At 43.2% G+C, this 72,089-nt stretch overlaps 3 protein-coding genes, 1 long non-coding RNA gene and 1 pseudogene across 5 annotated transcripts; 2 read left to right on the forward strand and 3 right to left on the reverse strand.

The window, feature by feature from the left end:
• Positions 1 to 7,515: 7,515 nt before the first annotated feature.
• On the reverse strand, positions 7,516 to 9,734 carry LOC115542313 (E3 ubiquitin-protein ligase TRIM39-like; annotated as a pseudogene).
• Positions 9,735 to 18,897: 9,163 nt separating this feature from the next.
• Positions 18,898 to 20,966, forward strand: LOC115542418 (uncharacterized). Its single transcript, XR_003976530.1, has 3 exons — positions 18,898 to 18,958; positions 20,381 to 20,546; positions 20,685 to 20,966. It is a non-coding gene; the product is annotated as an uncharacterized LOC115542418 (long non-coding RNA).
• Positions 20,967 to 22,842: 1,876 nt separating this feature from the next.
• LOC115542277 (oocyte zinc finger protein XlCOF6-like) lies at positions 22,843 to 25,411 on the reverse strand. Its single transcript, XM_030354514.1, has one exon. The coding sequence runs from the start codon at positions 25,323 to 25,325 to the stop codon at positions 23,073 to 23,075; it is 2,253 nt and encodes a 750-aa protein (XP_030210374.1). The 5' UTR covers positions 25,326 to 25,411; the 3' UTR covers positions 22,843 to 23,072.
• A 12,433-nt stretch (positions 25,412 to 37,844) lies between these two features.
• On the forward strand, positions 37,845 to 40,254 carry LOC115542332 (uncharacterized). 2 transcript variants are annotated; one of them, XM_030354580.1, is made up of 4 exons: positions 37,845 to 38,115; positions 38,373 to 38,472; positions 38,746 to 38,891; positions 39,129 to 40,254. In XM_030354580.1, the coding sequence occupies exons 1-4, from the start codon at positions 37,923 to 37,925 to the stop codon at positions 40,136 to 40,138; spliced, it is 1,449 nt and encodes a 482-aa protein (XP_030210440.1). In that variant the 5' UTR covers positions 37,845 to 37,922; the 3' UTR covers positions 40,139 to 40,254. The 2 variants fall into 2 exon arrangements, with proteins under 2 accessions (XP_030210440.1, XP_030210441.1); XM_030354581.1 differs by having other exon boundaries at positions 38,376 to 38,472.
• Positions 40,239 to 44,515, reverse strand: LOC115542364 (uncharacterized). Its single transcript, XM_030354617.1, has 2 exons — positions 41,930 to 44,515; positions 40,239 to 41,319 (listed from the first exon to the last, which is right to left on the reverse strand). Exon 2 carries the CDS (start codon positions 41,252 to 41,254, stop codon positions 40,259 to 40,261), a length of 996 nt encoding a protein of 331 aa, XP_030210477.1. The 5' UTR covers positions 41,255 to 41,319; positions 41,930 to 44,515; the 3' UTR covers positions 40,239 to 40,258.
• Between the last annotated feature and the right edge of the window lie 27,574 nt (positions 44,516 to 72,089).

Consider the following 72,089-nt stretch of genomic DNA (forward strand, 5'->3'; position numbering starts at 1 on the left):
TTAAAACGATTGAGGTTTTGTATGGCACAAAAAAGCTGTCAACAATTCTAAGCTTTCTCTTACTTATCTCATCACATTTTGGACAGGTAGTACTACCTGCAAAGTGTTTCACATTTGTACTTCTATTTAAGTGGAGTATGTCCATCGGGGGCCAAAGTTCAGCACTATTCAAATTTCAGGGCGGTAGGACCTTCCTATCTCAAAAACTGTTTTTCTTGTTGTTCTCGGGGCCCCGGGCAATGTGTGTAAACATTTTAGCATCCCTAGCTATCTCGAAAAGGCCGGAAAAGGGGCGTGACCTCCAACAGTACAATAAATGTACATAAGACAGAGGTTCGTTTCTAGTCCCCATTTTTGGTGGGATGGAGGTGTACATTTGTGGCTTAAGGTGTGTAGACACAGCTGGCCGGTGGCCACGTTTTTGAAGTCTGGGGTCAAAAGGTCAAAAGGAGCCGGCACCACGCCGCTTATGAGATAACAAAAAGTTAATGTGTATTTCTCTCATAACTTTTTGTCATTATTAAAGAGAGGCCGGATCCTCAGATATGCATGTTGGATGGCTAGGGTGTAGGTCTGGGAAGAACTTCAGGCCAAAATCTTGCAAGCGAGCCGCTGGGTGAGGTGCAACGAGATGGAGCACTTGCTGAGTTATTTCCTGTAGGGCTGGAGCCCCAGGTTGATGCGTACGCGTCCTTTGAGACCCCCTTTGATACACTCGCTCGCCCCTTTGATACACTAGCTTGCTGTGGGCGTGCATGAACCATGAACCAACGGGTCGGCACCTAGCTGTAAACAGTGCCGCGCCTATGAATGTGACGTATTAATCACGCGACACAACAAATCGATGACCAAATTCGTTGCCAACGCTTTTAGTAATCGATTTTAATCGATTTTATTATTTTAGGGTTGCAGCCCTAAATGAATGCAACGTTTATATGGCTTGGTGGCTGGTGTGTCGAGGATAGCCGCAGACAACAGAGTGAGAGACGTCTTCCGCTGTCGCTCTCGAAGGTGCAGGACTTTGGCTGAGTGATGACGTCACACGCTTTAGAGCCATTGGCCGCGTGGTTTTGGGAATCACCCCCGGTGTACATACTCTTTATTAGGGATGCACGATATATCGGCAGTGATATCGTTATCGGCCGATGTTAGTCATTTTTTAACATATCGGCATCGGCCCGATAAGTAAAACTGGTCCGATATTAACAGCCGATATTTATTTCCGTCTAGTTGCCGTTGTGTGTGTTTTTTGCCCATGTGCAGCTTGTTTGGTCATGTGACATTGTCAGTGACGCAGCCAGAGACGCACGAAGAGGCAGTACAGGAGTGTTTGTCACCTTAACTGAAAAGAATCAATGTCGGCGGTTTGGATGTTTTTTACGGTCTCAAATGAAGGTACTCGAATTGCAATATGCAGTACTTGCAAAGCCGAATCAATGCGCGGAGGATGCCGTGTCAAATCATTATATACATTATCGTAGCGAAATACAGTTTCGGTTGTGTTTTATTTGGTGTTCCATTATCCCATTGAAACGGAAACCGGAACCGGAACCGGATATGTTTATATTTGGTTGTAGTCTTTTCGCTCGGTTCTCCAGATCAACAATAGGGCTAGAACCGAGTGAAAAGACTACAACCAACCTCTCTTGATATATTTGATTTAGCCTATTTCACAGATTTGAGTTGAAATTGACTTAAACTTGAAACACTTTTTGGAATTTATTAGAATTAATTTATTTGTCTGGTTACCATGAATATTGGCAAATTTGATTTAAGTTATAAAACCTTGTCAAGATATTTTGATTTGTGATCGTTATTGTGATTTATGATCCAAACTTTTTCATAGATGCAAGTTGTAAAAGTAGCCTAAAACTAACACTGTTAGTAACTTGTGTTTGTTATGGATGCCCTGTAACTTGTTGAAGAAACAATGTATTTCGAAGTTTTGGTAAATAAAGAAAGGAATAACTTTTTCATATTCAGTGTTTACATGTTCTTCAGTATACAAAATAATCATAGAAACTTGTTTTTATACCAATATCGATATCGGTAAATATCGGTTATCGGCCGTAACAGCAATTTTAATATCGGATATCGGTATAGGTCAAAATTTTCATGATGAGATGAGATAGAAAAAGAAAGCATAGAATTGTCTAAAGATTTTTTAATGTTGGCGAACTGACCGACGCAAACTGAATCAAGGAAAATAATCATGAAATCCATCACTACTGCACACCTGTTAAACATTGAATAATCAGTGTGTACAGGTTAAACCAGCCATTTAAAGAACCGTTTATACACAAGTATTAATGCAGGGCCATGGCCAGTGGCAAACAGTGGGAAGAAAGTCAGCAGCGCTGCTAATGTAACTCTTAGCAAACACAACGTGTTCTCTTAGCAAGCACCAGATTCCAAACGAGACCCCTGACGTGAACAACAAATATTTATTGCAGTATTTTCATTGACGCAAATAAACTCTTCATATACTTTTACTGACTATTGCAGTAGTCTTCATTCCTTTCCGCATCACGTCTGTCTGCGTTCTAACGTCATCTATTGCCCTCCTCCTGAGTCAAGCAAAAGTTTTGGTTTTGAGAGCGAGGAGAGTTGATCATGGACCTATAAAGAAAGGAGTGGATCGGGTGGCGTGTGGTGGCCGTTCGGCCATCTTTGTAGTCCCCACACTGACTACAGGAACACACTTCTTAAGATGTGTTATTACATGTCCTTAAGGGTTTGGTCTCTCACAATTTCCAAATTGTAATAGATATTATCTATATAGTTTAGATATTGTAGTCTGCCCCCAGCATAATAAATATTGTAGAATAAGCCAAGTCTAGATCGTCTCAACCTGTTCAATATTTGTTTCTCAACCCCCGTCAACTACTTCCTCAAAACGCACGCACGCATGCACACACACACACACACGCACACACACAAATCCATATATGCACACACACACACACACACACACACACACACACACACACACACACACACACACACACACACACACACACACACACCAAACCCAAGGGGTTTCCATCGAGACTGTTTCGCTGTCTGCTGCTCTCAGCTCTGCTGCTCGTGTGTGCTCTGTGCGCGTGCACATCGGGGAGAGTTTCTACAGTAGCGTAGCACCAATGAGCAGCTCTTTGCTCTCTGTCTTTTTCTGTCGAAAATCGGATCGGGGTTCGATCAACGCCAGTTAATCACGGTTATAGTCGCAAATCCCCACTAAATCCCCACAATGTCTCTCGTTTTGCACCGGCTCTCTTTTAACTCCAGAAAGAAGAGAAAACACATCAACGCATTTGAAGAGGCTGACACGGTGAACGAATGTAGTGCACTCAAGTAAAGTTGGGGCGGAGCCAGAAGGGGAAATTACATCATGTTGAGGAAACGAAACCTAAAGCGCCACAACGTGAAAGCAGTTCTCTATTTCAGGAGTATAATAACACACATTAAATAGTCAGACAGACAGAAACAACAACAAGGTGAGTAAAGCAGCCCAACTATGAAATAAGTAAAAAAAACACTTTCGCCGTTATGGAATAACAAAAACAATGGGATTGTTCAATACATAAACCTTGTCGTCATTGTTTAGGAATGGCCTCTGCTATCACTTCCTGGACTGGAGAGAACTTTTCATGTCCCATCTGTCTGGATGTGTTCAGCAGTCCAGTTTCAACTCCATGTGGACACAACTACTGCAGAACCTGTATTACTAAGTTCTGGGATGGACAAACCAAGTACAAATGTCCTGTTTGCAACAAGCTTTTCTACAGAAGACCTGATCTACAGGTCAATACCCTCTTAAAAGGGATGGCTGATCAGTTTAGAACGTCCAAACGGGTAAAAGAGCAGCTTTATGTTAAACCAGGAGAAGTTCCCTGTGACTTCTGTATTGGGACCCAGCTGAAGGCTGTGAAGTCCTGCCTAGAGTGTTTCATGTCTTTCTGCCAAACCCACCTGGAGCCACATCAGAGAGTCGCAGTCCTGAAGAAACATCGGCTGGTCGAGCCTATGGACCGTCTGGAAGACAGGATTTGTAAGAAACATGATAGACTTCTGGAAATCTTCTGCCAGAATGACCAGGTGTGTGTGTGTCAGTTCTGCACAGAGGGTGACCACAGGTCCCATCCTGTTGTACCTCTAAAGGAGGAATATGAAGTGAAGGCGGCCCAGCTGGGGAAGATAGAGGCTGAAGTTCTGCTGATGATCCAGGAGAGACAAAAAATTATTCAGGAGATTAAAGACACAGTTAAACGCAGCAAAGCAGATGCAGACAGAGAGATTGCCGATAGTGTGCAGGTCCTCACAGGTCTGATGCGCTGCCTTGAAAAGTGCCAGGATGATCTCAACCAAATGGTTAAAGAGAGACTGAAATCCACAGAAAAAAAAGCAGAAGAATTCATCAAAGAGCTGGAGCAGGAAATAGAAGATTTGACCAATAGAAGCTCAGAGGTGAAGCTGCTCTCCGGCAATAAAGACCACCTCTACTTCCTCCAGACCTTCAGATCCCTGAAGAAACATGCGCCCACCAGGGACTGGACGACGGTGGAGGTCCGTCCTCCGTCATACGTAGGGACCCTGAGGAGATCCTTGGATCAGCTGGAGGAGACACTGAACATGGAGATGTCTTCAGTTCAGTGATGCTGAACTGAAGAACGTCCAGCAGTATGAAGTAGAAGTGACTCTGGATCCTGATACAGACCATCCCAGTCTCATCCTGTCTGAGGATGGGAAACAAGTACATCACGGAGGTGTATGGAAGGAACTCCCAGACAATCCTAAGAGATTTACAAAGAAGTTTTATGTTCTCACGAGGCAGAGCTTCACCTCTGGGAGATATTACTTTGAGGTCCAGGTTAGAGACAAGACTATATGGCGTTTAGGCGTTGCCAGAGAGTCCATCGACAGAAAAGGTCAGATCAGAGTGACCCCTGCGACGGGTTACTGGATTATTACTTTCAACGACGATGTGTTGGGCTTTAATGAGGTCCCTGTTGTCCGTCTCCCTCTGAGAGGTAAGCTCCAGAAGGTGGGGGTGTTTGTTGATTATGATGAGGGTCTGGTCTCCTTCTATGATGTAGATGCCAGGGTTCATATCTATTCTGCTACTCGCTGCACCTTTACTGAGCCTCTCTATCCAATCCTCAATCCATGTACACAATGTGATGGTAGAAACTCTGCCCCCCTGATCATCTCACCTGTCAATCAAACAGACTAGGACCTTTGTTTGATAATAAATTAATCAATACCTCAATAATCAATAACTAATGTTGTTACCTGAATTAGAATATGTACCATTTGAGATCTTAGAGAACTGTATTTATATCATAATGTACGCTGTCATTCGACAAGGATAATTTTATTAAGAGACTTACACAAAGCAAGCATTATAAACTCATAAATTATTAAATAACTGTGGTTCAATATCTGTTTTCTCCTGGATGTTTTTGATATGTTTAGTGATGCAAAATTGTTAAACGTTGCAGTCAAGTAAAATGTTGAAAGTGTGAAATGTTCATTTTGATCAAATAATCGATTTATTTTAAACAAAACAATTTAAGAAGTTAATTTTAGTAGTTAAGCGAATAATGTATGACATGACAACACAATCAAATGTTTGTACACTTCAGATAAAAATGTCAGAAAAGTACAATGGGGACTTTTTCTGTGAAATGGGTACATTCTCAGTACACTATGCATTAATTAATTAAGTATGTATTCAGTAGAATAGCTACACTCTCAGTGCAATATGTAGAACATGTATGGGCTCTCTACAATATGTATTCAGTGGAATAGGTATATGTTCTGTACAATATGCTGATGGCTAGTTCAAGCAGTCTCACCTGGCCCCTTAGACTGATTTAACTCGGGCTTGGTGAGGCTGGACGCCTGTTTTGCATTGAGTAATCAATGGCTTTGCGCGCGTGCGTGTGTGTGTGTGTGTGTGTGTGTGTGTGTGTGTGTGTGTGTGTGTGTGTGTGTGTGTGTGTGTGTGTGTGTGTGTGTGTGTTTGTGACCCACTTTAAACACTGTACACTAGTACGGTAGTTCTTCAAACGATGCATTCATTACCTCGACTGGTTTATTTCACTCTATATAGAATTGAATTGAAGATGTTTTTATTTTGAACAAGTAAAGAAAAAGAAAAAAAAAAAGCAATAATAAACAATAAAAGGATGAAACAAGTGCACAGTTACAATAAAGTAATATTTACACACAAATCTTTTGAATTGTAAAAAATTATCTACATATATACTGTATATGACTTCAAGCTTGATGATAACAGCCTTCTAAACCTCCTGGGAGGTAGAGTAGGTCTCTACTGATCCATCGCTATGGGGCTGATAACGTAAACTAACTACGGCTCTGCCGTCTGCCTTCTCTGAACCTTCTACTACTTCAGACATCGTCACTTGTTAAATTTTCAACATTAACCTTGTTCAAACCATTTAACAAATCAACACACTTGTATCTTCAATAATCTGAAAACCGAATTTCGATCACCTTTATACCTTTTTCAGAATTAAAATTTAAGTTCCATATCGCATGTCGGCTTCGTTTTCAGTTGGTCCCATTGTTTTACGGCTGAGGTTAGAGCGCGGAGGACGGGCAGGCAGTGTTGCCGGGTTGGGCGGTTTACCATCTGTGGCATTTTAGCAAGCACACTCTCGCAGTTTGTGAGGACGAAACGCATTCTAGTTATCTTATGGAATTCATTGTCGTTAAATGACTGCATTACAACATTAATCAATCAATATACTTTATTGTCATTGCACATGTTGCAGAGCAACGAAAAATACCAGTTACATTCCGTCCGAGAAACATAAAAGACAGTTTGGGGAGACGGGACGGAGAGACTGTCAGGCGCTCGTTAGATAAGAAACATGCGGCCTGCGTTAGATAGGAAAATTAAAAAAGCTAAACAAGAGGGTGACGAGGGAAAAAAAAGTCAATACCCCAAACTATGCTCCTCTAAGGGGGGCACATTGTAGGGATTAGCAAAAAACACCTCAACACATAAGCAATATATCAAAAACATCACAAACACATGTGGGAGGGGGGAAGGATATCGGGGAGGGGAGGTGTCACAGCTCAGACCCCGGGAGGAGGACGCAGCCAACGGGCGCATCGCATCACTCACGGCATACTGTACTGTAACGAGGGACGGAGAGGGGGAGGGAGTCCAGTAGGCGGTGAGTCCAGGGGGTGTGTGTGTTAACTGTCTTGTGTGTGTGTGTGTGTGAGCCCAAGGACTCCATCTCCACCCAGACTCAACAGTGTCTCTCCCATCTGATGCTGGTGACGAGGACACGGCCGTCGCTGTGGAGACGACCACGAAGAGTTCCGAACCAGAGACAAAGTTCACGGGAGGTGGAGGATGGGGGGAGGGGTGGCAGGGCATCTGTCTGCATAACAACCAGGGGAGTGGAGAGATATCAGCCTTCCAAGGCCGAAGTGGCGGAGCCGAATAAAGATAATGATTGCTTTGGGTCAGGCCGACTCTGCAATTAATGCAATTAATGCAGTTCTCTCAGATCTCACACGGTAGAAATTCTAATTCAGGAAACAACCTTAGTTGTTTTGGTTGTTTGATTATTTTATTATCAAACAAAGGTCCTAGTCTGTTTGATTGACAGGTGAGATGATCAGGGGGGCGGAGTTGTTACTTTCATAATCATGGCGGCCTGGGCAGAGGATTGGATAGAGAGGCTCAGTAAAGGTGCAGCCAGTAGCAGAGTAGAGATGATCCCTGGCTTCCACATCATAGAAGGAGACCAGACCCTCATCATAATCAACAAACACCCCCACCTTCTGGAGCTCAGCTCTCAGAGGGAGACGGACAACAGGGTTATCAATGAATATCAACCCATCCTTGTAGTAGAAAAGAGTCCAGGAACCATTCTCAGGGGTCACTATGATCTCTACTTTTCTGTTGATGGACTCTCTGGCCACTCCTTAATACCATTGAGTCTTGTCTTTAACCTGGACCTCAAAGTAAAATCTCCCTGAGGAGAAGCTCTGCCTCGTAAGCACATGTATCTTCTTTGTAAATCTCTTAGGGTTGTCTGGGAGTTTCTTCCTTACACCTCCATTATGTACTTGTTTCCCATCCTCAGACAAGATGAGATGGCGATCAGCTGTATTAGGATCCAGAGTCAAATCTACTTCATACTGCTGGACCCTCTTCAGTTCAGCATCACACAGCATCTCCATCTCCATGTTCAGTGTCTCCTCCAGCTGATCCAGGGATCTCCTCAAGGTCCCTACGTATGATGGAGGACGGACCTCCACCGTCGTCCAGTCCCAGGTGGGTGGAGGATTTTTCAGGGATCTGAAGGTCTGGAGGAAGTGGAGGTGGTCTTTAGTGTGCGAGAGCTGCTTCACCTCTGAGCTTCTATTGGTCAAATCTTCTATTTCCTGCTCCAGCTTTTTGATGAGGTCTTCAGCTTGTTTCGTTGTGGATTTCAGTCTCTCATTAACCATTTGGTTAAGGTCCTCCTGGCACTTTTCAATGGAGCGCATCAGAGCGGTGAGGACCTGCACACCATCGGCAATCTCTCTGTCTGCATTGGCTTGGTTGCGTTTAGCTGTGTCTTTAATCTCCTGAATATTTCTTTGTCTCTCCTGGATCATCTGCTGAACTTCAGCCTCCATCTTTCCCAGCTGGGCCATCTTCACTTCATATTCCTCCTTTAAAGGTACAACAGGATGGGACCAGTGGTCTTTCTCTGTGCAGAACTGACACACACACACCTGTTCAGTCTGGCAGAAGAGCTCCAGAAGTCGGTCGTGTTTCTTACACATCCTGTCTTCCAGACGGTCCATAGGCTCGACCAGCCAATGTTTCTTCAGGACTGCAACTCTCTGATGTGGCTCCAAGTGGGTTTGACTGAAAGACATGAAACACTCTAGGCAGGACTTCAAAGCCTTCAGCTGGGTCCCAGTACAGACGTCACAGGGAACTTCTGCTGGTCCAACACAAGGCTGCTCTTTTACTCGTACAGAAGTTCCAAACCGATCAACCATCTCTGATAAGAGGATATTGACCCGTAAATCAGGTCCTGTGTTGAAAAGGTCATTGCAAACAGGACATTTGTGCTGGACTTGTTCATCCCAAAACGTAGTAATACAGGTTCTGCAGAAGTTGTGTCCACATGGCGTGGTAACTGGACTGCTGAACACATCCAGACAGATGGAACATGAAAAGTTCTCCTCAGACCAGGAAGTGTTTGCAGAGGCCATTCCTAGACGCAGACGACAAGCTTTATGTATTGAGCAATACCATTACTTTTGTTATTCCATAACTGTAAACAGGATTTAACTTCTCTCAAAGTTGTGCTTTTTTACTCACCTTTTTGTGGTTTCTGTTTCTTAGACATTTTTTTCCAAAATGATTCCCTTATTATTACCTTAAGTTGTATTTCCTTAACAAGATGTCCTCTCCTCTCCTTCCCTAACACCTGGCTCCTCCCCTGGCAGCTGGCACCGCCCCCACGGACACAGTTCAATAACGGTTCAAGTTCCACACTCTGGCTTTGGGGGCATTCATGCGCTGTAATTCAAATGCGTTGATGTGTTTTTAAAAAAGAATTGAAAATAGAATGTGTGACAAAACACAGACCAATGGCCGGTGCACAACCAGACACTTTGTGGTGTTTTAATGGTGATTTGCCACTTAAACTGGGATTAAGAGATATTAAAAAACAGTTTACTTGACTTGTCCTGATGCTGGTAATTTTCTCCACAGTCAACAAAAATAAATAAAAATAAAAGCAACACTATCCCTGTGGGTCCAGGTTATATGTGCTATTATGGTTTGTGTTTTAATATTGAGTTAACGCTGGTAGTTATATAAGGCTTATCTCCCAGACTTCAACCTCATGAAACAGCTGCATCACGTGGCTCAGGGTAGGGCAGACGAACCAGACCAACAAATTCACTATTCAGAGACGCACAACTGGTATCTGTAATTTAGTTCTAGTTGTTATCAAGGTGTGCATTGAGCCTCAGAAAATGAGAAAATAGTGGGTGGAGGAGTCTGTGTCCCTCCTGGCTAGGGGGCTACGGATTTCGGAATTTGAGGAAGTACAAACTTTTGGGGGCGGGTCTTTCAGACAGTACCTCTACAATGCTGATGCCTTAATGAAGCTGTTAAGGTCCTTGTTATCTGGCTATCCGGGCAACATTTCTGCCTGATGGGAAATTGAGACCCACTCATCAGGAGACTTCCGTTCTGGGGGGTAGTTAAGAACGTAATACTAAAGCACACACACACACAATAGAGATGGGGATTCGAGTCTGAGACTCGGACTCGAGTCGCACTAAAGTCGCACAAACGGCGACTTCAGGCTTGACTTGTGACTCCACCCAAAAGACTTCAGGCTTGACTCGGACTCGAGCTTCGAGACTCGTCAAGTCATGCAATTATAGCTTTAAATCTAAGTTCATTCGTGTATTTGTATTAGGGATGGGCAACGATCGCCGAATAGTTGAATAGTCTGAGTCACGTAGAATATCGAATAATGTATGTGAATATCGTTATTTATTACACGGCTCTTCTCAATGCTGTGGAACGCTCTGTTCACTTGCATGGGCCTTCAAAACTTCCAGCAGTGAATTTTTTTTGGAAGCATATTGCTAAGCATACAATGACCGCTGTTAAGGAAAGTGGATTTTTTGCCGTCAGTCTAATACTCCGGAAGTAGTCCGGTAACTTATCAACCCCAGCGTCCTTGGTTGCTAAGCAACGTCAACGTCTTTGGCTGACTATTTCTCTGCTGATCAACACTACGAATGCTGGTAACAAATAAATTGTAAAAAGACACAGAGTGTGAAGTTACTTTTCTTGTTTTGGTATTTTGGCCGTATAATAAGCAGAATAATGCATAGAACGTCCGCGATCATTATTGTAAATAAGCCTTATTCTCCCGATAATGACCGGTGTTCTATACATTATCCCTTACCAGACCAGATGGCCAGAGACTTAGACTTGACTTGGACTTCTGGCAAAAGACTTGAGAATTGACTTGAACTTGCCCCTCAAAGACTTGAGACTTGACTTGGAATCGAGCTCAAAGACTTGAGAGTCGTCGTCCAACGAATGTCTTGTGAACATCTCTGACGCACACACACACACACACACACACACACACACACACACACACACACACACACACACACACACACACACACACACACACACACACACACACACACACACACACACACACACCCACAAACACACACACACACACTCCTTCTCTCAGGTCCAGCAGGTTTGTTTTTTGGGTTGTTCCTCCTCTGTTCTTTCTTGGCTCGTGTTTTTCTTAAAGCTCCAACGGTCGACCAGCGACACCAACCTTTAAGAAACAGAACAACAGAACAGAGAACCAGAAGACAGAAAGCTTCTCCTCCTCCCTCCCCTCTCGGTGCGGTGGTGGGACCAACTAAAGCGCCACGTGGAGCCGTGTGGTTTGCTTCGGCAGTGCCGGGGAACCCTGAGGTGAGAGACAGAGAGACGGTCATATCTGACCCATGAGCACCACACGCCAACCCCCCTTTACCGTAGAGTCTACACAACCGCAGATATTCACCGCCTTCTACCGGTGAACGACCACGTGACTGCACGTATCTAAAAGGCACCTATGGAAGCATATATGACGCAAAATTCAAGTGACAATGCAATTTGCAATTCATTAAGTTATTGCATTATGCAATTGACAATTCATTATGCATTTAATGTGTTATTCAAAGTGTATTTTAGTATGCAAAGTAACAATGAAATCCTCAATTCAATTTGAAAAAGTAATAACTATAAAAATATAATTATAATAATAATAATGATAAAATATAGCTGCATGCGGCAATGTGGGTGTCAAGCATAATGGGACTCGATAAGCTAATTCTGCCTGGCGGACGTAATCGGCCGGGTGGCTAAATGGCGACCGTCTCGGTAATCGGTAATAACGACAGATGGTGGAATGACCTAGAGCGATATGCGAGTATGCGTCAATGTAAAAAAAATGGAATGTGTCCCCACCTAGTGTTAAGGGCACATTATTGTCTGGCTAATAAATCACACAAATGCATAGGGGTATTCGGAACAATATCCCTAACAGAGACACAATGTCAACAAGCATCCGTTCTGGAGGTGGTTCATGAAGCATCTAATCCAGTGGGAATTGCAGTTTATTTTGTAAGTGGGCGGAATGGCAAATATAGTCATTGTTGCATTATACATTATGCACTGCTTGTCGCCACACGAATGCACTGACTACCCGTTGATGAGCGCTGTTCAACGCAACTAACATTGATATGACGGAAGTGGTGTTCTGATTGTATGCTGTATGACAGATTGACATGATGATTTAATATGATTGATATGTTATCAGCTTTATATAACACAGTATATGATGACCATGATAAAATGCATATGATTAGATATAATTTACTGACAATGAAAGCTTTTGGCAAATGGTTAATATGACAACGAAAATACATTGAAGTTGCTGGAATAGAGGACTGGACATAGGCGTTGATTACGCCGGGGACGCTGGGGACGCGTCCCCACCAGATTTCGTCAAGATTCATTTTGTACCCACCACAATTATTATGGATTATTCTACTTCATTTAAGAATGCTCGATTCTGATTGGCTGGGAGGGGTGCATTAATCCGGCATATTGCCCGCTGACTTGTCGGTTCTACTTGCTGCTGACTGAGCACAGTAGATCAATACGCCGCTTGTATCGTTTTGTATCACATACATTTCAAACATGAGGTCCGTTGTAAAAATAAACCAAGGAGTGCATGACCATGATAAAATGCATATGATTAGATATAATTTACTGACAATGAAAGCTTTTGGCAAATGGTTATTATGACAACGAAAATACATTGAAGTTGCTGGAATAGAGGACTGGACATAGGCGTTGATTACGCCGGGGACGAGTAATCAACGCAGGTTACCGCCCTCGACTTCGTCTCGGCCGGTAAGCCGTCCACGAGCCGGGCATATCAAACTATTTATTGCCCGGCCTCTCTGTGAATATTCCATACTTATTACACTGGTCTTCTCAATGCAATGGAATGCTCAGTTTACTTGTATGGGCTCTTCACAACTTCCGGCGGTGTATTATATTTGATTATTCTAATTCATTTAAGAATGCTCGATTCTGATTGGCTGGGAGGGGTGCATTAATCCGGCATATTGCCCGCTGATTTGTCGGTTCTACTTGCTGCTGACTGAGCACAGAAGATCAATACGCCTCTTGTATCGTTTTCTATCACATACATTTCAAACATGAGGTCCGTTGTAAAAATAAACCAAGGAGTGCATGTTTGATCGATCGTCATTAAAGCTGACTTGATACGAATGTAACAACTACGTTGTTTAAACTAGTGATCAGTTGCAACCTTGTGTGGTTGCTATAGAAACGCGTTACCTACAGTTGAGCTAACGTTATTCACCGTAGTTCTAAAGGGAACTACTTTTCGAGGGAGATGAACTTAAACAGAGCATACATTTAATAAGCATGCAATACGAATAAGAAAAAAGGCTAATTATTAAAGTATTTGAATTGTCTTATTATGTTGGCCGTCATACTCCATCAAATATTCATACTCATACTTTGCACACTTTACCACAGCATTGGCCTACTGAATGGCACAGATATATTTTTAAGCATTGGACTGAATGCCGCGTAAATATAATATATGTTTTGCACGTTTGCAACGTTTGCAAAGTTCAGGGAAAGTATATGCCTCTACTGGTGTTGCTTAGACCAATATCCTTTTGAGGCAGTGTTGTGTCTGAATATTAGTGTTAAGGGCCAATAAGGCCTACTATCATACATTAGTCACCATGTCTGTGAAAAAATGTGTATGCAGTTACATATTAATATATCCCCCCCCCCCCCCCCCCCCGACAAAATCTCACTCTGAACTCAGTTCAAAAATGGAGAGCCCTGCATTGCGCATCTGTTGACCTTTATCCATTTACAGTAAACAGATAATTTTTTCTTGCTGGAAGATATTTTATATTGTTTTCATATTATTATTTACTGACAGTGATTACAGAATGCGAGTGTGTGTTATATTGAAAGCGAGGCTGGGTGTGCCTATGAATATAGGCTACAGTGAGTTTTTTAAGGTGCTGTACAAGCAAATCATATTGACTACTATGCACAGTGACAAAGAGTGTACAGTAACCTACTTCATTCAATATTGAATAGGCTACTGTAGCCTACACTATGTACAGATGGTTTTGCTCTTTGCTCATGGCAGTTGTGGCAGTCATTTTAACATGTCAGCAGGCAAGCTTCACTCATTCAAGGATGTATAATGCTTTGTCCTGCCTACTTGGAACGTGTTTTGAAATTGATCTATAGTAGCCTATAGAAATTTGCCAGCTGGAATACAAAGCAAACTCCTTCAAATGCACATTCATGGAAGTCTTGTATTGTCATCCCCAAATAATGCTGCAATGTAATAATATACATCTTTAAATGCACAATAATGAATCATTACCTTTATTATGACTTATCCAAGATTTTTATTGGCTCCCAGAATGCAGGTCTGTTAGTGACTCCCATTATCTCTAAAAACAGACTGGGAAGTCGAGCCTTCAGTTACTGGGCTCCTTTACTGTGGAACCAGCTCTCCCCATGGGTCAGAGAGGCAGACCCCCCCCCCCCCTCACCTTTCGCACCTTGTAGTTTGGCCTTGGCGTCTCGCAGTCTCTCTGTGTTTCCACATATTCTCCACAGCTCCATCCCCAGTCTGAACCAACTGCAATTTTTCCCCTTGGTTTTCCTGGGAGTTTTTACTCAGTCGATGTGAGGGTTTAAGGGAAGAGGATGTTGTTATGATGCTCATGCTATGTAAAGCCCTTTGAGACAAACTGTTTGTAAAAACGGGCTATAAAAATAAAATTGCCTTGCCTTGCCTAACCCGCTTGGACTGTAATTCCTATTCATGCTACTAGTTTGATCATTGACTGACTACATGAATAGAGATTCTTATAGAGGTCTTATAGTCAAACGGTATAGGGTATATCACATTTTTTATGTGTTTAGGCCAGTTATGAGATCTAGTTAACATCATTAAAAGTCATTTCCAAACACATTAAAGAAAAGAAAAAAACAAAAGCAAAGAGATTTGGCAGCAGTAGCACACTTTTACTTAAACAGAGTGGGATAGGAATCAGGTTAACAAAACATAACATCTAAGCTGTCTAACACATTACCAACGCAACATTGAAACATCATAAAACATCACAAAAAAAACAGCTGCAATACAAAGAGTTTGCTTTGTATTCCAGCTGGCCTGTTATGAGCAAATTTCTATACGCTACTATAGATCCATTCCAAAACATGTTCCAAGTAGGCAGGACAACGCATAATGCATCCTGGAATGAGTGAAGCTTGCCTGCTGACACGTTAAAGTGTAGGCTACAGTAGCCTATTCGATATTGAATGAAGTAGGTTACTTTACACTCCCTGTCACTGTACAGAGTAGCAGGGACGTGCACAGGAATTTTGAGGGGCAGTTGCTCTGACCTGAAAAAAGGGCAACCCCCCCCCCCCCCCCCATGCAGCTCTTTAACCCTGTACTTTCTAGCATGGTCCTCTCATATATGGTGATCAGCACTTAGGCCTACCTGCCCTATGTGCCTCCTCCTGGTCCACATTTTCAGAGTATCTGGAGGCTTGTGGCTGCTCCTCATCTTAAATGTAATGTAATTATGAAAAATTGCCATTAGTAGGCTAAAATATGAGTCTGATTAATTTATCAATTAGTCTACACGGTATAATTTTTTATCACTATGCAAAGTCTCTGTCCAACCTGCTGTATGGCTTTTTCGTAGCCCACCCTGTAGTGATGTGCTCCTCTTTGCTGCCTCCTTTAGTTGTCTCTCTCTCTCTCCTGAATCCTCCTCTTTTCACTGGGCATTTCGGCTTCACTTAACAATAACAAACAATACCCAAAAAAGTGATAAGATTTAGGCATGAACCATTTTGAATGAAAGAATTCATGTGATGCATTACTTCCATCATTTATTCTTCTTGTTAAAACGAAATGTTAGAAACTAACTATCAGCAGACATGTAGCTTAGTTTGCCTATCAAAAAAAAATGTGTAGACTATAGTGATAACGGGCTGCTTGTCTGCAAGCTAGCTAGCTGTCTGATTATTTAGGCTAAACGTTACGTGGCAAACTGAGCCTGGATTTATGAAGATTGTAATTAATTTCATAAAACGTGATGACGATTGTTTGTTTGTTATACATCTCAAATTCACCTTTTCCGACAACATCAAGGCAGTCGTCTCAAAGGTGCCGGTGTTCCGGTCGCGTGCAGCGCTGCAGCTACGTAAAGCGTCACACGCCGCGCGGCAACTCGCCGCCTCCATTCATTTCAATGAGGGAAGGGCGGCAGAGGGGAGGCGGCAAAAGCGGCTGTTGCCGCGCGGCAGAGTTTGCCCTCCCCCTACTGACTTTCACTCTAATGTCTAAGTGCCCGAACGGAATTGAATGAGGCTACGCATACTTTATGAAATGTTTCGAGTGGCGATTTTTTTTATCTAGGCCCACATGAAATTCTGCATCCATTAAATGATTAAAAAAAAAATATATATTTTTTTTTCCTCGGAAGGGCAACGTGAGTCGAGGAGGGCATATGGGCAGTTGCCCAAGCAACCTGAGCAACCCCCCTGTGCACGTCCCTGCAGAGTAGACAATATGATTTGCTTGTACAGCACCTTAAAAAACTCACTGTAGCCTATATTCATAGGCACACTCAGCCTCGCTTTCAATATAACACGCACTCGCATTCTGTAAACACCATCAGTAAATAATATGAAAACAATATAAAATATCTTTCAACAAGAAAAAATAATTTGTTTACTTTAAATGGATAAAGGTCAACAAATGCGCAATTTTCAGCTGTCAGAAATGTGTTGTGATCACTTGTATTCCTCATAGCTCTCAGGCTGTGAGGAATTCAGCAGCCAGCGATTTCAGGTCTGCTCTGCATGTATTAACTGTGGCTAAACATCAACTGCACTGAAGTCATCATAACTTCATAAGTTCTCATTTTCAAATGATTATGAAAACTATTATTGTTATTTGAAGCCGTGTCAGTCTTGACTGTGGGTGGTGTGGTCCTCTGTGTCTGCTAGTGTCTATAATACAGTAATATTTTTGTCGACATTATCAAACGGAAGAACTTTTATTATGAAGAGCACAGGGCAATGAAGCACGCTAGCCAACAAGAGGACCCGCCCACCGGCGGAAACCAGATATTGAGTGGTAAACTCGTTTTGGTAAGAAGAACCCAAAAAACGAATAAACAAACTGAAATTTTGATTTGTTTTTTTGGACAAAACGAAAAAACAAAAAAAACGGCTGGTTTTTGGTTTCTGCTTGCGTCAATTATTCCCAGAAAACAGAGTAATAAAACGTACCTTGCTCTGATTGGTTGTTCAGACGAGCCCACTGAATCACCGAAAAACAAGGAAATAGCATAGGCTAGAAATGAATTCCTATTAAGTAGTTATAGTGCAGTTAGCAGAATACACGCATGATGACTATTTTGTGCAGACCACGATAATGACGTTGTAGCCTGCACGTTCAAGAGAGAAAGAAAGCAAACAATAAAAATACGTAAAATTTAAAAGAAAATAAATGTTATGAACTACACAAGTGTTGACTGATTTGTGCCAAGGTGTTTACCTAAAATGTGTTTTCAAAGTGATCCCTAAATGCCGGCCAAATTCATTGTCATGGTGATCGCCATCATCATCATCATCGTCTGGCTGTGGAATGTTCCTCCGCTTGCAGAGGTTGTGTAGAATGGCACATACATTAATGACTGTGCTTGCCCTCTCTCTGGGGTGAGGCGTATTTCGCCGTGGAGGACATGAACCGACGTTTCATCTGCCCAATTCCTCTCTCCACAACATTTCATGTATTTTTGTGTGCTCTAGCATATATGGAAGAAATCAGTAAACAATAATAAATATGGATTCAACAAATAAAAGGCGTCAAAGAGCCAATACGATGTGTTTTACACGTAGGACGAAGCGTAATATGCGTAATCACTTACATGTTATACTTTAACTGTGCTCCCGGTTGTGGATTGAGGTAGGGTGTCTAGAGCCACGTCTTGCATGGATAGTCACTGTCTCCCAGCAAGTGACACCCAACTGGTAGATCTCAAAAAGCTGCCTCAGAACGCTCTCCATTAAAATGCGCGAATCAAGGGTAGCTGAAGATCCAGGCCACTTTGCAGCAACATCCAATAGGCTATGTTAAAATTTGCATCAAAAACAACCTGCGTGTTGATGGAATGCACTTTCTTCCTATTGACGAACACGTCCTCGTCTTTTGATGGCGCAATTATTTTTATGTGCGTCCCGTCAATAGCACCGACCACACCGGGCATACCTGCAATTGCCATGAAGTTGGCATTGATCCTGTTTAATTGTTGAATTTCCAAAGGAAAGTTTATGGCACGGCTGACTGATGGTTGCGATATTTTTAAATCGTCGGCATTGCAAAGTTGCATTGCACCTGTTGCTAAATAACGTAGTAGGCTATGGCTAAACATTTTATTTCGGGACTAATCGGATGTTAGTCTGGGACGTTATTGCATTGCGATCAACTCCACAACAAGTTTAATACCCTAAAATTTGAGAGGGGTCTGGCTGCAGACATCCACCCACACGCTCCAAACATCCACCCACAGGCACTTCCGCTGCAGACAGAAACATCCACCCACACGCCGGAAATTGCGTGCTGGTGGATGTCTGGAGCGCGATTTGCACATTATTCAACAGCGCCCCCTCGGGTCACACTTTTCGGTGGGTCGCAGAATTCGGTTTAACAACGGGACTCACTGCTCGAAGATGTGACGTTCGGCTCAGCTGCACTTGGAGGTTATGGTAGGTGACTATTCAAAACACAGCGATACAATTATAAATGCACGAGACTTGCATTTCTTTTCCGATCTATTAGTTTCATTAAGTTTAGATTTTTTCATCAAACAAATAACAGAACGTTACACCAATATGAAGCATTTGTTGTTTTAATCCACACTGACGGTGGCAAACGCTAGCTAGGTGTCATTTTTGTAAAATAGGCAAATGTTTTTTGCAAACGTTGTGTAGCCTATAGTCGGTCTTATTAAACGATTTTAGAGATTTGTCGATGTGTTGGGAGCATAAACGATTTTAAGATTTGGACTTTTGACAGTCATCTGTAGTCCAAAACTACGACGGAGTAGGCCTATTAGGGCCCCACGAAGAAAAAAAAATATTTTGCCGTGACGACATTAAACTCGAAAGGTCCAGAATAAAGTTGAATTTTCATGCCGACTTTAATCTCTTTAGCAGCGGATGACACGAAGTAGTCATCCGCTGTAGTAGTGCGGCATTGCCATCAGTGGTTGCATTGACGGTTTTAGTCGCTATATTGTTTGGATGGAGGCCTACACCACAAACAATGACCCCAGGGTTATTCCCGACTACTTCGTGTCATCCGCTGAACGCTTGGGAGGATGCCCGGAGCGTCTGCGTGCTGACAGAGGAACGGAAAATGGACGCGTCGAGATTAAAGTCGATATGATGTTTCAACTTGATTCTCGACGTTTTGAGTTTAATGTCGACATGTGGACATTAAAGTCGACGTGTCGATTTTAATCTCGTCACGGCAAAAATATTTTTTTTCTTCACGTGTGGCCCTAATACTCCGTCTTAACAGAGTTAAGTTGTAATAAAATAATTACCACGAATTGAATTGACGCAGCTCGTTTCGCTTTAACTAGAGTTGCACCTATCAGCTGTTCATCTCCGCAGCGGTGGCTGAGAAGTGTGATATCATTCTATAGACAAAATCGATCGTTACATATTCGATCTGCCTGTTTAGTTCATACAATCTGTTTATAACTAAGAGATCATAGCACTTAGTTCAGTTAAAAGGGGTAAAAGAGATCAAAAATGTAATAAAACGGATAAAAGTTAATGAATTACTGTTATGTAATAGCCTACTATCCTGTCTCAGATTCTAAATGTTCAATGTCCCCCAGTCAATAGGGTGCTGGGGCTCAGACAGTTCATAAAACATATAATGAGAGAGAGAAACAGATGTAAAGTTCAGTATGAGGTAGAAATATATCTCATCATTAATTATATGCCAATAATAGTTAAAGTTGATGCTCTGATGGGACTAATTTGTCTAGACTACAACCACTACTGAATTACCGCCCTTTAAATAGTTTGCTGTGCTGTGAGAATTTATCGTCTTTGATCTTAATTGTTTCTACAATTAAAACATAAATTGTAACATTTTTTTTCTGTCTTTTGTAGATGCATCACTCGATTTTTACGGATGATTCAAAGCCAGAAGTCAAACGCTGCACAACTTGCTGCACACTTTTCCACTGCCCCCTATGCCCAACTTTCAAACCAACCATCAACACGAAGCTTCAGTGCCACCTGGAATCCCACATAAAACATTCCATTACATTTAAAGGTGATATATGTATGTGTGTAGAAAGAATATAAGAATATATGTGTATATGTCTGTAGACAATATTTATGAATGTGTGTCTGCTTACTTTTATAAGTCACTGACTCATTTTCCTCTATCTTTTGCCTGAATTGATCTTAGACAAAAAGATATGCAGGTGCAACCTCAGCTGCAGGGATGGGGGACATTATCATTGCCCCCTTTGTGGCAAAACGATCATCAGGAAGTCGGTTATGGATCTACACCTGAAGTCCTGCACAAACACGCAAGACAGTCCCTCCACCTCCGCTGCCGTCCATACATCCAATCAAAACCCCATCACAGTCAAGACAGCCACCACCTCTCCAGCTCCGACTGCTCCTTCTCCCCAAGCTTCAACTGTTGTGTCTTCCTCTGCCGTCTCTGCTGCCCAGAGTAAAAGTACAACTGGTTTGAAAAAAGGAAAATGCCCGCACTGTAAATTAACTTTCTATAAGAAAAACATAGAAACACACACACACACGTGTGTGTGTGTGTGTGTGTGTGTGTGTGTGTGTGTGTGTGTGTGTGTGTGTGTGTGTGTGTGTGTGTGTGTGTGTGTGTGTTGAGGTTCTGAGTTCAGTTATCTGTTGAGTGTTATAACGTTTACAATGTATTGATTTTTTGTATGACTTTACTTATTCACTTTGGTTACACACAGAGCTAAGTTAAAACACAGACTTGAGTTTGTCGGATTTAAATATGGGCAAATAAGGTGGTCCAGCAGCACAAGGTAAGACATTATAGACAATTAGAGCCAGATATTAAATGAATGATGGTTCAGAGTAAGAATTTAGGAATGCAAAAGTGCTAATAACATGATAAATTATGTTGGAATGCAGTCGAACCTTATGATATTAAGACAACAGAATGTAACATAGCTAGACCTAATACAAATATGTCAGAAAAGGTGAAGCTAAAGGGGAATTGTTCTAACTATTCCTGTCCACTCATACATAGTATTTAAAATAATTATTAGCCTCAATCTCTGATGCCCTTCAGCTTTACAATACGAGTATCAGTTTGTGTCCGATCAAATATTAAATTGAGATGATTGCAGTATAACACAGGGAATCTGAATAAGATGTGTGTATTTACAGAAAGAGAAGAGCCATAAGCTCCAGCTTAAAGTAAACAGCGAGTGTCAGGTCTTCTGTCCAAAACCGGAAGCGTTTATCCGATTTTATAACTTAATTTATTTCGTTCATTTATGTAAACACATTACTTAACGCCCTTTCATTTATGTAAACACATCGTAACGCCCGATTTTTATTTTATTTTCCGATTTTTATTTTTTATTATCCGATTTCCGGCGTGTGGGTGGATGTTTCTGTCTGCAGCGGAAGTGCCTGTGGGTGGATGTCCGGAGCGTGTGGGTGGATGTCTGCAGCTAGACTCTCTTGTAAAATTTCGTCTCGCAGGCATTTACGATTCTTTGTGAATAGGTCTTACTGAGTTAGGAGTCCTCTTGAGGACTTTTAAGCTCTCCTAGACTTAGGTGCTACTTTTAGGCCCAAAATACTTTGTGAATTGCTCTTAGTGAAAAAAGTTAGGAGTCCTAAATTTAAGAGTGACACACCCATTATTTTTAGGAGTTACTCCTAAATTCGCCAGTCAGGACCTACTTTTAGCCCTAAAATCCTTTGTGAATACGGCCCCAGATCACCAGCCGCCACGGCAAACAAGGAGTGAAGGGTGACCAATGCTAGGAATCTTCCGACTCTGTCCCATTAGAATAATGCTGCACTCTAGGAGGACCTGCATGAACTGACTCAAGCATCACTGAGATCTAGACATTTAACCAGGGACCTTTTTAAGTGGATCCTCTTCAACCACGATTGCCTATTGTGGTACAAGATATGAATTAGAAAATAATGGCAGTAGAAAGACAGCAATTAGAAAGTCAAAACAAGAGGTAGTTGGCATTAAGGACATGACAAAAGGTTAGTGAAATGAACACAATCATGTATAATGTGGGGTTTAATTGCAGTCTATTTCACAGGTGAACTTTGCAGGCTTTCTCTAATAACCAAGGTAGAGGTAATGACATAGTTGTGGAAATATCAAAACGTAACTTCAATATACAATTGTATACAAATGACATGAACCCTGTTTATATAATTAATCAATTTAAAGTAATTTATATACATTCTCCTTGGACCTAGAGATACCTCCCGTCCCCTCGAATTAAAAGGCATTAAGATAGTTTGCATTTGCAACTTACTGAACAAATGCTTGGTCAATTTGCTGCCTGTTTCTTCCCATGATTAAGCTTTAAAAATAAATCAAATGTTTTGCAGTCAGAAGTGTCCGAGAACTAAGTCATTCTTCATCACAGACATAATTTCTCAAAAATAAAAACATGGCGAATCAAAGTTGGAAAGCGTTTAATCATGATGAAAAAAAAAAGCACCTGGATACAGGCGTCAAATAATCCCTTTGAAGTGGTAGTTCGGAATTTTGGACAAAGGGCCTGATTCCCATAATGTTAGAAATAAAACTAACCTTGCGTTAGAAATTAAACTTCTCGCCGGTGTGAGTCTTCATGTGGAAGTTCAGGGTGTCATGCCGAGCGAAGCGCTTTGTGCATTGGTCGCAACTGTAGGGCTTCTCGCCGGTGTGAGTCCTAATGTGGATCTTCAGCATGCCTTTCGAACTGAAGCGCTTCGTGCATTGGTCACACCCGTAGGGCTTCTCGTCGGTGTGAGTCCTCATGTGGACGTTCAGGGACGAGCTCTGGCTGAAGCGCTTCGTGCATTGGTCACACCTGTAGGGCTTCTCGCCGGTGTGAGTCCTAATGTGGATCTTCAGCATGCCTTTCGAACTGAAGCGCTTCGTGCATTGGTCACACCTGTAGGGCTTCTCGCCGGTGTGAGTCCTAATGTGGATCTTCAGAATGCCTTTCGAACTGAAGCGCTTCGTGCATTGGTCACACCCGTAGGGCTTCTCGCCGGTGTGACTCCTCATGTGGGTCTTCAGGTTTCCACTTTCACTGAAGCGCTTCGTGCATTGGTCACATCCGTAGGGCTTCTCACCGGTGTGAGTCCTCATGTGGCTCTTCAGTTCGTTACTTTGACTGAAGCTCTTCGTGCATTGGTCACAGCTGTAGGGCTTCTCCCCGGAGTGAGTCATTTTATGGATCCTCAGGGAATCTTTCCATCTGTAGCGCTTGATGCATTGGTCGCACCCGTAGGGCTTCTCGTCGGTGTGAGTCCTCATGTGGCTCTTCAGTACGTTTAGCTCACTGAAGCTCTTAGTGCATTGGTCACAGCTGTAGGGTTTCTCCCCAGTGTGAGTCTTCATGTGGCTCTTCAGTACTTTTTGCAGACTGAAGCTCTTCGTGCATTGGTCACAGCTGTAGGGCTTCTCCCCGGAATGAGTCATTTTATGGATCCTCAGGGAATCTTTCCATCTGTAGCGCTTGATGCATTGGTCGCACCCGTAGGGCTTCTCGTCGGTGTGAGTCCTCATGTGGCTCTTCAGTACGTTTAGATCACTGAAGCTCTTAGTGCATTGGTCACAGCTGTAGGGCTTCTCCCCGGAGTGCGTTCTCATGTGGATCTTCAGGGACGAGCTATGGCTGAAGCGCTTCGTGCATTGGTCACAGCTGTAGGGTTTCTCCCCGGTGTGAGTCTTCATGTGGCTCTTCAGGTAGTCACTTTGACTGAAGAGCTTCGTGCATTGGTCGCACCCGTAGGGCTTCTCGTCGGTATGAGTCCTCATGTGGTTCTTCAGTACGTTTAGCTGACTGAAGCTCTTCGTGCATTGGTCACAGCTGTAGGGCTTCTCACCGGTGTGAGTCCTCATGTGGCTCTTCAGCTTGCCTTTCTGACTGAAGAGCTTCGTGCATTGGTCGCACCCGTAGGGCTTCTCGTCGGTATGAGTCCTCATGTGGTTCTTCAGTACGTTTAGCTGACTGAAGCTCTTCGTGCATTGGTCACAGCTGTAGGGCTTCTCACCGGTGTGGGTCCTCATGTGGTTCTTCAGTTCGTATTGCTGACTAAAGCTCTTTGTGCATTGGTCACAGCTGTAGGGCTTCTCCCCGGAGTGAGTCATTTTATGGATCCTCAGGGAATCTTTCCATCTGTAGCGCTTGATGCATTGGTCGCACCCGTAGGGCTTCTCGTCGGTATGAGTCCTCATGTGGTTCTTCAGTACGTTTAGCTGACTGAAGCTCTTCGTGCATTGGTCACAGCTGTAGGGCTTCTCACCGGTGTGGGTCCTCATGTGGTTCTTCAGTTCGTGTTGCTGACTAAAGCTCTTTGTGCATTGGTCACAGCTGTAGGGCTTCTCCCCGGAGTGAGTCATTTTATGGATCCTCAGGGAATCTTTCCATCTGTAGCGCTTGATGCATTGGTCGCACCCGTAGGGCTTCTCGTCGGTGTGAGTCCTCATGTGGCTCTTCAGTACGTTTAGCTCACTGAAGCTCTTCGTGCATTGGTCACAGCTGTTGGGTTTCTCCCCGGTTTGAGTCCTCATGTGGCTCTTCAGCTTTTCTTTCTGACTGAAGCTCTTCGTGCATTGTTCACAGCTGTAGGGCTTCTCCCGAGAGCAAGTCCTCATGTGGATCTTCAGGAAGTCTTCCCGTATGTAGCGCTTCTTGCATTGGCCGCACCCGTACGGCTTCTTGTTTGGTCGGGTCCTCATGTGTACCATCATCTTGGCATTGTTGGGAGAAACCATCCACAAACCATCCACCGCCAGTGGGCCCTCCCCTTTTCCGTAGACGCTCAGGATCCGCAGCTCCCCGTTGTGACTGGCCATGTGGGCGGAGCCAGGGGCGTCCACACGCAGACTCTCTGAGGTGTCGCCGCGCTGCGTGCTGCAGTCTCTGAATTCATTGCCGTCGTCTTCAGAGAGGAAAACAAAGACAGAAAGTAATGGTATTAATTAATTATTTGCACAAAGGGACACAGCATGTACTTGCACACACTGATGCATTAGAAGAAGTATATTTTGACACTTTCTTTCTAACGTCTTTTTGTTTATTATGCATTTCCCTTGTTCCCCTTGGGGGGGTAAAGGGTCAAAGGCTTCAGCTGAATAGGCACCGCTACGTCTCCACCTTTTAAGGAGGTGGGGAGGTCATCAAGACACAACCCAGGTCATCGGTGGTTTCCGATCACCTGCTTTACCAATACTGTAGTTATACTGGGAATCAGAGCGGATTCAGCATTCCTGACATCTGCCATGAAGAAGATGTAAATCATTCTACTATAAACTGTATAGTAGTCCTTGTGTTTTTGCAGGGTGCCGGTCATGATGCTTTTCAAAAGAGGACCAGAACAGTTAGAATGGAGTACATTCTCAGTTGGTAGGTCAGTTTGCTTGCATGGATGCAATGTGTATTACTAACCTACAGCGGGCATGCCTCCACCAATATCGTCTTCAACCTTGATTGAAATGGTGTCTGGGGTCTCCTGCTTTCCACATAAAGAAGGAAACACATTTTCATTTCCTTTCATTTGCTCAGAATAGTTGTTAATCCCCATTTACGATAGACTGGGTTCCCCCAACTTGTTCTGACGGCGATTTGAATTCGCCCTGTAGAAGGGTCTGGAGAAGAGCAATTCATATCTTTCTGCTTCCGATACGTTTTTGGAGAAGCTGTCACACCCAAATTGTACTGGGGGCGAAACTTGTACCGCCTACGTAATCTGCGTTCGAAATTTCCAAACCTGCCTGGCAACTGACGATCGCGTCGAACGTTGCCTGGCAACGGACGATCGCGTCTAACGATGACGTAGGAAGGTTCATGAATATTCAAACATTTGCGCTCATTCATTGAGCGTCACAAGACGAAATAACATCAAGCAGATAACACTTATTTTACAAATGACATTTATTAGCGTTGCTAACTTTATATTTGCATTGGACGTAATTGTTAAATGGCATTTAGCTAGTAAACTGAGTGTATTAACACAAGCTAGCTAGACTATGATACAATTTAAAACGCTCAATTTACTAGCTATATTCAATACATAAAGTAAAAAAAAGTGTTGTCTGTATTATTTACTCTATTATTTACTGTTATTTCTTCTTTGGCAACATCAGCGAACGTTTTTTGAAACCTGCCTAGCAACGGACAATCGTGTCGAACGATGACGTAATGTTTCGAACGCGAATTACGTAGGTGGTACAATTTTGGTGCAACAGCGCCAATCACAAAGTTGGCTTCTCCCCCTGGCACCCTATTGGCTAGTTAAACACAATGACGAAAGGGAAGCGACGGCAAGCAGACATTTGCGTACAGAGTCAGTTGAACAAGTTGATCAAGCCTCTTGTGCTGAAGACAATGACAGCAGCTTCCCCAGACCAACGAGTCTGGCAATAGCCAGGCTACACTTACGACTCATTAAATCCTAAAGGAGTGTGCTTTCTATGGATTTGTGCTGGAGTTGTAGCAGAGGACGCCTCTCATTTGGATGCTGAATAAGAAGATGATTTCCAACCTGCACACTCAGCTCCTCGTGGCAGACCAGCCGCTCGCCGCGCTCCAGGCTCTTGGCCGCGCTGTGGTCCGCAGACAGCGAGTTCAGGGCCTCCACTTCTGACGCGGTGAAGAGGGTGTCATGGCCGTCCACCGCCAGTGGGCCCTCCCCTTTACCGTAGACGCTCAGGATCCGCAGCTCCCCGTTGTGACTGGACATGTGGGAGGAGCCAGGGCCGTCCACACCCAGACTCTCTGAGGTGGCGCCGCGCTGCGTGCTACGGTCTCCAAAGGCATCACAGTCTTCTGCAGAGGGAGGAAAAAAAGACCAAGTAATCGTATTGATACACTGTTTGCATAAAAGGAGGAAGTGTGTATTTGTACACATGAAATAAACTTTTTAAATGCATGTTTATTAGGGCTGTAACGATATGCATATCGAAACCGGAATCATGACACTCAAAACCACAAACCCGTCTCGCGGTGTGAGAAGGCACGATACGCCCTTTCTAACTCTCCGGTCAAATTGTCAGATGGAAATTTGCTAATAATCTGTCTAAGTAATAGTCTGCTGACACCGCCCCCTCTTATCAATGCCGTAAGTCTGCGACGAGAAACCCTCTCTGTGATGACAGCTCTCCGTGGCGACGGAGGATTGCATTTCTCCACAGCCTGCGAAGTCCTCCTATACGATATGAACGACATTTATCCAGAGTGGGACAAATGCGAAAAAATAGCCCGTGTGATCCTGTCTCTATTGTTTTGTGTGCTTTGAACGGCAGTTGTCTGCTTATAGGTCGGAATGAAGCGGCCACCGATTATTGACAGGATGGGTACTTTATTCTACCGGACTCGTTTGTTTCTTCACTAGACACACACACTACCGTTCGCTCTCCTCACTCGTCCACTCACTCGCTGACGTCACTCACTCACACACATACATACGCTACTCGTAACAGTGCCTCGTTATCGCGAATCAGACGTTCATGTTTTTTCCCCATCTATTTGAAAGTTAGGCTATTAAACATGTTGCATTCTATACGGCCTGATTATGTCATTATTTAAGCTACATAGCCTAATAAGAATCCATAATAGGATATTTGACTAAACCACAAAACTAGTTGAGGGTTTTTGCCTACCTGCAAGCATCCTCCAACAGCAATCTTTGGTTATTTATTTATTAATGTAGCGATGCATTAATAGTATTCTTTCTGTTCAAATCTGATCAGTGTTCCAAAATATTTTTTATTAAATGTTACATTAAGTTTATTGTTATACAAGTGTTGTTTAAGATTTAAAAAAAATCGAGGGATGTATCGAACAGTGGGTCAAAAATCTTGATACAAAGCGAATCGTGAGTTGGTTTATTGTTACAGCCCTAATGTTTATGTAACATTGAGACCGAGGGTTTAAAATGTGTACTGCAGACAAAGATTCAGAGTTTTGGAGAGAGATGTCTCCTCCAGCACCATCCCCCCTATACTCAAAGCTCAAGCGGGGGCCAGGTGGAGGACACTGAACGAAAATCCAGCGCAAAATGATCTGAGCACAACATGACATGAGAGACAAGTCATGCGAGTACGGATAGTGTACTACGTTTAAGGGAACTCATTGAAGTATGGATATTGGAGCACAGCACAAATGACAACGTGTCCTACCCTGTAGGCTGATCAGCTAACATTCATAAATTGTGAATTCATTGATCTTTGAGAATAATAAACCAGCTCATGTGATATCGGTCTTGAAACCCTTCTGGGCTCTTGACTGATTCCATCTTTGAAATACAACTCCCAAGTTTGACTCGTGTTTAACAGGGCGCTGGTCATGATGCTTTTCCAAAGAGGACCAGGCTTTTCAGCGCAGTTAGAATCGAGTACATTCTCAGTTTATCCAGGTTGTTTGCTTGCATGGATGCAATGTGTGTTACTTACCTACAGCGGGCATTCCTCCACCTATATCCTCTTCAACCTTGATTGAAATGGTGTCTGGGGTCTGCTGCTTTCCACAGAGAAGGAAACACACAAGACAATATTTCATTTGCACAGAATAGTTTTTAATCCCCACTTATGACTCATTAAATCATAAAGGAGTGTGCTTTCTAAGGGTGTGTGCTGGAGTTGTAACAGAGGAAGCCTCTCATTTGGATGCTGAATAAGAAGATGATTTCCAACCTGCACACTCAGCTCCTCGTGGCAGACCAGCCGCTCGCCGCGCTCCAGGCACTTGGCCGCGCTGTGGTCCGCAGACAGCGAGTTCAGGGCCTCCACTTCTGACGAGGTGAAGAGGGTGTCATGGCCGTCCACCACCAGTGGGCCCTCCCCTTTACCGTAGACGCTCAGGATCATCAGCTCCCCGCTGTGACTGGACATGTGGGAGGAGCCAGGGCTGCCCACACCCAGAATCTCCGAGGTGGCGCTGCGCTGCGTGCTACGGTCTCTAAAGGCTTCGCAGACACAGAGGGTTTAAAATGTGTAATGCAGACAAAGATTCAGAGTTTTGGAGAGGGATGTCTCCTCCAGCACCCTCCCCCCTAGACTCAAAGCTCAAGCGGAGGCCAGGTGGAGGACACTGAACGTACACCAGCGCAAAATGATCCGAGCACAACATGAGAGACAAGCCAATCATTCTATTTTGACAATAACAAGCGACAACGGTAAGCTGATCAGCTAACAATTATACATTGTGAATTCATTGATGTTTGAGAATAATAAACAGCTCATGTGGCATCTGTCCTGAAACCCTTCTGGGCTCTTGACTGATTCCATCTTTGAAATGCAACTCCTAAGTTTGACTCGTGTTTAACAGGGCGCTGGTCATGATGCTTTTCCAAAGAGCTTTTTAGCGCAGTTAGAGTCTAGCATCAGCCTAGAATCTATGCTGCCTAGAATCTACTACATCAAGTAAATGTACTCAGGGTGGAAAGTACATACCTTCACTTGTAAAGTGGGACCGCAGAGTCTTTAAGGATAGCCGTTTGGCTACAGTATGTGTTTCCAGGTGGTCTGTATGGCAGGCAACATCCCTTGAGAGAAGCTGCTGAATGTAAACACTTGATGAGCTGGCCTGTGTAGAGACAACAAGGTAAAATTAGTACTCAATTTACTTTGTATGCATTCCAGGTGCAAGTTGTAAGAAGACATAAGATAAGCATGTTTAGTGAATTATATTAGCCTAATACTTAAAATTAGATCTATGAAATGATCAAATGAATTTATATAATTTATTTGTTTGCATATTTCGTTTATCTGAAAAGTTCATCGCATCATCTCAATAGAATTACATCAAGCTCTGCAGAAATCTGCTAATAACCCATTGATTTGAATCAGGTGTGATGGGGAAAATATGAGTGGGCCCTGGAATGGCAGTCCAACCCGCAACTCACTACCTGTGAACTCGTACCAGATCGATGTATAACATTATGCTGCATCCGGGGACACATTTCAGACCGTAAGTTGCGAGCTGTAACGGTGGTCATTATTATTATCAACCTTTATTTACCCAGGCAAGCAAATTAAAAACCAAATTCTTATTTTCAAGTGCAGCCTGAAAAGAGCTAATTCGCTCTTTAAGGGGTAGAGGGAGGGGAGTGCTCAAAGTGAAAACGAGGTGATGGTAGAGGGTTGTGAAAACGCTACAACTACTGCGGTCACGTAGCTGGAAAAAGACAGTTGTATTCATTTATAGTAGGGTGAGCAGACATTCTTAAAGATTCGGGACATTCCCTTGGTATCTAAGCAGCAGAGATCAGTGCCTGTACCCCCTTTGCTGAACTTTGCCCATTCTCGTGTGATCCCCCTGGTTTGCAGAGGTGCCCATTCAGACAGAACGGTTATCCAAATAACAGAAGTGTACAACACTCGCATTACAGTGCGTGTATTCACACACATACCTGATGCCATCTACCTTTACATTAGAGACAGTAACTGGGCTGGTAGCTGTAGAGCTAATGCTAGGGTAACAAGGTAACCATATACAGCAAAGCAACACAATAATATAGAGGTAGTTGACTTACTTGTCCGAGGTTTGTAGCTGAGCCGAGGAGAGTTGGTACAGATCCGGACTCCATTTCCAAACGTTCAGCAAGTCGAGCTTTGTATTGGACCAAGTTGAGGAAGTCGGTGAAATGTTTGGCGCGTTTCCAGAGAAAATAGGCTCGGATGAAGGAACTAAACATACATTTTTTTGATCATTTGTACATCCCAACACTGAGCAACTGCCATGCTTGCAAGCTATGATGTCTCTCCAGGAAAGAACTGTGTGTAATGTGTATGCTGAGCCCACGCGGTCGTAGCTCCTTTTCTCATGGGCGGTCGGGACAAATTCTCTGGGCGGGCAAAGCAGAGAAAGGGGAGGTAACCTTTCTTCTTCTTTTTCTTGGGGTTTTACGGCGGTTGGCATCCACAACTTGGTTCATTATATATTTTCCAAAGTAAACTCCTGCATACCCAATTCTCTCAATTGATTTTTCATACTTTCCCTCTCCATCCCATAACCACTACAGTTCATTAAAACATGTTCCACTGTCTCCTCTACCTGGCACCCCTCACATAATCCAGTGTGGTGTTTACCTATCAAATTCATTGTTTTATTTAGTGCACTGTGCCCCAACCTTAAGAGGTAACCTTTCCCCGTTCTATTATCCTTTTATTGAACATGTTTGAATGGTAATGTCACTTTTCATTAATCTTTGTATCGTTAGAAACCAACTCATATTTTTGAACGGTAAAGAACATTTTTCGCTATCTGTGTGCTCATTGTTTTGTCTAGACCATATCGCCTAACAGCCTACCGGGACTTTCTGGAATGGGTGCTGCAAGGCGAGAGATTGGGCCGAGGCTGTCGTGTCGTTTTACCTACTTGCGTCGTGCAGACCATCCGACTAAAATATCCAGCTCCGGACGGCCAGTAGTGCGGGCACAAAGAAGCTGACGACGCTCCGGAGGAACTATAAGTTTCATTGTTTACATATATCTTTGTTTATATTTCTTGTAATAAATGGTTTAAATTCACGTTGTTGTAGTAGGTAGTAGTGTTGCTCCAAGTGTATATTCGAGAAATAATAATATTGGACGACCAACATTTCACAAGCGGAGCTACTAAGCTACTGTTTCCTTAGATGAAAACAATAGGCCCTGTCAGAATAACGGTCATACATCATTTTTATTAATTATTATAAGTCTAAATTGCACTATGAGTTAGCTGCCTATCAGTTACCTCCTTCTAAGTCTCTAATGTTGAACTTTGGTGTCGACAAAGCAGGAGATAGGATACATTGTATTTTTTATTCACAAATGAAAGAATTGTGTAATGGGTAGGAAATACATTTGTGAATCCTTCTCTGTGCATTCATTATTAATGCAACTGTTCTGACCCCATAAAGCTAGTTCACATTTGCATTCCTACTGGAGCCATTGAGTCTGATACTAAGGCCAGGCCAATCGACTACTTTGTTGTGTAGATTGTTGTTCCTTGCAGACATGTCCACCTCCCCCATAGTGTATTACCGTTAACTTGGCTGTTAATATGCGAGAGAAAAGGGCCATCTATTCTCACAAGTATGTTTGAATTTGAATAGTGACATGAGGCTGAATTAATTGCCAATAATCTTTTCACGGCAGTCCTTTACACATTCATCTTGTGATGACGACGCCGATGTGGGCGTGAGGGTTGACTCAGGCTGATAGCTTTCGTCGGTTTCACCAACTTCAAGGCTACTGGCACTGGTATTGAGGCCTGGTGACTGTAAAACAAGAGGTTTATTTTCAATGTTAAATTCAACAGATTACAGTAGTTTTACAATTTAATTAGAGACAATATGCTGTACAAACTTACAAACTGTGCTTGGCCAGAGGGAGGATGCTTGACTGGTGTTGACATCATTGGTGCTGACTGGTGGATCATCTTCTGACGACGAGAACAAAGCTGCAGCAGACGTCGTTTGAGTCTGAAATGCGATAGGTTCAATAAAGATTTTAATATCAAACTAACACACGTGAAACATTGTAAAACACTGATAACAGCAAACGTATATAGAACGCAGAGTCTATAGGACGTTAAATTGCCAACTTGGCTTATTCACTGCTGAAAGAACGAAAGGCAGCAGCTTTACTTTGTAAACTGCCAACTTATATACAACTCGTATGAGATGTGGTGCTTTACTGCAAACGACTGTATGTTTTATCTACTGTTTATACACATTTTATGTGTTTAGGCCATTTATAAGATCTCGTTAACATCACTAAAGGTAATTTCCAAATACATTAAAGAAAAGAAAAAGACAAAAGCAAAGAGACTTTGCAGCAGTAGCACACTTTTATTTGAACAGAGTGGGAGACGAATCAGGGGCCGTATTCACAAAGCATTTTATCTTACCGCTAGGAGTGCTCCTAACTCGCGCCAAACCATTTTACGTAGGAGTTTTTTCTTAAAAGTTATTCACAAAGCCGCTGAGACCTAGGCTACTCTTACTAAGGATAAATCACAAAGAGTGACCTAAGAGTGACGCGCCGTTGCTATGGATTACGTCAATTCTCGTGCACGAGTTTAGAAGCGGTCAGTTCGGTGATTGGAGCAAGGTACGTTTTATTACTCTGTTTTCTGGGAATAATTGACGCAAGCAGAAACCAGAAAACAAGCCGTTTTTTCGTTTTGACAAGAAAACGAAAATCAAGATTTCAGTTCGTTGATTCGTTTCTACGTTTTGTCAAAAAAACGAAAATCAATATTTCAGTTCGTTTATTCGTTTTTTGGTTCTTACTGAGCGAAACGAGTTTACCACTCAATATCTGGGGCCGTATTCACAAAGGATCTTATGGCTAAAAGTAGGTCCTAACTGGCGAATTTAGGAGTAACTCCTAAAAATAATGGGCGTGTCACTCTTAAATTTAGGGCTCCTAACTTTTTTCACTAATGCCCCTTTCACACCGCCGCAAAATCGGGGCCGGTTCCGGGCCAGTTCGGAGCTAGGGCCAGGGCTTTGGTTTCACACCGCCAAAGAACCGGCTCCGGCCCCTAAAAACCGGTTCAACTCTGGCCCCACTTTAGAGCTGGGCTAGAACTAGAACCGCTTTTACGCCGGGGGCAGGGGGCGGAGTTATCCGTACCTTCATAAACAGGAAGACCAACGAAGACCGGCATTTTTTAAAACACCGAAGTAAACAATGGACGTGAATCCGTGTATGGTTCTTTTTTGTTTTTTTCTGATTTTGTTTTAAATCGAATATTCAAGGAACGAACCATACACGGATTGAATCGAAGACGAAATTGTTGTTGTTGTGTTTGAAACTGGCGCGAGGGTTCTTCTGCGCGCCTATTGTGTGGTGGTTCAACGCGTCAACGCGCCAACGCAGCTAGATGAGTCCATGTCCATGCAAGTGAACGGAGCGTTCCCTCTTCGTCATAACTATCAAACCAAACATCCTTCACATTCTCCGAGCGAACATTATGAAAGTAAAATGCACATTTCTCGCTAAAAATGTTTCCATAAACGCATTTGATGGCGTTACTATGTTACTATTTCCACCCAGAATAAAGAAAGATGTCGGCCGTATGCTTCTGTCCAAGCTCACTAGCCGAGACGTTTGCAGTGACGTCATGACGTTGCTCACGCCGGCTCCATGGCTGGCTCTGGCCGGTGTGAAACCAACCGGTTCTTAACTGGGGTAAGGCTGGAACCAGTTTGGAACTGGCCCTAGCACCAGCCCGGAACTGGCTCTCGGTTCTTTTTGGTGTGAAAGCGGCATAAGAGCAATTCACAAAGTATTTTAGGACTAAAAGTAGCACCTTAGGCCCCGTCCACACGAAGCCGAAACGGGCGAAACCGTTACGGTTTCGATCTATCCGGTTTCGAAGTATCTCCGTAAAGACGAAGCCAAGCGAAACCGGATAGATCTGTAGAAACGCTGTAGTAAACATTCCAGGCCCATAAGGGGCGCTGCTTCTGGTACACAAATCCAGATGAAGAAGAGGCGAGCATGCGCATAAAGGCTGCCCCCCGAACCACTAACAACACAAACAAACAGCTCTTCTACGATGGCGAACTAGATTCTCAATAAATAATGGCTTAGCAACCCAACAAGGGACATGATATGCTGCAGAACGATTACAAGCTTGTAGTCCGCCATCATCTTTTTTGTTGTGATTTCTGAGACTCCGCGGGCTTAAGAGCCATTGGCTAGGAGGTCGAGGGGTGGGGCGATGACGTCATGGTTTGCGGTTTCAGTCGGTTTCAGGCGTCCACACGAAACCAAAACGAAACCGGATAGATTTGAAACCACCCCCGAGGGTGGTTTCAGAAGTTTGCGGTTTCGGTCAGCGGATTCGCCGGCTTCGTGTGGACGGAAGGCCGAACCGTACAAGACCTTTGCGGTTTCGCCATGAAATCGGCTTCGTGTGGACGGGGCCTAAGTCTAGGAGAGCTTAAAAGTCCTCAAGAGGACTCCTAACTCAGTAAGACCTATTCACAAATAATCTTAAAATGCCTGCGAGACGAAATGTTAGGGTATTCAACTTATTGTGGAGTTAATGCGCGATGCAATAACATCCCCGACTAACAGGAATAATCCGATTAGTCCCGAAATAAAATGTTATAAAAATTATAAATTATAAAAAAATATATATAACTTATAAAAAATAAAAATAATTGCGCCATCAAAAGACGAGGACGTGTTCGTCAATAGTGGGAAAGAAAGTGCATTCCATCAACACGCAGGTTGTTTTTGATGCAAATTTTAACATAGCCTACTGGATGTTGTTGCAAAGTGGCCTGGATCTTCAGCTACCCATGATTCGCGCATTTTAATGGTGAGCGGTCTGAGGCAGCTTTTTGAGATGTACCAGTTGGGTGTCACTTGTTGGGTGACAGTGACTATCCATGCAAGACGTGGCTCTAGACACCCTACCTTAATCCACAACCGGGAGCACAGTTAAAGTGTAACATGTAAGTGATTACGCAGATTACGCTTAGTCCTATGCGTAAAACACTATTGGCTCTTTGCGAGCACACAAACATACACGAAATGTTGTGGAGAGAGGAATTGGGCATATGAAACGTCGGTTTCATGTCCTCCACGGCGAAATACGCCTCACCCCAGAGAGGGCAAGCACAGTAATCACTGTATGTGCCATTCTACACAACCTTTGCAAGCGGAGGAACATTCCACAGCCAGACGATGATGATGATGATGATGATGATGATAATGATAATGATGATGATGGCGATCAACATTACAAGGAATTTGGCCGCGTGGAACCGAGTGGACAGGCATTTAGGGATCACTTTGAAAACACATTTTAGGTAAACACCTTGGCACAAATCAGTCAACACTTGGGTAGTTCGTAACATTTATTTTCTTTTAGATTTTACGTATTTTTATTGTTTGCTTTCTCTCTCTCTTGAACGTGCAGGCTACAACGTCATTATCGTGGTCTGCACAAAATTGTCATCATGCGTGTATTCTGCTAACTGCACTATAACTACTTGATAGGAATTCATTTCTAGCCTAGGCTATTTCCTTGTTTTTCGGTGATTCAGTGGGCTCGTCTGAACAACCAATCACCGAACTGACCGCTTCTAAACTCGTGCACGAGAATTGACGTAATCCATAGCAACGGCGCGTCACTCTTAGTTCACTCTTTGTGATTTATCCTTAGTAAGAGTAGGTCTCAGCGGCTTTGTGAATAACTTTTAAGAAAAAACTCCTACGTAAAATGTTTTAGCGCGAGTTAGGAGCACTCCTAGCGGTAAGATAAAATGCTTTGTGAATACGGCCCCTGGTTTCCGCCGGTGGGCGGGTCCTCTTATTGGCTAGCGTGCTTCATTGACCTGTGCTCTTCATAATAAAAGTTTTTCCGTTTGATAATGTCGACAAAAATATTACTTTATTATAGACACTAGCAGACACAGAGGACCACACCACCCACAGTCAAGACTGACATGGCTTCAAATAACAATAATAGTGTTCATAATAATTTGACAATGAGAACTTATGAAGTTATGATGACTTCAGTGCAGTTGATGTTTATCCACAGTTAATACATGCAGAATAGACCTGAGGGCTTTACTACGACATCATTGTCCGGCTCTGAATATGCGCTCTGTAGGCCTACGCATTCACATCAAAGGAGCTGCGATCGCGGGCTGCTGATTACCTCACAGCCTGAGAGCTATGAGGAATACAAGTGATTACAACACATTTCTGACAGCTGCACATTGCGCAGGGCTCTCCGTGAGACGCACGCAATTCAACCCATGCACACGCTCAGACGCCACACAACTTGCGCCGCTATTTGACAGTGGAAGGGTAGGAATCAAATGCGTCCTGGTGAAATTTCCAAATCGTCCGGGATTTTAATAAAGCCTCAATACATGTTCACATTTAATTTGCGTTGCGTTCCTCTGGGTCTGTCACAAACTAGTTGCATTGGTGGAAGTGAGTAGGGGGAGTGGTTAAGTAAAGCCTTCAGATTGGACGGTTTGACTTTAGAGTTACCGTCATGTTTTGTATTATATTTTTTTTACCATTATTGTTTTATAGGGACAAACATTAACACATTTCTCCTGCAGGGGATTGATAAAGTTATATCTATGTAACAGAAGGGAACACTTACTCATAAGTAGAATAAACGGAATAATCACCTCAAGGCAGGGCAATAAACAGTTTGATATGCCCGGCCTCTCGGTGATTATTCCTTACTAATTCACCGTTGTTAGGTATAATTGACTGCTGTCAAGGAAAACAAAGGACTTTTTGCCTCTAATGACGTCTTTGGCATCACTCCTCAAGTAGTCCGGTAACTTTTCAACCCCAGCGTCTTCAGTTGCTAGGCGACGTCAACGTCTTTGGTGGTCTATAGACCAATTTTCACCTTACGTCAGAACGACGTCACACAGGTTCAATCGCGCATGACGGTGGCAAAAGACAAACAGAAAAATGTCGTGTTGTGCCGTGGGATGCCAGAATCGTAATTCTGTAAACAGTGACCTGAAGTTTTACAGAATACCAGCAGATAACAACTCGTTTAATGCAAACCGCAGACGTCGTTGGTTACAAGCTATCAGAAGATCCGATTGGAACAAAGACCTTATTAAAAATGCCAGACTTTGCAGTTCACACTTCATATCAGGTAAGTTAACCTAAGAACTTCACTCAATCAGACACATCACTCGGTTTGGCTTACAACAACAAAATAATGGTAAAGTTGTACGCTTATCTAACGCTAGAACACAGAATAATGTAGTTTTAGTCGTTTTAGCTAATTTACCTTAAATTGTGTTACGTTGTCTTGACGACTAGCTAGTCTCGTAAGCTTGGCAAACTCAGGCTAAATTTACCTGTTACACTATCGTACTGTCAATAACTAGAATATTGTTTTTTGGACAGGAGAGGTCTCCATGGACTTCAATAGTCCCGACTTTGTACCTTCTGTCTTTTCCTTCGCAACCCAGTGTGAAATAGACAAAGGAGATACAAAACTTGAGAGGTAAATATTGTCACTTTAGCCTTATTTAGTTGCTAACTGGAATCACATTGCATGCATCAAAATGCAGAGAATGTATGGCAAGTAAGGTCAGATAGTTTTTAGATAATTTGTCAGACCAGATTTTTGTAATGTCTACATTGTCTTGTGAAGCCCTGTTAAGCTATGCTATGTAATTTACACTTGACTTGGTTTTGGTACCTGATAACCTCCTATGATCTACCAAGCAACTAAACTGTTTTGGACTGACTGTTTGACCTCATCTCTGTGTATCAGATTTAAGAGGAAAAGAAAAAGGGAAGAAACCATCCACAGACCACCAGATGATGTACAGCGGTCCAAAGAAGCTAGTGATGAGGCTTCTGGAGCTTGCCTGTCCTCAGATGACTGCAGAATGGAGCCTGGTGCTGATCAATGCACTGGTAAGAGCTTATAATACCTTAACTAATGTAGGGCAGTCATTATTAGGATGAAACAGGTTTTGTTTATATATTGTTTAATACAGCATAACTGTGTTGTTAATGACATTGATCATTATTCTGTTTAGCACATGCTGTTTGAAAACATCCTTAAAAAAATTGAGAAAAGCTCAACTTAAACAAGTGACAGTGCTTATTTTATTAAGTCTTAAGTCTATTACTATCTAATATCTATTTCAGAAGCCACAGTCCCAAAGGTTCTCCATGATGATCTGAAACACAAGTACAGCCAACTTTCTACAGAGTGTGTCAACCTGCGTTTGGAGATCGACAAACTGAAAACTGAGAATGAGGAACTAAAGGCAACACTCATGAATACACAATTTTCCTTTAGCTCTATCAAGAGTAAAGCAGTGCAGGTTCTGTTTTTCACAGGGCTGACCAGTGTCTTATTTGAGTGGTTGAGTCACAAACTTAAAGACAGTGTAGAGGTTGTGCGTGGCTCTATGAACCTGAAGGATCATCTATTGATCGTCCTAATGAAACTTAGACTAGGGCTCTGCAACAAGGATATTGCTTTCAGATTTAATGTCACAGAAAGTGACATTTCAAACATTTTGAGAAGTTGGCTCCCTGTTATGTCTGCGACTTTAAAGCCTCTCATAAAGTGGCCAAGCAAGCATGCAGTATTAAAGAATATGCCAAAATGTTTTAAACCTAAATATAAACATTGCAGGTGCATTATTGACTGTACAGAAATTTTTATCAATAGACCCACAAATTTAACCTCCAGAGCCCAGACGTACTCGAATTATAAAAGCCACAACACTATTAAATATTTGATTGGCATGTCACCTTCAGGAGCCATTTCTTTTCTGTCGGCAGGTTGGGGTGGGCGAGTTTCAGACAAACAAATTACAGCCGAGTCTGGATTTTATGACCTTCTAGAGCATAATGATGAGATACTAGCAGATCGGGGTTTTACCATCAGAGATGAGCTTGCCACACGTGGTGCCACACTTAGGATCCCTCACTTTACCAAAGGTAAAAAGCAGCTCTCTGCTCAAGAAGTGGACATATCAAGGCGTTTGTCTAATGTGAGAATACACATTGAACGAATAATAGGTAGATGGAAAAATTTTAAAATTCTGACAACTATTATTCCACTCACACAGGTTGACCTGTTAGACGATATAGTGATTGTTTGTGGAGCACTAACAAACCTTTGTAAATGTATAGTCCCAAGATAGCTTAATTTAGATTTATTCTGTAAGTAACTGTTTATTGTCATCAACACAATTAATTGCACATTCAAGTGTTAAAATGTAAAATATTAGTACTGTATTAAATCATTTGCTTCGAAGAACATTTCATTCATCATTTTTGCACTGTTCACAACACCAATCCACAACCTTTCTTCTTACTCTAGCACATGTGTAGTGGAAATGGTTCTTGCACTTTGCACAGTCAATCATCATTCCAAAGTCTGGCCTTTGACAGTGTGAGCAGACTGTAGGTGACTGCATCAGTGGATCCATGCTGCGTGTTAACAGCTCAGGCAAAATACTCTGTTTGAAGAACTTTTCAGCTTTAGGCAGGACTGCTTGTAGCATTTCTTCATCTCTGGTGATGCGGTTGATAGCAACAACTTGCTTTGTCCAAACCACAAAGTCGCAGTACTGGGTGTTGCATACAAACATGTGTAGCTGAACTTGATGGTAGTATTCATGATTCTTCTTTAATTGTAGTGCTTTGTCTAAGCAGAACTGTGTGTCCTCGCTACTCCCTGTAAGACCATCACGGTATTTGTATGGACACTTAATCTCTAGGGTTGCTTTCCCACAGCAGGTACAGTTTGCTATTCCATCCGGCGATGCCCCAAGATGTGGTTTGTCTGGCCGCACAACAAGACCGCAAAGCTCCACTTCAAAGTTGGAATGTTGTGCTTTCATTATTTCTGTGTATTGTCTTCTGGCTGTGTCCTCCATATCTCTTCCCCAAAGTACTGCTGGCACATGGGACAAGTCTTGTTTATTGTAGTGCATTACCTGTTTTACAAGGTTTAGTTTAGCTGTTTCGGTTACTACAGTGTATACACGATGTAGGGTTGTGCTTGTTATCCTTCCATTTCTGTGTGTGTGCCAGGCCTGAGACTGTGCCTGATTTTTAGTTGTAAGCTCAAGGTTTACACACTGCTCATTAGTTAACCCCATCCTCAGTTTTTCAAAAGTCTCTTCACTCCTCTCTTGTAGTTGATTTTTGCAGAGGCATCTCAGATTGGCATCATACAGAGCGACTAGTGGCTCTGGGAGGTCCCCGGCCTCTGTGTCAGATTCTGTTGCGGAATCTGTGTCACTGAGTTCCATGGTAGTGAGTACAGCTGCGTTAGGTGCCAGTAGTTTCAATTCCGCAATGTCTTCATCTGTCAGTTCTGAATACACAAAATAAATATTAGATAACTTATTTTCATACATCTGCCATTAATAGTTACATGACCCTGATTATAACGTATGTATTTACATTAATTATAAAATATAATGAATACCTTATTGCTATATGTACATGACCTGATCTTGCCTACATTCAGATTGTGCCTACCGTTTACATTATTCTGTCTACGCTTTACTCTGACTGGCTTCAGTTGGGTGTCTGTCCTTTTAGCCTTTCTGAAGCAGATCTCGCTTAGTCTGGCTGGTTTCACCTCTCTCTTGGATGTGTGGATCCACATATTTGTCCCTGAAGTACAACACCTCTCCGTCTTTCCCATCCTGACCCACACCTCAACTTTGAACATTAGTGCAGCTGCATGGCTGCAGCATGACCCTAACCTGAACAAAACATTTTTTGTACGTTAGGCTTTACATATACGTAAGGGCAGGCTAACAACGGTTTTAGCTATGATTTCCAGCAAATAAGCAGTTACATTTTGTTACAGTGTTACAGCTAGGCTACAGTGTTACAGTTACAGATTCAATTGCTGACACTGACAATTGGGTAAATAATGAACATTTACAATAGTAAACTTATGTTGGTTTACATACCCAGCCATACAGGTGCAGTTCGCAGTAAGAATACAGTTGTTGGTCTTGTTGACGATAACCCAGGCCTTGTACAATTCTGTCTTCTTTCCCTGTCTTTGGCTAGGCAGAACCTCCGTCTTCATCACAACGAAGTTTTGAACATTGTAATCATGCCATAGTATGTCTTGGACATGACCACACAGAACAAAATTGTAAGCATCCAGAGACTTGTACGCTTTTAGCTTCTCCCGGGTATATACACTTGGAGTTTCGATTAGGTAATTATAAATCTCTGGCCACTGGATGCTAGGCCATTTCGTTTCATCATTTAACCATTGACAAGGTGCTATTGCAAACGGATCTGGAAGACGTATCCCACTGCCCACTAACGTCAATTTGGCTAAATAACAGTGTTTATCACTGGGTGACAGGCTATTGAAATATGTCGAAAACATTTTACTAATCAGATCTAATCATTATTAACTATAATCTTTTAAAAATCTATCTAGGCTACTTGTATTATTATCCGAGTGGTCCTTTTGCCGTTATAAATAACTACCCTTTCGCTGTTTTCTGCCACCACCCTGCGCGCGCATCCGAATGTTTACAAATAAAAAATTGGTCTATTTCTCTGCTGATCAACACTACGAATGCTGGTAACAAATAAATTGAAAACAATGTAAGCGCCGCCACTACGACAATTAGACGTCAATGTCGGAGTGGCGTTAAGTCTGAATGGAAGGCGGTCCCCCTTTAAAATGCTACCTTTTCACTGCAGTATTTACTTGCTGTTGTAGTGTCAATATGGTCCGATTTTAAACAAGATTGAAGATTCTAGGGAACAAAGTTACATACAGTGTTAATAAGAGTTTAATAATGTAAATTGTAATGTAAAAAAAATATGGACTTAATCAGGCGGGCCACAGTTGTGCAACCAGACACGCTTGGAAACAGTACAAAGAAACAGAAGAATGCATTACCTACAATAAATAGTATTCAAATTGTGAATTTTGAATACTGCAATTTGACCCCTATCCATCTTTAGAATGGGCCTATATCTCTTACCTAATCATCTAACATAGTAATTCACTTGTGTGTTGTGAACATATACACACATTCCAAATAGGTATAACAATATATTAGCACATAACTAGCTTAATTAAAAGCTAAATGACAATAAGGAGTCACCTGAACAGGGACTTCAACCTCGGACCCCCAGATTACCAGTGTAATGGCAGAAGGTTGGTTACTACGGGCTGCTATGTGAGCTACCACCCAGAACATCGGTTAACAATGGCTGCTACAGTGTGAGCTACCACCCAGAACATCAGTTACTAATGGCAAGGCTGCTACAATGTGAGCTACCACCAAGAACATCAGTTACTAATGGCTGCTACCGTGTGAGCTACCAGGCAGAACATCAGTGGATTTGTATGATAGTAGTTTATTTGAAGTGCTCAGCACAGGGAACCCTGCAATCTTCTGGGGATTCCAAAGTACAGGCTAGCTTGTGACAGGTTACAATAGCGTCAATATGGAAGTAAAATGTAGGAGTTTTCTGTGTTCATACAAGCAAAGATACTTCGGTACATAGTTCAGTCATTCATTGGGCAAAGCATTTCAAAATGAAAGGTTGCCACGGAGAACCTATTTTGCCATTTATTAGCTGGTGATAATTCATCCCAAGAACCATGTGGACTGTTTCTACTGTAAAGAAGCCTCACGTCGCTGTTGTTATATTATGTCATCTAAGCAGTTATGTTTACAAATCGTGTCAACCTTTCTAACTATATTTAACCATTCACACATTTTTCCAGAATAAAAAATCTGCGTTCGGCCTACCTCGATCGAGTGAGTCTGAGCTGAGCTGTTTAAGTTCCCTTAAAGGAGTAAATCCTTGTTGTCACAATAAATAAATCCTTCCCCCCACCCCCAACATTGAGATCTACAAACAATAAAAAGCAAGATATAAAACGAAACACCAGTCTGCGGAACCAAATATATATATAAAGAAATTACATGAAAACCAAGGCAAGACCATGCCAAATCCAGCAGAATCCAGGAAATCTCTTCTCCTTCTAGCTTGTAGGAAGATATGGTGATCCCTAGTGTCCAAGAAGAGGTAGTGCCACTCATAACAAAGACCTTAGAAATGACACTGCTACCCTCTATTTAATCCCAGAGATACGCGTTCACATCCAGATGATATAAAACATGCACAAAAAATACAAATAATGTCCTGTGTTTTTCCTACTCTTTTTTCCGGTATTTTCGGAGAACTAAGTGTAGTGCATTGGATGCACGTATTCAGGTTAGATAATTCCAAGTCAGAAATAATGAGATTTGAAACAAAAGATGAACAAAATGTTGCTTGAGTCTTGGGGGGAGGGAGGCGTGGTCTGAAGGGGTTGTGAAGCTACATCACATTGACACCCATGAGGGTACACAGTATATATATTACACACAGTTGTGTAAGATACATGGATATGTTTTGCAACGACAAATGTTCCCCTAGGTCTTTTTTGTTGCCGATGTTTGTATCCAGGATCACCATTGCCGGGGTGGGGAGGTCGGTTGCCAACAGGGCAAAGAGTTCCACCAATCACAGGGAATGGATTTCACATTCAACGTAGCGTTGGCGAGGTTAGGTATCCACAACTCAACCGGGACTATCAAAATCGGCTTTTACCCCAACCTGCAGTTCCTTGGGAAAACTTTGTGCTGGTTTCCCAAACCAAACAGGCCAGGTTTACCCTCTGTGTTTGGTGCACTGTGTATCAGTGGCAGTCGAGGCCATGGTGATTGGCGCCTCCAAACTCGCCCGTATTGCACTTTGCCTTCGACGGGTCGCAGAGAGCTCCCCCCACAGGGGGGGTCAGCATAGGCGGAGTTTCACTTTTGCATCAGGGGGGGCAAAACAATTTTTTTCACACGAACATGTTCTCACTCATGTTCGCACGCACACACACACACACACACACACACACACACACACACACACACACACACACACACACACACACACTGACGTGTGTCCCGAAAGGACTCACTATATTGATGCACCTAGCCGTTCCAGAATCACTCCAGAATCATGCTGTGACCCCATGCTGTCAACAAGGTCACCACATGTATCTTACGATGAAGTGAATTGCTTGCTTTATAACTTCTTGTGTGCTAACATATATCTTATGATAAAGAAAATTGGTTTCTTTATAACTTCTTTTGTATCTCTTATGATAAGGTAAATTGATTACCTTATAACTTCTTTAATGCTTACGTATATTTTATGATAAGGTAAATTGATTACCTTATAACTTCTTTAATGCTTACGTATATTTTATGATAAGGTAAATTGATTACCTTATAACTTCTTTAATGCTTACATATATTTTAGGATAAAGAAAATTGGTTTCTTTATAACTGCTTGTGTGAAAGTAAATTGCTTACTTTAGATCTTCTTATGTGTTAAAACTATGTGCCTTAGAATGTCTTACCATAGAGCTAACTGGTTACATTATATACCCTTTTATGTAGTAAATTGAATGCTTAAACATGTCTCCTTGTGGAGAAACATTGGAGGAATACAAGGAACATGTGTCCCTTTAGACCCCATGATGTATGGACACTCGGCGCATGATAGCAGGTGCACAACTTCAAGCTTCTTGTGTTGCCCCTCGGGCAAAATAAGGGAAACTCTGGAACGTTTATCAAAAGATCTTTTGTTATCAGGAGAGTAAAACAGGGTAATCTGCAGAGAAAGCTCACTCGTTCTTCTTTTGGTTCTCTGCTGTCGGTGTGGTGGTGTCGTGTGTTCTCCTCTGCTCTGCCCTGCTCTTCTGCTTCCAAAAAACTGTGGCCTTCATAGCAATAGATTTTCATCTTAGGGACTCTGACACCGTAGCGCTCGGTTCAGACTCTATTTTCTTTTTAGTTTAGGTTTAGAAATCCAACCACGGACTTCATCTGAGAGTACGTTGGTAACTCAGTTTTAGAAATCCAGCCTTGGGCTCCACCCGAGAGGACGTGGGTACTTAGAAATCCAGCCTCAAGAGCCTCTTGAGAGAAAGTTGGTACTTTTAATAGGAATCTTCTCTAGCACTAGCTTAGTCTCAAGCGTGATTAACTCAACAAAGGCAACTCTCGGGGTCGTGCGGTGTACTGGGGCACGAGAGTTGCGTCAACGTTAAAACCTGGGCTCCACTTGGGAAACGTTGTTAAAAACCTCAGTTTTAGAAATCCAGCCTTGGGATCCACCCGAGATAAACGTTGGTACCTAGACTTAGAAACCCAACCTTGGGATCCACCCGAGATAAACGTTGGTGCTTTTAATAGGCCATTTTTCATCTATATTCTTCTTCTTTTACTGTCTTTTCTTTCAATTAGGATCCCCCCCTTAGAATTAGCAATAGTTTGGGTCAGGGGCGTTGCTAGACCTAGAGTTTTACTGGGGCACAGGCCCCCAACTGCCAATACTTTTTTTTTTTTTACGTGTGCACAATATGAAATAGATCGATACAGAAGGGTAGGTGCGAGCTTCAAAATCATTGTCACTGTCATACTGTACAGTAGGCTATATTAAAGCACTGGTAAAGGTAAAGATTCAAAGATAGATTCATGAGTACCGTACAATGATATTTATTTTAACACATACACATCTCAAAGATTTACAAATAAGGTAACTGACAAATAAACAAAGAAGTCTCTTTATGACCTTCCTCTTTATCAGAAGTCTGCACATCTATATTTATTTAGAAGCTGTGTGGAAACAGCATAATTTTGCCAGAACGACATGGACTAAAAAGGCAAGAAAAAAGGTTGAGAACTAATAGAATTTCGGACTTAAGGTGAGGTGGCTCGTTGCCACCAATCAAACTGGGAAATGTAATAGAACCATCAAACCATCAAATTAAACTAAATAAGGCCATACATTACTGCATAGAGCCATTTTAAATGATTATTTTTTCCCTATTAGGCTGTATCGCCGCGCTTTCATGGTGGCAAAGCGGTCAATAACTTGGCTTTGACTCACTTTACATAGTTGCTCCCTTTCAATGGATAAAAGTGAAAGTTGGTGAAGCCTTCCCTGCCCCATTGTTGACCTAAGCCAGGTGTGGAGCCTTCTCAACACACTGAAAGATCGCTCACAACTACAGCTGTTCACAGGAATTGTGAGTGCAATCTGAATTAGCTGTGTCAGTGTTGGGAACATTGTTGGATCCAGTATGTTAAAAACACCCTGTATATCCATAGTTTCCTTTTTGGTGTTCAGGAAGTTTTTGGCCTCTAAAACTTCCTCAGGTTTTAGGTCAACACTGTAATGATCTGCCAGACCATGGAGGTGCTCTTGAGAGAAAAAGAAATCTGACTGGGGATTACAAGCCTGAACACCTCTAAGAACTTGACTGTTGACTGATGAAAATCGCTGCTCAATTTCACTCACCATCCTGTCCAGGCATGGTAGATACAGGTTTCTTTTTAAACATTCTGAATCACCAAGGTCACTCACTGCACCACATCTAGATTCCACTAGATAATCATCCAAGCGTTTCTGCTTCTGCCTTGCCTGTCTGGTACATGTTTCTGGAATCTCATTTGCTGCACAGAAGGTCTTTACTGTATTATACAGTTTAGCAGCATCCTCATCTGTGCGCATCTGTTTGAGAGTTACACAAACAGCTCCATTATATTCTACAGCCTTTGCCAGGTCCACTGTTTCACTCTGGAGATATTTGTGCAGATTCTCAGTCACAGACAGCAAAGTCTTGAACACCATGAGCTTATACACAGTGGAGAATGCACTGAGTTTAACGTGTAGCCCCACTGCATTGGCAGCCTTTATGCCAGAAAGGCACTCTAGAAGAGCAGGGTAGTTCTCCAGAACTGCATTTACAGAACGCAACTGGCATGACCAGCGGGTCTTTGACAGCTGCACAAGTTCAGATGGTTGCAATCCCAACCTATTTTGAACATCCCTGAATTTGTGATGATTTACCAGTGAAGTGCTGAAAAATGAGTATAGACTCTGCAATGTGTCAAATAAATCACTGGCTTCTGGCACTGCATGACAGGCAGTGGCGAACTTAGCCCTTTGGGGGCTCCAGGCGAACAGTCATTTGGGGACCCCTGCATCTACCGGTCTCAGTACCTTATATCGCATAATGAGATACTCCATACAAGGGATGAACAAAAGTCACTATCCTTCTTTCATGCAAATGTTAATTATCTATTTACAAATTGAGAATAACATACAAAACAATAAGATTAGTTATGTTGACACATTACACTGACTGTTAACCATAAGTCCTCATTTACCTGAGGGTTTCCAGTAGCTCACAGCAGCTATCTGCTGTGAGCTACTGGAAAACACTACTGGAAACCCACTGATAGCTGCGTCCAGCTATCACTATATTTCCTGTGCTCTTCAGACCTTTCATGGTTGATTAGATGCATTGCAAGGTTATTCTAGTCTTTAAATCCTTCCTCGCTCAGTTGTTTTTGTTTTCCAGAAAGGCAACAACAAAAGCAAAAAACACGGTCTGCACTTTCACTGTAGACTAACCAAGACCTGTTCACCCTCTCACCATTTTTCATTACTATGTAATAGTATGCTTTTGTGAATCTGCGGCCCTTGGGCCAGAGTGCTGGGTCATCCACAAGAATATGTGTGCACCTGCCCAAGACACAGCAGCTTGGGCCAGAGTGCTGGGTCATCCACAGGAATATGTGTCTCGCAGTCATTGTTATCGTTATTGTCATAAATTTCAATAACCAAAGTGGAAGAAGGAGAGTGAGAAATATTCACTACCAGTTGTGCATCATCTCCGTCAGTTTGTTGACACACGTCATTAGCATCGCTGCTGGCTGAGCCAGAGCCACTTGGAATGAAAGGAGCAGTAACGTGACAGCAAACGACGTTGACGGCTGCTCTTGATCCGCCGATGGTCCCGCTGCCACTGCGGTGGCTGTAAAACAGCTGGATAGCTTTGGCAGCTTTGAAAGAAAGTCCTGCCTTTGGTCTTTCTTTTTATGTGAACCGCTTTCGTATGATCGCTTCATGTTTCACTCGATTTATGTCTCACTCGATTTCTCTCTCTCTCTCTCTTACCGCTTACTGTTTTGAATTTGACATAATTTCCATATACGCATGATGAGCGTGATGCGCGTAACATGGAATAGTCCATGTAGTGCAGACTGAAGGGGGGTGCACACGGAAAGATCGTCAAAACATGAGTAATAATTAGACATCCCGATGCTACTATTGTGAAGAGATTTTTATAAAAATAATAAATATGGGGACAAAATATATGCATTGGGGCCCTCTTGACCAGATCAATATTGTAAATAAGAAACTGTTCTTAATGTTTTATCGGGAAAAATAAAGGTAAAAAAAAAAAAAAAAAAAAAATAAAATTTGGGGGCCCCAAAAACCTTCTATGGGGCCCGGGGCTCCAGGCAAATGCCTGGTTTGCCTAATAGTACGGCCCGCCCCTGATGACAGGTGTGGCAGAGCACCAAGTTTAATTGATGCGCATAGCAGTGCACATAAATGGCCTCTGGGTGCTTGTCCCTGAATTTTGCTTGGACACCTCCAACAGCACCACTCATTACTGCCGCCCCATCATAGGCCTGTGCAACACACTTCACATGTGTAATGCCATCATGAACTAGCTGTTCTTCAATGGCTGCAGTTATGCTCTCTGCATCGAATTTTCTCAATTCCCTCATGGCCAGCAAACTCTCCTTTACTCTACCCTCAGTTACGTAGCGGACACATATAGCCAACTGCTCGGTGTTGCCATCTCTGGCTTCATCTGCCATGATCGAAAACATTCCAGAATTTCTTAACTCCTTTACAATGCTTGCCGTTACCTCCTTCGCATAGCACTCAATTATTTCATTTTGCGATGAAGGTGATAAATAGGTGCTGTGGGATGGGGCTGAATATGACTGGAGGAAAGGATCAAACTGCTTTAAATATTCAAAGCACTCCAGAAAATTCCCTTTATTGCTACTAGATGTCCCCTCATCATGGCCCCGGAATGGAATGTTTTGCTTTGCTAGCAATTGTGTGGTGCACCCTAAAAAATCTAAAGTTTGGCCAACTTACAATTTTAAGGCAACAAACTGCAATAGAATTTTAAGTTGGGAATGACAACTTAACATTTTAAGTTCTGCTTTTGAGTTGGTAATACTTTGAATTTCAAGTTCTACTAACTCAACCTGAAGTTGCAGTAACTCACAATCTTCAGTTAAGAAAACTGTAAAACCTTAGTCATCTTGACTTAAGTCTAAGTTGCAGTAACTTGTAATTTTGAGTTGAAACTACTTTAAATCCTTAATCATCCTGACTTAAGTCTAAGTTGCGCTAACTCACAATTCTAAATTAAGAAAACTTTGAAACCCAAGTCATCTCGACTTATGTTTACTTCGGTAACTTGACATTTTAAGTTATGAATACTTTAAATCCTTAGTCATCTTGAATTCTCAAACTTGCAATAACTTTGAAATATGAAAACTTTAAAGCCATACTCATAACTCAACTTCAACTTGCAGTAACTCCATATATAATACATCATGCATGAAAGAAATTACAGGGGCTATAATATCTCAATTCAAATCTTTTTTTATTGAACATGTCTTGCATGTCTCAAGTGCTGTGCAAAAGCACAGAAGACCAATAGCTCACCCGATTAGGTGAAACAGTTGCTTTCTTAAAACATTGAAATAACAGCACGTGCTGTATTAAAATGCATAATACAGCATTATTCCTATAGACAGGAAGAGAAGAGATATTTGGGGGACTGAGTAAAATAAGTAAATATACAAAAGGGCAGCTGCAGCATGAACATTAACAATTTAAAACAGGCCCAACAAGTTTGTTTTCAACAGAACTTGCAGCTCAACATTAGGTTCTGACACAGGGTTACAGAAGAAGTTTGTTTTTGAGGGATCTGACTCTTGCAGAGAGATCTGTCCCCAGCTCCAAAAAGATCTTTTGAAACATTTCAAAAGGTGTATCGCAGTTCCTTGGGAAACTGGATGTTCAGAGCGTATATCAGCCCAAAGAGCAACGCAAGGGCCGTTGGCAGGTCAGGGAGGTCTTGTAAGATGATATGTTCTTCTAAAACCACAGCTACATTTTGAAGTCTTGCAGGAGCGGAACTGTGATCCTCCATCACAGAAAGTATCCCCACTATGAGACCCCTTGTCTTCTCCTCTTCTGGGTCAGTATCCTTGTGATGACAGACAAAGACAAATGTATGATTAATAAATGAAACAAAAGGTTTGTCTTTTCCTATGGCTCAGAATAAGCTCCTACTCTCAAATAACTATAAAAAATATTACATTTATTTTACCTTGAGACACTTATGTTAAAAAACAGAACATTTCCATCTCGTAAGTTTCAGACTAAATAAAGTAATAGCCAACGAAGTACAGCTTTTTACGACACTTAATGCATTGACATAAAGAGGGCAAGGAGAACATTGGAATGGATAAACTGGATGAAAATAAAGGGCAGAGAGGTTAAAGTCAATAACAGAATAAACATTATGATCCAAGCAGTATATTTTACAATATTGTTAGTAACAGTATAATCCAAGTGACGGTTGATACTAATGACCACTCACCAGACAATTCCTGAACAGCTTCTCGTGACTCTCACGGAGAAATAAAGGAAGGCCCTTCAATGCTGCGGTCTGTCTGTGTGCTGTTATGTAATTTGTCTTAAACACAAAGAGATGGATAAAAAACATTACTACAAAATCAAAGTAACATGTACTAAAGTAGAGGGCAAACAGGAAAACGTCAATGGTGAGTTTATCTGATATATTTCGTCAAATTTAATCACACAATTTAGTGTATCACTGAATGAAGCATAAACTATATATGGTGTGCCCGCATGCACGCGCCCGCCTGGCTGAACGGCTGAAAAGCACAACATGCCCCAGCGAAAACGCTAGTATTCATTAGTATCCACTGAAATACAACAACTACACAATAGAACCCACAAACAAACCGTTTAATTAAGGCAGCTGTAGACCGGTCTTACACGCCGTAAAATCTGTTTTTTTTTCCAATGGAGTCTGGTGACTTGGAGCTTATAAGCTACCAGACTCCATTGAAAAAAAGTGTAATCGTACGGCGTGGAAAACCGTCCGACAGCTTCCTTAATTTAACAGTTAGTTACACATAGCTAGAAGTGTATGCTACTGTATTCTTGCAATAACGAGATATGTCTAGTAGAATACCGAGTATCTGAACTTGCCGGTCTGAAAGGACTGCAGTGCCGTTCTCGCACGACTGCGCTGTTTGCTGCTTGAACATACCGAGACAAGCACCGCAGGCCTCGTCCTAGCTTGCGATAAGCTAAAGCTAACGGCGACGGCAAGCATTATTTATTCTGTTTAGGGTCATACTACCGTCAGTGAAAATGCATACCTTATCCACTTATTTATCGTGTATTATATTCACATTCATGGAAAAAACTCACACTTCAAGTCTAATTGGAAAGAAGGTTAAAACTTGCCTGTGTTGTCTCCAGCCCTGACGAAAAATGACTAGTCACTCATGTGAGTTCAGGTAACAAACCTCAACTCGGAAAGTTGGCTTTCCCGCATTTTACGACAAGGACATACGAGTTGCCAGAACTTTTTCACTTGTTGTGCACAGGTTGTGCATCCCAACTGAAGGAAATAAGTCGTGTTAACTTACAAAATGCTGTTGAAACATAAAAAAATGCATGGTTTGCTGGAATTACTTAGATTTTGAAGTCAAATATGAATAATTTATTTTTTCAAGTCTTAAAAACTTAAAATACTTTTTTAGGACAACAATATTAAGTTGGAGTTTTTACAGTGTGGCCACAACGCGCCGCAAGTATTCTCGCCTATTTCTGATTTCAGCCTCATTTGCTGAATGTAACTGGTCAACCACACTCCCATGGGAGACACTTGATTTAAAACTGTGCCATGACACCATGCTTGCTTTATGGGCTGGTGTTTTCTCATGCTCTCTGAAGAGATCAAGAGCTTTCTTCCAATTAGTCAAACCAGTGCTAACAAAGGTGTCATGTTTTACATTTTTCCCAAACATTCTGCATGAAAAACAGAAACCTGCATCTCTTGTCACAGAGTACTCCAACCAAGAAAAATTTGCAAACCAGCTGGAATTGAACGATCGTTTTTTCAACCCGAACCAGTGCTGTGGGTATTGGGCCAATTTGACCTGATTTGGACCATCACATATCTCCCCTAGGTCACAGATATCCTCCTCAATATTCTGAATAGTTTTGCGTCTAGCCCCCAACCTGTCCTCATCCGATCCTTGCCTGTCTCTCTCCTCTTCCTCCCCCTGCCTGGCCCTGGAACCCCCAGCCTGTGCTCTTTCTCCCCTCTCTCCTCCTGCTCTTCCTTCTTCTTCTTCTCCTCCTTCTCCTCCTCCTCCTCCTTCTCCTCCTCCTCCTTCTATTCCTTCTCCTCCTCCTTCTCCTCCAGCACTCTGCCCCTCAATCAGTGTAGCAGCCACTAGCCAGAAACATCCAAACACATAGGCCTAAGTATACTCACTGCATGCATTTCATAGGCTTTCCTAATTAACAACAGGGAAGCTTACCCAATTCAGTATAGACAAAACTGAATAGGCAAAAATAAACCATTGATCAAATCACAGCACATCATACTAGCAATTGTTGGCTATTACCAGCATAAATATTAATGTTGACGTTAATGTGGGCAATTATCATACTTCCCTCGTCCTCATCTCTCCTCACTGCTCCTCTCCCTCTGCCCGTAAAGAATTTTCTGATGTCCATCTGAATCGTTTTTCAGAAGGCGAATGTTTAGTTTTACAGGACAGCTTCACAAAACAAATGCCTATACTTTTACAGGACTCTCAAGTTTTGAAGATTCATTATTCATTTCCGCGTGTTTGCGTGCACGCATGGTGTGTGTGTGTGTGTGTGTGTGTGTGTGTGTGTGTGTGTGTGTGTGTGTGTGTGTGTGTGTGTGTGTGTGTGTGTGTGTGTGTGTGTCTGTGTGCTATAAAACTTCAGGCTACAGACGCTCAGTATTGAAAAACTGGTGCTAATTATGTGGGCAAAATTAACAGCAATCAAGTTGTCATTGTTTGTGTCAAACAAGTTGTGAATTTGTTGTTACGTTAAAACAGGAGATGACTTACTCTGTGCTGTTTCCATCTCCCGCGGTTTCAAACGAAACATTCAGAGTTACGTGGACGAATCCGGAAATAACTGTTTTTTTTCATTGGTTGTTGCATTAAATCTTACCCAGATACAGTAGTGCTATTTTCTGATGGCTTTTATGTAGCACCTTTCGTTTTTTGATTGGCTGGTAAGTGGCAGGCTCGACTGAAGACTCCCGAGGCAGCAGGAGATTCACTTGATGAATCTTGCCGTTTCCATAGCGAGAGCGGCGCTTCTGCAGATTAATTTAATAATGAATCTGATCAATGGAATTTTACTGGGGCACTGGAGACTTTTACTGGGGCACGTGCCCCAGTAAAAAGGGGCTGACGACGCCTCTGCTCCACACCTTCTGCTCCTCCTTCACCCAGGAGGACCTCCTCCCGGGGGTGTTGGTAGGGGAGGGGTCAGCCTCTCTGTGTCGGTTGTAGAAAAAAAAAAGGGACCTCCTCGTAGGACTGAGCGGGGCCCCTGCGCACGCACGCACACACACACACACACACACACACACACACACACACACACACACACACACACACACACACACACACACAGCTGAGGCCTCCCCCCCCCCAGAGCCCAGGGAGGAGGTCCTGTGTGTCTATAACTTACCTGTACCTTACCTTACCGCTGAGCCTGGGCTCAGCGTCCTCCTCCCGGGGCTCTGGGGAGAGGGCGCCTCCTGGGGGTTCTCAGGGGGCGCCTCCGCGTCTCTGTGTCGGTTCTAGACAGTTCACGCAGGACCTCCTCCCTGGGGGGGGCCTCAGCTGTGTGTGTGTGTGTGTGTGTGTGTGTGTGTGTGTGTGTTTGTGTGTGTGTGTGTGTGTGTGTGTGTGTGTGTGTGTGTGTGTGTGTTACGTACAGTAATCTGTATGTCTTATATGTTATACATGGTATAGGCCTACATGTATTGTGTTCTGTTTTGTGTAGTATGTTTGTGTTGTTGTTCTGTCTCCTCCTCCTGTTTTCATTCTCCAAGTTCTCAGATGTGCGCACCTGGTCCCGATCACCAAATCACCACACCTGTTCCAGATCTCCCATCAACCATTCCCCTTTAAATAGTCCTGTGTTTGTTTGTCAGCAGGAAGAGCTTTGGTTTGAGCTGTGGCAGAGCTTTGGTTGAGCTCTGTTTGCTAGTGTTTGCTAGTGTTTGCTAGTGCTTGGTTTCTTTGTTGGTTTATTGTATTGTCTTTAGTGGTTACACGTTTGTTTAAACCTTACTACTTTAGTTGTTAGCAGCCTACTTTAGTTTTGTCTTTGTCTTTGTTAATTATTTTGTTGTGCACACAGGGTCAATAAGGACAGGTAAGATACCCTGGGGTTTACATATTTCATACACGTAGGTTTACCCGTTGTTAATACCCTAGGTTAGAGTGAGCACCACCCACTGTACTTTTTCGGTGCAAAGCACCTGTCAATGGGGGGTTGGGTTTTGTTATGTTCTTTTTTTTGGTGCCACTGACAGTCCTTGTTGATCCCTGTGTTGCCTTGTTTTGTACATAAACACTTTATATTGAATACACCTTTTGTCTTGGATTTTGTGTGACTGCACCCTCACTTGCCCAGACCTGTTGCCCTTATGTTGCGTCCTACTCCGAGCCACCAGGGGGGGCGTAACATAAATTGGGGGCTCGTCCGGGATCCTTGATCCTTTTAAGCAACGGGTTTGATGAGTGTTGGTGTGCAGTGCACACGTCAAGTAGGCTGGTAGTGTTGGTTAGGTTGGTAAAGTTTTGGGTAAGGCTATTTGAGGAAAAATGAGTGTGTTTAACCTTGAGGGATTTCTTAGTGATCCTTCTGTGGATCAGATTGATCGCTGCAGGAAAAAAGATTTGTATGCCATTGCGGCACATTTTTCATTTGAGGCATCAGCAGGTCTGCTTAAAGCAGAATTGAAAGAAGCTGTTGTACAGATGTTAGTACACGAAAAAGTGTTTGGTACTGGCAGCGGTGCGACTGCTAGTGAGCCTATTATTTCCCCATCCTTGTCTTCTAGCTCAGAGAAGGAGAGCAGGGAGGAAGTAGTAGTTGAGAGAGGGCTGGTTGAGAGTAGGCCAGTTCCTGTAGATACAGACGCTAATGTGGAGTTTAAGCCTCCTCATACTGTGCCCCGATTCTCTCCATTTTCCTTACCTAGGGTAAGTGATGATGCCCGCCATAGGCTACGCATAGCGCGTTTGCAACTGGAGGCTCAGGAAAAAGATAGAGACGCAGAATACAGTCACAAGTTGGCTATTCGGAAGATGGAGCTAGAGATGGAGGCGGACACCGCCAACCGCAAAATTGAATTGGAGATAGCTGCAGAAAAAGAGGTGAAGCTTAAGCGCCTAGAATTGGAAGCTGCTTCTCTGAGTTTAGCTCAATCACCTGGTCATAGGTCCATACATTCTGGTCCCTCTGCGCCTACGAGAGGTTTTGAGGTGAGCAGAAATGTTGTTTTGGTACCTCAATTTCGTGAGGCGGAAGTAGATGCCTATTTTACTGCGTTTGAGCGAGTTGCCACCTCACTGAAATGGCCAAAAGAGGTCTGGTCGATACTGCTTCAGTGTAAGCTGACAGGTAAGGCCCAGGAAATTTATGCTGCACTTTCTCTAGAAGAGAGTTTATGCTATGAGAGTATTAAGACAGCTGTGCTTCGTGCCTACGAACTAGTGCCTGAGGCCTATAGACAGAAATTTAGAACTTTTAAAAAAATGTCTGATAAAACCTTTGTTGAGTTCGCCCGTGAGAAGGAGACTTTGTTTAATCGATGGTGCAAGGCAAGCAACGCGGTAGATTTTAACACTCTGTCACAATTGGTTCTCATTGAAGAGTTTAAGAATAGTCTGCCTGATCGTATTGTGACGTATCTCAATGAGCAAAAGGTAGGGACATTAGCGGAGGCTGCTGTGCTTGCCGATGAGTTTGTTTTATCGCACAAACAAACTTTTGTGAGTCCCCGTTATGAGAGTAGGTCTTTTACTCCTTCTGCCTCGGCTAGAAGGCCGTCTAGTCCTCCACGTCCATTGCCACTCCGCTCCACTGAGGAACGAGAGTGTTTCTATTGTCACCAAACAGGTCACGTAAAGAATGACTGTTTTATGTTGAAACGCAAGCTGTCACAGCCAAGCAAACGACCAAAAGAGGTTTTGTTAGTGCGAACGTTGGTGGGTCCAGTGTCCCTAGCCCAGGAGATGGAGGATGACAATCTGGAACCCTGTTATAAACCGTTCATGTTGGACGGGTTGGTTTCTCTCAGCGCAAATGCGTTGAACCAGTGTCCAGTGCGTATCCTTAGAGATACTGGTGCAGCACAGTCTTTTATCTTATCGGAGGTGTTACCTTTTAGTAATGACTCGTTAAGTGGCTCTAGTGTGCTTGTGCAAGGCATTGAAATGGGGTTTGTGTCTGTGCCTCTCCATGAGATACATTTGTCCTGTGACTTAGCAAATGGAGTGTTTAAAGTGGGTGTGCGCCCGTCTTTGCCTGTTAGAGGCGTCACATTTCTACTAGGGAATGACATCGCTGGTGGCAAAGTGATGCCAGTTTTAGAAGTTCTAGAACGACCTGAGATTTTGCAGCCTGATGTGTTGGCTCAGGACTTCCCTGAAGTGTTCCCTGTGTGTGTGGTCACTCGTGCTCAAGCACGTAGTTTGGGTGAAGCAGTTGTTTTGTCGGATACTCTCTTCGCGACTGAGTTGACCGGCCAGACTGTTTCTCCACCTGTGTTTCCGCAGTCTACTGCTGAGCCGAGTGTCCAGCCTAAGGTTCAATGTGATACTTCCACCAAAGAGACAACTAGGTTGCCTATGATTAGAAGTAATCTGATTGCTGCTCAGAAAGACGACGTGACTTTGGTGAAGTGTTTTGATGCGGCTCTTGCTCCAGAGAGCGCTAAAAATAAAGAAAGTGATTATTTTGTTGAAAATGATCTCTTGATGCGGAGATGGAAATCTCGCGCTGAGATTAATAATGACTGGACTAATGTCTTTCAAATTGTTGTGCCTACACCGTACCGACAGTCCGTTCTATCTCTGGCTCATGAACATCTCTGGTCTGGTCATCTAGGTATTACAAAAACCTATGACCGAGTGTTGCGACAGTTCTTCTGGCCAGGTTTGAAGCGAGATGTGTCGTTGTTTTGCCGTACATGCCATGTATGTCAGGTCACGGGGAAGCCTAACCAGGTTATAAAGCCTGCGCCTCTTCACCCGGTCCCAGCTATAGGGGAACCGTTTGAGCATGTACTTGTGGATTGTGTTGGCCCTCTGCCAAAAACGAAATCCGGTAACCAGTTCCTGTTGACCATAATGTGTGTAGCTACCCGGTACCCTGAGGCGATCCCTCTTAGGAGCATAACAGCTCAGTCAGTAGTAAAGGCCCTGATCAAGTTCTTTTCTACTTTCGGGCTCCCTAAGATCGTGCAAACCGATCAAGGTACCAACTTCCTTTCGGGTATTTTTGAACAGGTTTTAACATCACTGTCTATATCACACAGAATCTCGAGTGCTTATCACCCGGAGTCACAGGGCGCGCTCGAAAGATGGCATCAGACTTTTAAGTCAGTGTTGCGGAAATATACCATGGAGAGTGGTAGGGAGTGGGATGAAGGAGTCCCTTTGGCTTTATTTGCAGTTAGGGAAATAGTGCAAGAGTCACTAGGATTTAGTCCAGCAGAGCTGGTATTTGGTCACACAGTGAGAGGCCCTTTAAGAATGTTGAGAGACCAGCTAACTGGCGAGAGTTCGCCCACCCAGCGAAACGTTCTGACCTACGTGAGTCGCTTCAGAGAACGACTGCACGAGGCTTGCAGTATCGCTAGGGAAAGTCTCTCTGTTGCACAACAGGGTATGAAGCGGCATTTCGATAAGAAAGCACTTCCGCGGTCTTTTCAAGCAGGTGACTTGGTTTTAGTGTTGCTGCCCATTCCAGGTAGTTCAATGAGTGCACGATTTTCAGGACCGTACACTATTGACAGGAGTTTGAGTGAGACTGATTATGTAGTGAGAACCCCTGATAGAAGGCGGAAAACCAGAGTGTGTCACATTAACATGTTGAAGAAGTACTACACTAGAGGCGACGCTCAGCTTGAGACACGCAGTGCGCCTCTTGTAGCCACTGTTGCGGCTGCGGTGTCAGTAGCTGTGAGCCCTACGGCAGTGAGTGATGAGGATGGCCTGAGTTTGCGCAATGCCCAGCAACAGACCCCTCGGTTGACAAACTCAGAAATGTTGTTAAAACTACCGTCTTTAATGCATCATTTAAGCAGGGAACAGGAAGCTGACCTACTCTGCCTTATCTCTGAGTTCCCCTGTCTGTTTGGAGATGTGCCTACCCGCACTACGGTGTTAGAGCACGACATAGATGTGGGTGAGTCCAGACCGACTAAACAGCACCCATACAGAGTAAATGCCTACAAGAGATCTCTGATGAAGAAAGAGGTTGATTATTTATTGGAACATAATTTAGCACAGCCCAGCTCTAGCCCATGGAGTTCTCCGTGCTTATTAGTTCCAAAGCCTGACGCGACTGTCCGATTCTGTACAGATTATCGGAAGGTAAACAATGTCACTGTGCCAGACTCTTTTCCTATGCCCCGCGTAGATGATTGCGTGGATACCATAGGATCAGCTCGCTTTGTAACAAAGTTAGACCTATTGAAAGGTTATTGGCAAGTTCCCCTTTCACCACGGGCTTCTGCCATCAGTGCTTTTGTGACTCCAGATAATTTTCTACAGTATTGCGTGATGGCTTTCGGGATGCGAAACGCACCGGCCACTTTCCAGAGGTTGGTGAATATTGTGTTTAGTGGTGTGCCTAACTGTACCTCATATTTGGATGATGTGGTAATACACTCGTCAGAGTGGCCTGCTCATGTGGATTCGCTCAGAACCGTGTTTCAACGACTGGCTGATGCGTCTCTGACACTGAACCTCGCGAAATGTGAGTTTGGGAAGGCGACGGTGACCTACTTGGGTAAACAGGTGGGCGGAGGCCAAGTGCGTCCCTTGGAGGCCAAGATCGCAGCTATTACGTCTTTCCCAGTACCCACCACTCGGCGGGAGTTACGCCGATTCTTAGGAATGACAGGTTACTACAGAGGGTTCTGTAGGAACTTCTCTTCTGTTGCAGCCCCAATGACTGACTTGATCAGTCCATTGGTTAAGTTTGTATGGTCAGATCGGTGTCAAATCGCCTTTGAATGCTGCAAAGCGTTATTGTGTAATGCCCCAGTACTGAGTGCTCCTGATTTTGATAAACCGTTTGCCATTGAAGTAGATGCGAGCTGTATTGGTGCTGGTGCAGTTTTAACGCAAATGGATTCTGAGGGTTTGGTCCACCCTGTAGGTTTCTTTTCAAAGAAATTTAATAGTAGCCAAATGCGCTACTCTACAATAGAGCAGGAGACGTTGGCTTTGCTGCTTGCGCTCCAATTTTTCGAGGTTTATGTTGGGTCCAGTGCGGAGCCTGTGGTAATTTACACAGACCACAATCCACTGGTGTTTCTGCATCGCATGCACAACCAAAACCAGCGACTTATGCGTTGGTCTTTGGTTATCACGAATTACAACCTGGTGATCCACCACAAAAAGGGCACCGAGAATGTATTTGCAGATGCTCTGTCTCGTGTGTAACTATTGTGGGACAGTAGTTACTGGGGGCAATTTTGATTGATTTTGCTTTTTATACTATTAAAGTTGGGTTTACGGGATGGTTTGAGGTATCGTCAGCCATGGGCTGACTCTTTATGGGGGGGAGTGTTACGTACAGTAATCTGTATGTCTTATATGTTATACATGGTATAGGCCTACATGTATTGTGTTCTGTTTTGTGTAGTATGTTTGTGTTGTTGTTCTGTCTCCTCCTCCTGTTTTCATTCTCCAAGTTCTCAGATGTGCGCACCTGGTCCCGATCACCAAATCACCACACCTGTTCCAGATCTCCCATCAACCATTCCCCTTTAAATAGTCCTGTGTTTGTTTGTCAGCAGGAAGAGCTTTGGTTTGAGCTGTGGCAGAGCTTTGGTTGAGCTCTGTTTGCTAGTGTTTGCTAGTGTTTGCTAGTGTTTGCTAGTGTTTGCTAGTGCTTGGTTTCTTTGTTGGTTTATTGTATTGTCTTTAGTGGTTACACGTTTGTTTAAACCTTACTACTTTAGTTGTTAGCAGCCTACTTTAGTTTTGTCTTTGTCTTTGTTAATTCTTTTGTTGTGCACACAGGGTCAATAAGGACAGGTAAGATACCCTGGGGTTTACATATTTCATACACGTAGGTTTACCCGTTGTTAATACCCTAGGTTAGAGTGAGCACCACCCACTGTACTTTTTCGGTGCAAAGCACCTGTCAATGGGGGGTTGGGTTTTGTTATGTTCTTTTTTTTGGTGCCACTGACAGTCCTTGTTGATCCCTGTGTTGCCTTGTTTTGTACATAAACACTTTATATTGAATACACCTTTTGTCTTGGATTTTGTGTGACTGCACCCTCACTTGCCCAGACCTGTTGCCCTTATGTTGCGTCCTACTCCGAGCCACCAGGGGGGGCGTAACATAAATTGGGGGCTCGTCCGGGATCCTTGATCCTTTTAAGCAACGGGTTTGATGAGTGTTGGTGTGCAGTGCACACGTCAAGTAGGCTGGTAGTGTTGGTTAGGTTGGTAAAGTTTTGGGTAAGGCTATTTGAGGAAAAATGAGTGTGTTTAACCTTGAGGGATTTCTTAGTGATCCTTCTGTGGATCAGATTGATCGCTGCAGGAAAAAAGATTTGTATGCCATTGCGGCACATTTTTCATTTGAGGCATCAGCAGGTCTGCTTAAAGCAGAATTGAAAGAAGCTGTTGTACAGATGTTAGTACACGAAAAAGTGTTTGGTACTGGCAGCGGTGCGACTGCTAGTGAGCCTATTATTTCCCCATCCTTGTCTTCTAGCTCAGAGAAGGAGAGCAGGGAGGAAGTAGTAGTTGAGAGAGGGCTGGTTGAGAGTAGGCCAGTTCCTGTAGATACAGACGCTAATGTGGAGTTTAAGCCTCCTCATACTGTGCCCCGATTCTCTCCATTTTCCTTACCTAGGGTAAGTGATGATGCCCGCCATAGGCTACGCATAGCGCGTTTGCAACTTGAGGCTCAGGAAAAAGATAGAGACGCAGAATACAGTCACAAGTTGGCTATTCGGAAGATGGAGCTAGAGATGGAGGCGGACACCGCCAACCGCAAAATTGAATTGGAGATAGCTGCAGAAAAAGAGGTGAAGCTTAAGCGCCTAGAATTGGAAGCTGCTTCTCTGAGTTTAGCTCAATCACCTGGTCATAGGTCCATACATTCTGGTCCCTCTGCGCCTACGAGAGGTTTTGAGGTGAGCAGAAATGTTGTTTTGGTACCTCAATTTCGTGAGGCGGAAGTAGATGCCTATTTTACTGCGTTTGAGCGAGTTGCCACCTCACTGAAATGGCCAAAAGAGGTCTGGTCGATACTGCTTCAGTGTAAGCTGACAGGTAAGGCCCAGGAAATTTATGCTGCACTTTCTCTAGAAGAGAGTTTATGCTATGAGAGTATTAAGACAGCTGTGCTTCGTGCCTACGAACTAGTGCCTGAGGCCTATAGACAGAAATTTAGAACTTTTAAAAAAATGTCTGATAAAACCTTTGTTGAGTTCGCCCGTGAGAAGGAGACTTTGTTTAATCGATGGTGCAAGGCAAGCAACGCGGTAGATTTTAACACTCTGTCACAATTGGTTCTCATTGAAGAGTTTAAGAATAGTCTGCCTGATCGTATTGTGACGTATCTCAATGAGCAAAAGGTAGGGACATTAGCGGAGGCTGCTGTGCTTGCCGATGAGTTTGTTTTATCGCACAAACAAACTTTTGTGAGTCCCCGTTATGAGAGTAGGTCTTTTACTCCTTCTGCCTCGGCTAGAAGGCCGTCTAGTCCTCCACGTCCATTGCCACTCCGCTCCACTGAGGAACGAGAGTGTTTCTATTGTCACCAAACAGGTCACGTAAAGAATGACTGTTTTATGTTGAAACGCAAGCTGTCACAGCCAAGCAAACGACCAAAAGAGGTTTTGTTAGTGCGAACGTTGGTGGGTCCAGTGTCCCTAGCCCAGGAGATGGAGGATGACAATCTGGAACCCTGTTATAAACCGTTCATGTTGGACGGGTTGGTTTCTCTCAGCGCAAATGCGTTGAACCAGTGTCCAGTGCGTATCCTTAGAGATACTGGTGCAGCACAGTCTTTTATCTTATCGGAGGTGTTACCTTTTAGTAATGACTCGTTAAGTGGCTCTAGTGTGCTTGTGCAAGGCATTGAAATGGGGTTTGTGTCTGTGCCTCTCCATGAGATACATTTGTCCTGTGACTTAGCAAATGGAGTGTTTAAAGTGGGTGTGCGCCCGTCTTTGCCTGTTAGAGGCGTCACATTTCTACTAGGGAATGACATCGCTGGTGGCAAAGTGATGCCAGTTTTAGAAGTTCTAGAACGACCTGAGATTTTGCAGCCTGATGTGTTGGCTCAGGACTTCCCTGAAGTGTTCCCTGTGTGTGTGGTCACTCGTGCTCAAGCACGTAGTTTGGGTGAAGCAGTTGTTTTGTCGGATACTCTCTTCGCGACTGAGTTGACCGGCCAGACTGTTTCTCCACCTGTGTTTCCGCAGTCTACTGCTGAGCCGAGTGTCCAGCCTAAGGTTCAATGTGATACTTCCACCAAAGAGACAACTAGGTTGCCTATGATTAGAAGTAATCTGATTGCTGCTCAGAAAGACGACGTGACTTTGGTGAAGTGTTTTGATGCGGCTCTTGCTCCAGAGAGCGCTAAAAATAAAGAAAGTGATTATTTTGTTGAAAATGATCTCTTGATGCGGAGATGGAAATCTCGCGCTGAGTTTAATAATGACTGGACTAATGTCTTTCAAATTGTTGTGCCTACACCGTACCGACAGTCCGTTCTATCTCTGGCTCATGAACATCTCTGGTCTGGTCATCTAGGTATTACAAAAACCTATGACCGAGTGTTGCGACAGTTCTTCTGGCCAGGTTTGAAGCGAGATGTGTCGTTGTTTTGCCGTACATGCCATGTATGTCAGGTCACGGGGAAGCCTAACCAGGTTATAAAGCCTGCGCCTCTTCACCCGGTCCCAGCTATAGGGGAACCGTTTGAGCATGTACTTGTGGATTGTGTTGGCCCTCTGCCAAAAACGAAATCCGGTAACCAGTTCCTGTTGACCATAATGTGTGTAGCTACCCGGTACCCTGAGGCGATCCCTCTTAGGAGCATAACAGCTCAGTCAGTAGTAAAGGCCCTGATCAAGTTCTTTTCTACTTTCGGGCTCCCTAAGATCGTGCAAACCGATCAAGGTACCAACTTCCTTTCGGGTATTTTTGAACAGGTTTTAACATCACTGTCTATATCACACAGAATCTCGAGTGCTTATCACCCGGAGTCACAGGGCGCGCTCGAAAGATGGCATCAGACTTTTAAGTCAGTGTTGCGGAAATATACCATGGAGAGTGGTAGGGAGTGGGATGAAGGAGTCCCTTTGGCTTTATTTGCAGTTAGGGAAATAGTGCAAGAGTCACTAGGATTTAGTCCAGCAGAGCTGGTATTTGGTCACACAGTGAGAGGCCCTTTAAGAATGTTGAGAGACCAGCTAACTGGCGAGAGTTCGCCCACCCAGCGAAACGTTCTGACCTACGTGAGTCGCTTCAGAGAACGACTGCACGAGGCTTGCAGTATCGCTAGGGAAAGTCTCTCTGTTGCACAACAGGGTATGAAGCGGCATTTCGATAAGAAAGCACTTCCGCGGTCTTTTCAAGCAGGTGACTTGGTTTTAGTGTTGCTGCCCATTCCAGGTAGTTCAATGAGTGCACGATTTTCAGGACCGTACACTATTGACAGGAGTTTGAGTGAGACTGATTATGTAGTGAGAACCCCTGATAGAAGGCGGAAAACCAGAGTGTGTCACATTAACATGTTGAAGAAGTACTACACTAGAGGCGACGCTCAGCTTGAGACACGCAGTGCGCCTCTTGTAGCCACTGTTGCGGCTGCGGTGTCAGTAGCTGTGAGCCCTACGGCAGTGAGTGATGAGGATGGCCTGAGTTTGCGCAATGCCCAGCAACAGACCCCTCGGTTGACAAACTCAGAAATGTTGTTAAAACTACCGTCTTTAATGCATCATTTAAGCAGGGAAAAGGAAGCTGACCTACTCTGCCTTATCTCTGAGTTCCCCTGTCTGTTTGGAGATGTGCCTACCCGCACTACGGTGTTAGAGCACGACATAGATGTGGGTGAGTCCAGACCGACTAAACAGCACCCATACAGAGTAAATGCCTACAAGAGATCTCTGATGAAGAAAGAGGTTGATTATTTATTGGAACATAATTTAGCACAGCCCAGCTCTAGCCCATGGAGTTCTCCGTGCTTATTAGTTCCAAAGCCTGACGCGACTGTCCGATTCTGTACAGATTATCGGAAGGTAAACAATGTCACTGTGCCAGACTCTTTTCCTATGCCCCGCGTAGATGATTGCGTGGATACCATAGGATCAGCTCGCTTTGTAACAAAGTTAGACCTATTGAAAGGTTATTGGCAAGTTCCCCTTTCACCACGGGCTTCTGCCATCAGTGCTTTTGTGACTCCAGATAATTTTCTACAGTATTGCGTGATGGCTTTCGGGATGCGAAACGCACCGGCCACTTTCCAGAGGTTGGTGAATATTGTGTTTAGTGGTGTGCCTAACTGTACCTCATATTTGGATGATGTGGTAATACACTCGTCAGAGTGGCCTGCTCATGTGGATTCGCTCAGAACCGTGTTTCAACGACTGGCTGATGCGTCTCTGACACTGAACCTCGCGAAATGTGAGTTTGGGAAGGCGACGGTGACCTACTTGGGTAAACAGGTGGGCGGAGGCCAAGTGCGTCCCTTGGAGGCCAAGATCGCAGCTATTACGTCTTTCCCAGTACCCACCACTCGGCGGGAGTTACGCCGATTCTTAGGAATGACAGGTTACTACAGAGGGTTCTGTAGGAACTTCTCTTCTGTTGCAGCCCCAATGACTGACTTGATCAGTCCATTGGTTAAGTTTGTATGGTCAGATCGGTGTCAAATCGCCTTTGAATGCTGCAAAGCGTTATTGTGTAATGCCCCAGTACTGAGTGCTCCTGATTTTGATAAACCGTTTGCCATTGAAGTAGATGCGAGCTGTATTGGTGCTGGTGCAGTTTTAACGCAAATGGATTCTGAGGGTTTGGTCCACCCTGTAGGTTTCTTTTCAAAGAAATTTAATAGTAGCCAAATGCGCTACTCTACAATAGAGCAGGAGACGTTGGCTTTGCTGCTTGCGCTCCAATTTTTCGAGGTTTATGTTGGGTCCAGTGCGGAGCCTGTGGTAATTTACACAGACCACAATCCACTGGTGTTTCTGCATCGCATGCACAACCAAAACCAGCGACTTATGCGTTGGTCTTTGGTTATCACGAATTACAACCTGGTGATCCACCACAAAAAGGGCACCGAGAATGTATTTGCAGATGCTCTGTCTCGTGTGTAACTATTGTGGGACAGTAGTTACTGGGGGCAATTTTGATTGATTTTGCTTTTTATACTATTAAAGTTGGGTTTACGGGATGGTTTGAGGTATCGTCAGCCATGGGCTGACTCTTTATGGGGGGGAGTGTTACGTACAGTAATCTGTATGTCTTATATGTTATACATGGTATAGGCCTACATGTATTGTGTTCTGTTTTGTGTAGTATGTTTGTGTTGTTGTTCTGTCTCCTCCTCCTGTTTTCATTCTCCAAGTTCTCAGATGTGCGCACCTGGTCCCGATCACCAAATCACCACACCTGTTCCAGATCTCCCATCAACCATTCCCCTTTAAATAGTCCTGTGTTTGTTTGTCAGCAGGAAGAGCTTTGGTTTGAGCTGTGGCAGAGCTTTGGTTGAGCTCTGTTTGCTAGTGTTTGCTAGTGTTTGCTAGTGTTTGCTAGTGCTTGGTTTCTTTGTTGGTTTATTGTATTGTCTTTAGTGGTTACACGTTTGTTTAAACCTTACTACTTTAGTTGTTAGCAGCCTACTTTAGTTTTGTCTTTGTCTTTGTTAATTCTTTTGTTGTGCACACAGGGTCAATAAGGACAGGTAAGATACCCTGGGGTTTACATATTTCATACACGTAGGTTTACCCGTTGTTAATACCCTAGGTTAGAGTGAGCACCACCCACTGTACTTTTTCGGTGCAAAGCACCTGTCAATGGGGGGTTGGGTTTTGTTATGTTCTTTTTTTTGGTGCCACTGACAGTCCTTGTTGATCCCTGTGTTGCCTTGTTTTGTACATAAACACTTTATATTGAATACACCTTTTGTCTTGGATTTTGTGTGACTGCACCCTCACTTGCCCAGACCTGTTGCCCTTATGTTGCGTCCTACTCCGAGCCACCAGGGGGGGCGTAACAGTGTGTGTGTGTGTGTGTGTGTGTGTGTGTGTGTGTGTGTGTGTGTGTGTGTGTGTGTGTGTGTGTGTGCAGGGGCCCCGCTCAGTCCGACGAGGAGGTCCCTTTTTTTTTTTTTTTTTCTTTGGAGCGTTTCCCAAAACTCCTCTTCACATGAACGTGCGTGCACTGCACTAGCGACGTTCCTAGGATTGTATCTGTCCACTGACACGGTGCTGAGATGGGCTCTGAGGTGAAGACCCAGGAACGTCGCAAGAAAATGGGGTTAAAAAGGGTTAAAATATCTCCCCATCAAGGCCAACAGCAGAGTAGTCTACGAAATGAATATACTGCAAAAATATGAACGCTACAAATATTAAAACCCAATTGATTAGGCCTAGGCCGACATATGCTTTCTCAGTCCTAATCCTGAACGCACTGTACGTATATTTTTTCACGGCATTTTCCCCCCTGAAATAATTCCATATTACAAAAGTCAAAAATAGCTTGTGTGACAACTACATTTATCTTAATGTGCTGATTTCTGAAACATGCTTTGCACAGCAAAGAGAGCAGACTTTATCTGCTTCCAAACAAGGTTTCATTGATTGACGCGCATTTTCTAGTGTACAATCATTGGTGTAAACATTAAAAATGCAGCGTTCCATTCATTCATTCATCATCTATCGAACGCAGAGGCTGGGCATTGACACACGGCTATTGCTGACCCGATGAGGAGAGCTTGGTCTAGATGATGCGTAGGCCTTTTTGCACTGCCAAGCCGGTTCGGTCGCAGCTTGGCTCGCACAGTGATTTCACTTTCACTTTCTCTTATCCCAAGTTTCCCGAGGGGGCGCGGGTGCGGGCTTTCTTGGTTGACTGGAGAAGACGGGGCTGCGCACAGAGTCTAGACCTCTTTCGAATAATTTACATACTCCCGAATGTTTTAATTTTTTTATGAATTTTATGCTGTGCTACAAACTATTCTGCCTTTCGATTTGTATTTCAGTGAGAAATGTCTTTATTAACATGATCATGCTTTGTATAGTGAAAGTAAAAGAATGAATAAAAAAGTGCATTATTTTAAATGGGTGATGGGACCGTAACTTGGTCCGGACCCGGGCCGCGGCCCGCCGTTTGGAGAGACCTGCTGTAGACCCTCGACGAGGTATCTAAAAGTGTCATTTTGAATGCAGAACATTTAATGAAGAGCTTAGTATACTGATTCATGTTGGCCTTCACGCCATCCAAAGCACGTTGAGTCCAGTTAGAATAGAACATCTTGTTCCATTCTAACTGAATAGAGAATAGAACATCTTGTTCACAATGGTTCAACTTGTTGAACCATTTGTAGCTTACAGACAAATATAATGTCCATGAAACGCAGCTTTGACTTCAACAGCAGACGTCACTTCCATCAACCCCTTGATTGTAGTGATTTCTGTGGACACACACACACACACAGTACACACACAGTACTCGCACAGTACACACACACACACACACACACACACATAGTGTACACACACACAGTACTCACACAGTACACAAATACACACACAGTACACACACACACACACAGTACACACACACACACACATAGTACACACACACACACAGTACACACACATGAACGTGCAGCACAAGTCCAGAGTGCCGATGTAAATGATTTCAGTCTCAAACTCGGCGAAAAAGGCTGTGGCGCTCCAGAGGGGGCGGGGCCAGGACCGGGAGACCACGCCCCCACCCGGGCCGCGCCTCACCGGGGGTCCTGGGACTGACCCCGAGACGGCCGAGACCGCCCTGTGCCGCGGCCGCACCACAGGGCGGACCCCCAGGACTGCGGGGGGGGGGGGGGGGGGGGGGGGGGCGTTAGTTACCGTCATGTTTTGTATTTATTTTGTTTATTGTTTTATAGGGACAAACATTAACAAATGTCCCCTACTGGGGATTGATAAAGTTCTATCTATTGAACAGAAATAAATACTTGTGCCGTGTTCCAATACCCGTACTGTCCGTACTTACTAGCCAAATTTTAAGTACGTAGTACGTTCCAATTCAGATCTGGCGAAAAGAAGTATACTTCAAGGACCCGGATGTCGTACTACTTAACGTAGTAGATAGTACGGATAGTATACTTCCTTTAAGTATACTCATGGAAGTACGGGTATTGGAACACGGCATTGGTCATACATAATGTATGACCAATGCTGTGTTCCAATACCCGTACTTCCATGAGTATATAAACTTGAGGGCCCTGCACAAAAATACATGAAAACATATATGTTATTGTATATATGTATACAATATAAAAGGGATCTTTTGAAAACAAATTAAATGGGCCAAAGCAAATAAAGAAACGGTCACCTTCCTCAAGAGGGATAGAAGTGATGGGTTTGTTCCAGAAGGGTGACGTCATGCATTGGTGACCCTGTGGCGGATGGAGCCCAGTGTCAGTCAGTGCTGGTGAAGAGAGGCACTGGCTGTCTGCCACAGGAAGAACGGCAAATGGATGCAATCAAATCACATTTCTGTAACTTTGAGTTGGGCTAACATAGCATGCCTGCATACAAGCTGTTGGGTTTTTAGACTAGCTGTAGGCCTAGCTGCTACTGCACACACACTGTCAGGATGACATCTACTGTATGCTATATGTATTTATGTTTTTATTTTTTATGTTGTGTATTGGCTGTTTTGACTACCAAACCAAATTGCCCCTCGGGGTCACTAAAGACTACGCTACTACTAATACTACTAGTTCGATGCTGAATCAACGCATTCAAATGAATCGTTTCTCTTTTTCTAAATGTAAGCTTTTACATGATGACTGGATATGATTTTAAGAGTTTGGTTGGGCGTGAAGGACTAGCGGTCAAACGTGCACGGGTTCTAGCGGAGTGTCATGGAGTCTGACAGAGATACACTAACCCTTAACCTCCAGAGATTTGTCACGCATCAACTCGCCCCAGATTTCCGTATCCAGCTCTCAAATTCGAGATGCAAAACATTGTTCGGATTAGAGTTCTTGGCCTGCATGCGATTCCACGCTGGTGGAGGATAATAACAAACATACAAATTAAGAAACATAGTGCCATTTCATTTGGAACCGTTTTAAAGAAGTGCATAGATATTTTTCCGTCATTTTTAACTCTTGGATGTCAAACAAAAATAGGAATCGGAGAATCAACCCTTTCAGATTTCTCAGAAATACTGGGCAGTACGTGGCCAATGGTCGACTCGTCGTCGACGGGTAGTTCTCAATGAAATGAACAGACGGCTTTGCATTGCAACGATTTCATTCGTAACATCTTACTAACTGAAGCTACCATGTCAGCTAACACCATAAGTAGAAGACAATTCTATGGAGAACACTCATGAGTATTGTCATTGTTTTTATTGAGTTCCCCAGCAGCAGAAATGACATATGATGCATGTTGGACATCAAAATAGGACCAACTAAATGACCACTTAGCCAATGGTCAGATCTATTTTTTTGGTCAAAGACTAAATCAAAACTAGTGCTTCACAAAGTTAAAGCATGCAAAGTCAACTAAGCCCTGAACCTGAATGTGGAGCGGACATGTGTCCCTGAGCCGTCTCTGAAGCGCCAACCTTCTGCTCAGAAGCTGAGCCTCATATACTCTTTTAGGCTAACCCTCCTTTAGTTCTCTCATACAGCTACTCAAACTGAAGTCTTGGTCTTGTATAGCAAACACACGATTATTCATTCAAGAAACAGCATCACTCTTATATATTTATTTTACCCTAAAACACAGGATCCTTTGCATCCAGAAACCCTGGATTATCACATCATTAAGGTAGGAGATATGTGACCCAATTGGCATTCATGATCCCTACAGATAAAACTAATTGTGTCTCTAGTCCACTTAAATATATGCTTTTCATCCTTACATATAGTTGTCTTATCAATGGAAATGATACACAATGTAAACTTATTTTATAAATGTGACTATTCATCACTCTCGGGATTTATGTTTGACGAAATGAAAATCTGGCCAAAAGAACAAAAGTAGAGGGATCTCCTTTCATCCAGACTCAATGTCCCCACAGACTTTAGGCATGAATCTGCTGATTTGTGAGACTATACAGTATCACAGAAGTCTTGCTCTTGCTCTTGGTCCTCCTGACACTGCTCCTTGGTGAAGACCTGACCCTCAGAATTGCTTTTCCACACCATCTTATGGTGGTTGCTCAAAGTCGCTTCGTTCAGCAACTGTTGGGTCTGAAAACGAAACCAAAAGAGGTGTGCTCTGGTGCAGGCAATTCCTCATGAAACCATTAAAATTGTATTGTTTTCAATATTTCAGAATAAAAACAATGTAGAGACCCTGTTTCGTAACCTTTTTCTAACATGGATTGTCTCTAGATTCTAAAACTCTTCATTAACACAAAAGGCACGCGTCTATCTAATAGGCTGGTATGCTTGAGCCTGACGTATGTTACGGCGTATCATAAGCAATGGGAGGACAATAATATATGATTATTTTTAAGGGTAGACTACTTTGGCTTGTTTTCGGTGCCCTACCAAAGCATAAAACACATCACAGTTAACCATTGGGCA

Source organism: Gadus morhua, chromosome 4 (genome assembly GCF_902167405.1).
Source record: "Gadus morhua chromosome 4, gadMor3.0, whole genome shotgun sequence".
Lineage (NCBI taxonomy): Eukaryota > Metazoa > Chordata > Actinopteri > Gadiformes > Gadidae > Gadus > Gadus morhua.

Coding starts and splice junctions, on each gene's coding strand:
- LOC115542277 (XM_030354514.1), bottom strand. CDS start 25,325: ATGGCCAGTCACAACGGGGAGCTGCGGATCCTGAGCGTCTACGGAAAA.
- LOC115542332 (XM_030354580.1), top strand. CDS start 37,923: ATGTCGTGTTGTGCCGTGGGATGCCAGAATCGTAATTCTGTAAACAGT. Junction 38,116..38,372: donor CAGTTCACACTTCATATCAG/GTAAGTTAACCT, acceptor TTTTTTGGACAG/GAGAGGTCTCCATGGACTTC. Junction 38,892..39,128: donor TGGTGCTGATCAATGCACTG/GTAAGAGCTTAT, acceptor TATCTATTTCAG/AAGCCACAGTCCCAAAGGTT.
- LOC115542364 (XM_030354617.1), bottom strand. CDS start 41,254: ATGGAACTCAGTGACACAGATTCCGCAACAGAATCTGACACAGAGGCC.